Source organism: Ovis canadensis, chromosome 7 (assembly GCF_042477335.2).
Source record: "Ovis canadensis isolate MfBH-ARS-UI-01 breed Bighorn chromosome 7, ARS-UI_OviCan_v2, whole genome shotgun sequence".
Classification (NCBI taxonomy): Eukaryota; Metazoa; Chordata; class Mammalia; order Artiodactyla; family Bovidae; genus Ovis; species Ovis canadensis.
Window position 1 is genome coordinate 9,839,601 of NC_091251.1, and position 69,942 is coordinate 9,909,542.

Below are 69,942 nucleotides of genomic sequence, written 5' to 3' on the forward strand. Positions count from 1 at the left end.
AGTTCCAGTGGTTAGATGTGATTGGCCTCGAGAAGCCTCAGCGGAAATGGGCCTCATCTCGACTGGAGGGCAAAACCTCCTGGAGTTTCTCGAGTTGCGGCAGGTGCTCTCGACTTACGACGGGGACTTCAGGGACCCGCTCTGGTGACCTCAGGAAAGGCCAGTCCCCATGCGAGTTCCTCTGGGGCCTCTCGGGATTCCTCTCCCGTCGATGCCGGGGCCTAAGACCTTGTGTGGAGTCGGGGATGGAACCTGAGGATTCCTCTCCAGTGCTGACATGGATCTTGGTGTACTTCTGGAGTCTCCCCAGGGGAGTCAGTCCTCGTCTCGAATGCGGGCATGCACTTGTGCTTTCCTCCAGAGCGGTAGCAGCAGTGTCACGCAGTCCGCCGCGTGGATCAAAGGATCTATGGTTTTCCCTCGCGTCTTTCCCACGAGGCTTTCCCACGAGGCTTTCCCACAGGGCTGTCCCACGTGCACACGTGGTGGGAATCGATCCTCGGCTTGAACGTCAAGGCAGTGCAGGGAAAGCAGGTTCCTCTGGAATGGACTGACACATCTGGGGGACTCTTGGAATGGTGTCACGACCCTGGAGTTCCTCTCGCCTTTCCTGTGGAGAGCGCCTCCTCTTGAGATGCGACGGGAACGCCGGGAATTCTTTCCCTACGAAACAGGGAAAGGATCCCTCATCTCGAGCTAGGAGGCGGAAACGGGGCTCCCCTGGATGTGTGCGGGACACCACGTGCTTCCTCTCGAGTGGAGACGGGTATGTCGGGGAACTTCTTGAGTTGCAGCAAGGGTGTGAAGGACCCTTTGGAAGTTCCAGTGGTTAGATGTGATTGGCCTCGAGAAGCCTCAGCGGAAATGGGCCTCATCTCGCCTGGAGGGCAAAACCTCCTGGATTTTCTCGAGTTGCGGCAGGTGCTCTCGACTTACGACGGGGACCTCAGGGACCCGATCTGGTGGCCTCAGGAAAGGCCAGTCCCCATGCGACTTCCTCGGGGGCCTCTCGGGATTCCTCTCCCGTCGATGCCGGGGCCTAAGACCTTGTGTGGAGTCGGGGCCGGAACCTGAGGATTCCTCTCCAGTGCTGACATGGATCTTGGGGTACTTCTGGAGTCTCCCCAGGGGAGTCAGTCCTCGTCTCGAATGCGGGCATGCACTTGCGCTTTCCTCCAGAGCGGTAGCAGCAGTGTCACACAGTCCGCCGCGTGGATCAAAGGATCTATGGTTTTCACTCGAGTCTTTCCCACGAGGCTTTCCCACGAGGCTTTCCCACAGGGCTGTCCCACGTGCACACGTGGTGGGAGTCGATCCTCGGCTTGAACGTCAAGGCAGTGCAGGGAAAGCAGGTTCCTCTGGAATGGACTGACACATCTGGGGGACTCTTGGAATGGTGGCACGACCCTGGAGTTCCTCTCGCCTTTCCTGTGGAGAGCGCCTCCTCTTGAGATGCGACGGGAACGCCGGGAATTCTTTCCCTACGAAACAGGGAAAGGATCCCTCATCTCGAGATAGGAGGCGGAAACGGGGCTCCCCTGGATGTGTGCGGGACACCACGTGCTTCCTCTCGAGTGCAGACGGGTATGTCGGGGAACTTCTTGAGTTGCAGCAAGGGTGTGAAGGACCCTTTGGAAGTTCCATTGGTTAGATGTGATTGGCCTCGAGAAGCCTCAGCGGAAATGGGCCTCATCTCGCCTGGAGGGCAAAACCTCCTGGATATTCTCGAGTTGCGGCAGGTGCTCTCGACTTACGACGGGGACCTCAGGGACCCGCTCTGGTGGCCTCAGGAAAGGCCAGTCCCCATGCGAGTTCCTCGGGGGCCTCTCGGGATTCCTCTCCCGTCGATGCCGGGGCCTAAGACCTTGTGTGGAGTCGGGGCTGGAACCTGAGGATTCCTCTCCAGTGCTGACATGGATCTTGGGGTACTTCTGGAGTCTCCCCAGGGGAGTCAGTCCTCGTCTCGAATGCGGGCATGCACTTGTGCTTTCCTCCAGAGTGGTAGCAGCAGTGTCACGCAGTCCGCCGCGTGGATCAAAGGATCTATGGTTTTCCCTCGAGTCTTTCCCACGAGGCTTTCCCACGAGGCTTTCCCACAGGGCTGTCCCACGTGCACACGTGGTGGGAGTCGATCCTCGGCTTGAACGTCAAGGCAGTGCAGGGAAAACAGGTTCCTCTGGAATGGACTGACACATCTGGGGGACTCTTGGAATGGTGGCACGACCCTGGAGTTCCTCTCGCCTTTCCTGTGGAGAGCGCCTCCTCTTGAGATGCGACGGGAACGCCGGGAATTCTTTCCCTATGAAACAGGGAAAGGATCCCTCATCTCGAGCTAGGAGGCGGAAAAGGGGCTCCCCTGGATGTGTGCGGGACACCACGTGCTTCCTCTCGAGTGGAGACGGGTATGTCGGGGAACTTCTTGAGTTGCAGCAAGGGTGTGAAGGACCCTTTGGAAGTTCCAGTGGTTAGACGTGATTAGCCTCGAGAAGCCTCAGCGGAAATGGGCCTCATCTCGCCTGGAGGGCAAAACCTCCTGGATTTTCTCGAGTTGCGGCAGGTGCTCTCGAATTACGACGGGGACCTCAGGGACCCGCTCTGGTGGCCTCAGGAAAGGCCAGTATCCATGCGAGTTCCTCGGGGGCCTCTGGGGATTCCTCTCCCGTCGATACCGGGGCCTAAGACCTTGTGTGGAGTCGGGGCCGAAACCTGAGGATTCCTCTCCAGTGCTGACATGGATCTTGGGGTACTTCTGGAGTCTCCCCAGGGGAGTCAGTCCTCGTGTCGAATGCGGGCATGCACTTGCGCTTTCCTCCAGAGCGGTAGCAGCAGTGTCACGCAGTCCTCCGCGTGGATCAAAGGATCTATGGTTTTCCCTCGAGTCTTTCCCACGAGGCTTTCCCACGAGGTTTTCCCACAGGGCTGTCCCACGTGCACACGTGGTGGGAGTCGATCCTCGGCTTTAACATCAAGGCAGTGCAGGGAAAACAGGTTCCTCTGGAATGGACTGACACATCTGGCGGACTCTTGGAATGGTGGCACGACCCTGGAGTTCCTCTCGCCTTTCCTGTGGAGAGCGCCTCCTCTTGAGATGCGACGGGAACGCCGGGAATTCTTTCCCTACGAAACAGGGAAAGGATCCCTCATCTCGAGATAGGAGGCGGAAACGGGGCTCCCCTGGATGTGTGCGGGACACCACGTGCTTCCTCTCGAGTGGAGACGGGTATGTCGGGGAACTTCTTGAGTTGCAGCAAGGGTGTGAAGGACCCTTTGGAAGTTCCAGTGGTTAGACGTGATTGGCCTCGAGAAGCCTCAGCGGAAATGGGCCTCATCTCGCCTGGAGGGCAAAACCTCCTGGATTTTCTCGAGTTGCGGCAGGTGCTCTCGACTTACGACGGGGACCTCAGGGACCCGCTCTGGTGGCCTCAGGAAAGGCCAGTCCCCATGCGATTTCCTCGGGGGCCTCTCGGGATTCCTCTCCCGTCGATGCCGGGGCCTAAGACCTTGTGTGGAGTCGGGGCCGGAACCTGAGGATTCCTCTCCAGTGCTGACATGGATCTTGGGGTACTTCTGGAGTCTCCCCAGGGGAGTCAGTCCTCGTCTCGAATTCCGGCATGCACTTGCGCTTTCCTCCAGAGTGGTAGCAGCAGTGTCACGCAGTCCGCCGCGTGGATCAAAGGATCTATGGTTTTCCCTCGAGTCTTTCCCACGAGGCTTTCCCACGAGGCTTTCCCACAGGGCTGTCCCACGTGCACACGTGGTGGGAGTCGATCCTTGGCTTGAACGTCAAGGCAGTGCAGGGAAAACAGGTTCCTCTGGAATGGACTGACACATCTGGGGGACTCTTGGAATGGTGGCACGACCCTGGAGTTCCTCTCGCCTTTACTGTGGAGAGCGCCTCCTCTTGAGATGCGACGGGAACGCCGGGAATTCTTTCCCTACGAAACAGGGAAAGGATCCCTCTTCTCGAGCTAGGTGTCGGAAATGGAGCTCCCCTGGTTGTGGGCGGGACACCACGTGCTTCCTCTCGAGTGGAGACGGGTATGTCGGGGAACTTCTTGAGTTGCAGCAAGGGTGTGAAGGACCCTTTGGAAGTTCCAGTGGTTAGACGTGATTAGCCTCGAGAAGCCTCAGCGGAAATGGGCCTCATCTCGCCTGGAGGGCAAAACCTCCTGGATTTTCTCGAGTTGCGGCAGGTGCTCTCGACTTACGACGGGGACCTCAGGGACCCGCTCTGGTGGCCTCAGGAAAGGCCAGTATCCATGCGAGTTCCTCGGGGGCCTCTGGGGATTCCTCTCCCGTCGATGCCGGGGCCTAAGACCTTGTGTGGAGTCGGGGCCGAAACCTGAGGATTCCTCTCCAGTGCTGACATGGATCTTGGGGTACTTCTGGAGTCTCCCCAGGGGAGTCAGTCCTCGTGTCGAATGCGGGCATGCACTTGCGCTTTCCTCCAGAGCGGTAGCAGCAGTGTCACGCAGTCCTCCGCGTGGATCAAAGGATCTATGGTTTTCCCTCGAGTCTTTCCCACGAGGCTTTCCCACGAGGCTTTCCCACAGGGCTGTCCCACGTGCACACGTGGTGGGAGTCGATCCTCGGCTTGAACGTCAAGGCAGTGCAGGGAAAGCAGGTTCCTCTGGAATGGACTGACACATCTGGGGGACTCTTGGAATGGTGGCACGACCCTGGAGTTCCTCTCGCCTTTCCTGTGGAGAGCGCCTCCTCTTGAGATGCGACGGGAACGCCGGGAATTCTTTCCCTACGAAACAGGGAAAGGATCCCTCATCTCGAGATAGGAGGCGGAAACGGGGCTCCCCTGGATGTGTGCGGGACACCACGTGCTTCCTCTCGAGTGCAGACGGGTATGTCGGGGAACTTCTTGAGTTGCAGCAAGGGTGTGAAGGACCCTTTGGAAGTTCCATTGGTTAGATGTGATTGGCCTCGAGAAGCCTCAGCGGAAATGGGCCTCATCTCGCCTGGAGGGCAAAACCTCCTGGATATTCTCGAGTTGCGGCAGGTGCTCTCGACTTACGACGGGGACCTCAGGGACCCGCTCTGGTGGCCTCAGGAAAGGCCAGTCCCCATGCGAGTTCCTCGGGGGCCTCTCGGGATTCCTCTCCCGTCGATGCCGGGGCCTAAGACCTTGTGTGGAGTCGGGGCTGGAACCTGAGGATTCCTCTCCAGTGCTGACATGGATCTTGGGGTACTTCTGGAGTCTCCCCAGGGGAGTCAGTCCTCGTCTCGAATGCGGGCATGCACTTGTGCTTTCCTCCAGAGTGGTAGCAGCAGTGTCACGCAGTCCGCCGCGTGGATCAAAGGATCTATGGTTTTCCCTCGAGTCTTTCCCACGAGGCTTTCCCACGAGGCTTTCCCACAGGGCTGTCCCACGTGCACACGTGGTGGGAGTCGATCCTCGGCTTGAACGTCAAGGCAGTGCAGGGAAAACAGGTTCCTCTGGAATGGACTGACACATCTGGGGGACTCTTGGAATGGTGGCACGACCCTGGAGTTCCTCTCGCCTTTCCTGTGGAGAGCGCCTCCTCTTGAGATGCGACGGGAACGCCGGGAATTCTTTCCCTATGAAACAGGGAAAGGATCCCTCATCTCGAGCTAGGAGGCGGAAAAGGGGCTCCCCTGGATGTGTGCGGGACACCACGTGCTTCCTCTCGAGTGGAGACGGGTATGTCGGGGAACTTCTTGAGTTGCAGCAAGGGTGTGAAGGACCCTTTGGAAGTTCCAGTGGTTAGACGTGATTAGCCTCGAGAAGCCTCAGCGGAAATGGGCCTCATCTCGCCTGGAGGGCAAAACCTCCTAGATTTTCTCGAGTTGCGGCAGGTGCTCTCGAATTACGACGGGGACCTCAGGGACCCGCTCTGGTGGCCTCAGGAAAGGCCAGTATCCATGCGAGTTCCCCGGGGGCCTCTGGGGATTCCTCTCCCGTCGATGCCGGGGCCTAAGACCTTGTGTGGAGTCGGGGCCGAAACCTGAGGATTCCTCTCCAGTGCTGACATGGATCTTGGGGTACTGCTGGAGTCTCCCCAGGGGAGTCAGTCCTCGTGTCGAATGCGGGCATGCACTTGCGCTTTCCTCCAGAGCGGTAGCAGCAGTGTCACGCAGTCCTCCGCGTGGATCAAAGGATCTATGCTTTTCCCTCGAGTCTTTCCCACGAGGCTTTCCCACGAGGCTTTCCCACAGGGCTGTCCCACGTGCACACGTGGTGGGAGTCGATCCTCGGCTTTAACATCAAGGCAGTGCAGGGAAAACAGGTTCCTCTGGAATGGACTGACACATCTGGCGGACTCTTGGAATGGTGGCACGACCCTGGAGTTCCTCTCGCCTTTCCTGTGGAGAGGGCCTCCTCTTGAGATGCGACGGGAACGCCGGGAATTCTTTCCCTACGAAACAGGGAAAGGATCCCTCATCTCGAGATAGGAGGCGGAAACGGGGCTCCCCTGGATGTGTGCGGGACACCACGTGCTTCCTCTCGAGTGCAGACGGGTATGTCGGGGAACTTCTTGAGTTGCAGCAAGGGTGTGAAGGACCCTTTGGAAGTTCCATTGGTTAGATGTGATTGGCCTCGAGAAGCCTCAGCGGAAATGGGCCTCATCTCGCCTGGAGGGCAAAACCTCCTGGATATTCTCGAGTTGCGGCAGGTGCTCTCGACTTACGACGGGGACCTCAGGGACCCGCTCTGGTGGCCTCAGGAAAGGCCAGTCCCCATGCGAGTTCCTCGGGGGCCTCTCGGGATTCCTCTCCCGTCGATGCCGGGGCCTAAGACCTTGTGTGGAGTCGGGGCTGGAACCTGAGGATTCCTCTCCAGTGCTGACATGGATCTTGGGGTACTTCTGGAGTCTCCCCAGGGGAGTCAGTCCTCGTCTCGAATGCGGGCATGCACTTGTGCTTTCCTCCAGAGTGGTAGCAGCAGTGTCACGCAGTCCGCCGCGTGGATCAAAGGATCTATGGTTTTCCCTCGAGTCTTTCCCACGAGGCTTTCCCACGAGGCTTTCCCACAGGGCTGTCCCACGTGCACACGTGGTGGGAGTCGATCCTCGGCTTGAACGTCAAGGCAGTGCAGGGAAAACAGGTTCCTCTGGAATGGACTGACACATCTGGGGGACTCTTGGAATGGTGGCACGACCCTGGAGTTCCTCTCGCCTTTCCTGTGGAGAGCGCCTCCTCTTGAGATGCGACGGGAACGCCGGGAATTCTTTCCCTATGAAACAGGGAAAGGATCCCTCATCTCGAGCTAGGAGGCGGAAAAGGGGCTCCCCTGGATGTGTGCGGGACACCACGTGCTTCCTCTCGAGTGGAGACGGGTATGTCGGGGAACTTCTTGAGTTGCAGCAAGGGTGTGAAGGACCCTTTGGAAGTTCCAGTGGTTAGACGTGATTAGCCTCGAGAAGCCTCAGCCGAAATGGGCCTCATCTCGCCTGGAGGGCAAAACCTCCTAGATTTTCTCGAGTTGCGGCAGGTGCTCTCGAATTACGACGGGGACCTCAGGGACCCGCTCTGGTGGCCTCAGGAAAGGCCAGTATCCATGCGAGTTCCCCGGGGGCCTCTGGGGATTCCTCTCCCGTCGATGCCGGGGCCTAAGACCTTGTGTGGAGTCGGGGCCGAAACCTGAGGATTCCTCTCCAGTGCTGACATGGATCTTGGGGTACTTCTGGAGTCTCCCCAGGGGAGTCAGTCCTCGTGTCGAATGCGGGCATGCACTTGCGCTTTCCTCCAGAGCGGTAGCAGCAGTGTCACGCAGTCCTCCGCGTGGATCAAAGGATCTATGGTTTTCCCTCGAGTCTTTCCCACGAGGCTTTCCCACGAGGTTTTCCCACAGGGCTGTCCCACGTGCACACGTGGTGGGAGTCGATCCTCGGCTTTAACATCAAGGCAGTGCAGGGAAAACAGGTTCCTCTGGAATGGACTGACACATCTGGCGGACTCTTGGAATGGTGGCACGACCCTGGAGTTCCTCTCGCCTTTCCTGTGGAGAGGGCCTCCTCTTGAGATGCGACGGGAACGCCGGGAATTCTTTCCCTACGAAACAGGGAAAGGATCCCTCATCTCGAGATAGGAGGCGGAAACGGGGCTCCCCTGGATGTGTGCGGGACACCACGTGCTTCCTCTCGAGTGGAGACGGGTATGTCGGGGAACTTCTTGAGTTGCAGCAAGGGTGTGAAGGACCCTTTGGAAGTTCCAGTGGTTAGACGAGATTGGCCTCGAGAAGCCTCAGCGGAAATGGGCCTCATCTCGCCTGGAGGGCAAAACCTCCTGGATTTTCTCGAGTTGCGGCAGGTGCTCTCGACTTACGACGGGGACCTCAGGGACCCGCTCTGGTGGCCTCAGGAAAGGCCAGTCCCCATGCGATTTCCTCGGGGGCCTCTCGGGATTCCTCTCCCGTCGATGCCGGGGCCTAAGACCTTGTGTGGAGTCGGGGCCGGAACCTGAGGATTCCTCTCCAGTGCTGACATGGATCTTGGGGTACTTCTGGAGTCTCCCCAGGGGAGTCAGTCCTCGTCTCGAATTCCGGCATGCACTTGCGCTTTCCTCCAGAGTGGTAGCAGCAGTGTCACGCAGTCCGCCGCGTGGATCAAAGGATCTATGGTTTTCCCTCGAGTCTTTCCCACGAGGCTTTCCCACGAGGCTTTCCCACAGGGCTGTCCCACGTGCACACGTGGTGGGAGTCGATCCTTGGCTTGAACGTCAAGGCAGTGCAGGGAAAACAGGTTCCTCTGGAATGGACTGACACATCTGGGGGACTCTTGGAATGGTGGCACGACCCTGGAGTTCCTCTCGCCTTTCCTGTGGAGAGCGCCTCCTCTTGAGATGCGACGGGAACGCCGGGAATTCTTTCCCTACGAAACAGGGAAAGGATCCCTCTTCTCGAGCTAGGTGTCGGAAATGGAGCTCCCCTGGATGTGGGCGGGACACCACGTGCTTCCTCTCGAGTGGAGACGGGTATGTCGGGGAACTTCTTGAGTTGCAGCAAGGGTGTGAAGGACCCTTTGGAAGTTCCAGTGGTTAGACGTGATTAGCCTCGAGAAGCCTCAGCGGAAATGGGCCTCATCTCGCCTGGAGGGCAAAACCTCCTGGATTTTCTCGAGTTGCGGCAGGTGCTCTCGACTTACGACGGGGACCTCAGGGACCCGCTCTGGTGGCCTCAGGAAAGGCTAGTATCCATGCGAGTTCCTCGGGGGCCTCTGGGGATTCCTCTCCCGTCGATGCCGGGGCCTAAGTCCTTGTGTGGAGTCGGGGCCGAAACCTGAGGATTCCTCTCCAGTGCTGACATGGATCTTGGGGTACTTCTGGAGTCTCCCCAGGGGAGTCAGTCCTCGTGTCGAATGCGGGCATGCACTTGCGCTTTCCTCCAGAGCGGTAGCAGCAGTGTCACGCAGTCCTCCGCGTGGATCAAAGGATCTATGGTTTTCCCTCGAGTCTTTCCCACGAGGCTTTCCCACGAGGCTTTCCCACAGGGCTGTCCCACGTGCACACGTGGTGGGAGTCGATCCTCGGCTTGAACGTCAAGGCAGTGCAGGGAAAACAGGTTCCTCTGGAATGGACTGACATATCTGGGGGACTCTTGGAATGGTGGCACGACCCTGGAGTTCCTCTCGCCTTTCCTGTGGAGAGGGCCTCCTCTTGAGATGCGACGGGAACGCCGGGAATTCTTTCCCTACGAAACAGGGAAAGGATCCCTCATCTCGAGCTAGGAGGCGGAAACGGGGCTCCCCTGGATGTGTGCGGGACCCCACGTGCTTCCTCTCGATTGGAGACAGGTATGTCGGGGAACTTCTTGAGTTGCAGCAAGGGTGTGAAGGACCCTTTGGAAGTTCCAGTGGTTAGATGTGATTGGCCTCGAGAAGCCTCAGCGGAAATGGGCCTCATCTCGCCCGGAGGGCAAAACCTCCTGGATTTTCTCGAGTTGCGGCAGGTGCTCTCGACTTATGACGGGGACTCAGGGACCCGCTCTGGTGGCCTCAGGAAAGGCCAGTCCCCATGCGAGTTCCTCGGGGGCGTCTCGGGATTCCTCTCCCGTCGATGCCGGGGCCTAAGACCTTGTGTGGAGTCGGGGCCGGAACCTGAGGATTCCTCTCCAGTGCTGACATGGATCTTGGGGTACTTCTGGAGTCTCCCCAGGGGAGTCAGTCCTCGTCTCGAATGCGCGCATGCACTTGCGATTTCCTCCAGAGCGGTAGCAGCAGTGTCACGCAGTCCGCCGCGTGGATCAAAGGATCTATGGTTTTCCCTCGAGTCTTTCCCACGAGGCTTTCCCACGAGGCTTTCCCACAGGGCTGTCCCACGTGCACACGTGGTGGGAGTCGATCCTCGGCTTGAACGTCAAGGCAGTGCAGGGAAAACAGGTTCCTCTGGAATGGACTGACACATCTGGGGGACTCTTGGAATGGTGGCACGACCCTGGAGTTCCTCTCGCCTTTCCTGTGGAGAGCGCCTCCTCTTGAGATGCGACGGGAACGCCGGGAATTCTTTCCCTATGAAACAGGGAAAGGATCCCTCATCTCGAGCTAGGAGGCGGAAAAGGGGCTCCCCTGGATGTGTGCGGGACACCACGTGCTTCCTCTCGAGTGGAGACGGGTATGTCGGGGAACTTCTTGAGTTGCAGCAAGGGTGTGAAGGACCCTTTGGAAGTTCCAGTGGTTAGACGTGATTAGCCTCGAGAAGCCTCAGCGGAAATGGGCCTCATCTCGCCTGGAGGGCAAAACCTCCTGGATTTTCTCGAGTTGCGGCAGGTGCTCTCGAATTACGACGGGGACCTCAGGGACCCGCTCTGGTGGCCTCAGGAAAGGCCAGTATCCATGCGAGTTCCCCGGGGTCCTCTGGGGATTCCTCTCCCGTCGATGCCGGGGCCTAAGACCTTGTGTGGAGTCGGGGCCGAAACCTGAGGATTCCTCTCCAGTGCTGACATGGATCTTGGGGTACTTCTGGAGTCTCCCCAGGGGAGTCAGTCCTCGTGTCGAATGCGGGCATGCACTTGCGCTTTCCTCCAGAGCGGTAGCAGCAGTGTCACGCAGTCCTCCGCGTGGATCAAAGGATCTATGGTTTTCCCTCGAGTCTTTCCCACGAGGCTTTCCCACGAGGCTTTCCCACAGGGCTGTCCCACGTGCACACGTGGTGGGAGTCGATCCTCGGCTTTAACATCAAGGCAGTGCAGGGAAAACAGGTTCCTCTGGAATGGACTGACACATCTGGCGGACTCTTGGAATGGTGGCACGACCCTGGAGTTCCTCTCGCCTTTCCTGTGGAGAGGGCCTCCTCTTGAGATGCGACGGGAACGCCGGGAATTCTTTCCCTACGAAACAGGGAAAGGATCCCTCATCTCGAGATAGGAGGCGGAAACGGGGCTCCCCTGGATGTGTGCGGGACACCACGTGCTTCCTCTCGAGTGGAGACGGGTATGTCGGGGAACTTCTTGAGTTGCAGCAAGGGTGTGAAGGACCCTTTGGAAGTTCCAGTGGTTAGACGAGATTGGCCTCGAGAAGCCTCAGCGGAAATGGGCCTCATCTCGCCTGGAGGGCAAAACCTCCTGGATTTTCTCGAGTTGCGGCAGGTGCTCTCGACTTACGACGGGGACCTCAGGGACCCGCTCTGGTGGCCTCAGGAAAGGCCAGTCCCCATGCGACTTCCTCGGGGGCCTCTCGGGATTCCTCTCCCGTCGATGCCGGGGCCTAAGACCTTGTGTGGAGTCGGGGCCGGAACCTGAGGATTCCTCTCCAGTGCTGACATGGATCTTGGGGTACTTCTGGAGTCTCCCCAGGGGAGTCAGTCCTCGTCTCGAATTCCGGCATGCACTTGCGCTTTCCTCCAGAGTGGTAGCAGCAGTGTCACGCAGTCCGCCGCGTGGATCAAAGGATCTATGGTTTTCCCTCGAGTCTTTCCCACGAGGCTTTCCCACGAGGCTTTCCCACAGGGCTGTCCCACGTGCACACGTGGTGGGAGTCGATCCTTGGCTTGAACGTCAAGGCAGTGCAGGGAAAACAGGTTCCTCTGGAATGGACTGACACATCTGGGGGACTCTTGGAATGGTGGCACGACCCTGGAGTTCCTCTCGCCTTTCCTGTGGAGAGCGCCTCCTCTTGAGATGCGACGGGAACGCCGGGAATTCTTTCCCTACGAAACAGGGAAAGGATCCCTCTTCTCGAGCTAGGTGTCGGAAATGGAGCTCCCCTGGATGTGGGCGGGACACCACGTGCTTCCTCTCGAGTGGAGACGGGTATGTCGGGGAACTTCTTGAGTTGCAGCAAGGGTGTGAAGGACCCTTTGGAAGTTCCAGTGGTTAGACGTGATTAGCCTCGAGAAGCCTCAGCGGAAATGGGCCTCATCTCGCCTGGAGGGCAAAACCTCCTGGATTTTCTCGAGTTGCGGCAGGTGCTCTCGACTTACGACGGGGACCTCAGGGACCCGCTCTGGTGGCCTCAGGAAAGGCTAGTATCCATGCGAGTTCCTCGGGGGCCTCTGGGGATTCCTCTCCCGTCGATGCCGGGGCCTAAGACCTTGTGTGGAGTCGGGGCCGAAACCTGAGGATTCCTCTCCAGTGCTGACATGGATCTTGGGGTACTTCTGGAGTCTCCCCAGGGGAGTCAGTCCTCGTGTCGAATGCGGGCATGCACTTGCGCTTTCCTCCAGAGCGGTAGCAGCAGTGTCACGCAGTCCTCCGCGTGGATCAAAGGATCTATGGTTTTCCCTCGAGTCTTTCCCACGAGGCTTTCCCACGAGGCTTTCCCACAGGGCTGTCCCACGTGCACACGTGGTGGGAGTCGATCCTCGGCTTGAACGTCAAGGCAGTGCAGGGAAAACAGGTTCCTCTGGAATGGACTGACATATCTGGGGGACTCTTGGAATGGTGGCACGACCCTGGAGTTCCTCTCGCCTTTCCTGTGGAGAGGGCCTCCTCTTGAGATGCGACGGGAACGCCGGGAATTCTTTCCCTACGAAACAGGGAAAGGATCCCTCATCTCGAGCTAGGAGGCGGAAACGGGGCTCCCCTGGATGTGTGCGGGACCCCACGTGCTTCCTCTCGAGTGGAGACAGGTATGTCGGGGAACTTCTTGAGTTGCAGCAAGGGTGTGAAGGACCCTTTGGAAGTTCCAGTGGTTAGATGTGATTGGCCTCGAGAAGCCTCAGCGGAAATGGGCCTCATCTCGCCCGGAGGGCAAAACCTCCTGGATTTTCTCGAGTTGCGGCAGGTGCTCTCGACTTATGACGGGGACTCAGGGACCCGCTCTGGTGGCCTCAGGAAAGGCCAGTCCCCATGCGAGTTCCTCGGGGGCGTCTCGGGATTCCTCTCCCGTCGATGCCGGGGCCTAAGACCTTGTGTGGAGTCGGGGCCGGAACCTGAGGATTCCTCTCCAGTGCTGACATGGATCTTGGGGTACTTCTGGAGTCTCCCCAGGGGAGTCAGTCCTCGTCTCGAATGCGCGCATGCACTTGCGATTTCCTCCAGAGCGGTAGCAGCAGTGTCACGCAGTCCGCCGCGTGGATCAAAGGATCTATGGTTTTCCCTCGAGTCTTTCCCACGAGGCTTTCCCACGAGGCTTTCCCACAGGGCTGTCCCACGTGCACACGTGGTGGGAGTCGATCCTCGGCTTGAACGTCAAGGCAGTGCAGGGAAAACAGGTTCCTCTGGAATGGACTGACACATCTGGGGGACTCTTGGAATGGTGGCACGACCCTGGAGTTCCTCTCGCCTTTCCTGTGGAGAGCGCCTCCTCTTGAGATGCGACGGGAACGCCGGGAATTCTTTCCCTATGAAACAGGGAAAGGATCCCTCATCTCGAGCTAGGAGGCGGAAAAGGGGCTCCCCTGGATGTGTGCGGGACACCACGTGCTTCCTCTCGAGTGGAGACGGGTATGTCGGGGAACTTCTTGAGTTGCAGCAAGGGTGTGAAGGACCCTTTGGAAGTTCCAGTGGTTAGACGTGATTAGCCTCGAGAAGCCTCAGCGGAAATGGGCCTCATCTCGCCTGGAGGGCAAAACCTCCTGGATTTTCTCGAGTTGCGGCAGGTGCTCTCGAATTACGACGGGGACCTCAGGGACCCGCTCTGGTGGCCTCAGGAAAGGCCAGTATCCATGCGAGTTCCCCGGGGGCCTCTGGGGATTCCTCTCCCGTCGATGCCGGGGCCTAAGACCTTGTGTGGAGTCGGGGCCGAAACCTGAGGATTCCTCTCCAGTGCTGACATGGATCTTGGGGTACTTCTGGAGTCTCCCCAGGGGAGTCAGTCCTCGTGTCGAATGCGGGCATGCACTTGCGCTTTCCTCCAGAGCGGTAGCAGCAGTGTCACGCAGTCCTCCGCGTGGATCAAAGGATCTATGGTTTTCCCTCGAGTCTTTCCCACGAGGCTTTCCCACGAGGCTTTCCCACAGGGCTGTCCCACGTGCACACGTGGTGGGAGTCGATCCTCGGCTTTAACATCAAGGCAGTGCAGGGAAAACAGGTTCCTCTGGAATGGACTGACACATCTGGCGGACTCTTGGAATGGTGGCACGACCCTGGAGTTCCTCTCGCCTTTCCTGTGGAGAGGGCCTCCTCTTGAGATGCGACGGGAACGCCGGGAATTCTTTCCCTACGAAACAGGGAAAGGATCCCTCATCTCGAGATAGGAGGCGGAACCGGGGCTCCCCTGGATGTGTGCGGGACACCACGTGCTTCCTCTCGAGTGGAGACGGGTATGTCGGGGAACTTCTTGAGTTGCAGCAAGGGTGTGAAGGACCCTTTGGAAGTTCCAGTGGTTAGACGAGATTGGCCTCGAGAAGCCTCAGCGGAAATGGGCCTCATCTCGCCTGGAGGGCAAAACCTCCTGGATTTTCTCGAGTTGCGGCAGGTGCTCTCGACTTACGACGGGGACCTCAGGGACCCGCTCTGGTGGCCTCAGGAAAGGCCAGTCCCCATGCGATTTCCTCGGGGGCCTCTCGGGATTCCTCTCCCGTCGATGCCGGGGCCTAAGACCTTGTGTGGAGTCGGGGCCGGAACCTGAGGATTCCTCTCCAGTGCTGACATGGATATTGGGGTACTTCTGGAGTCTCCCCAGGGGAGTCAGTCCTCGTCTCGAATTCCGGCATGCACTTGCGCTTTCCTCCAGAGTGGTAGCAGCAGTGTCACGCAGTCCGCCGCGTGGATCAAAGGATCTATGGTTTTCCCTCGAGTCTTTCCCACGAGGCTTTCCCACGAGGCTTTCCCACAGGGCTGTCCCACGTGCACACGTGGTGGGAGTCGATCCTCGGCTTGAACGTCAAGGCAGTGCAGGGAAAACAGGTTCCTCTGGAATGGACTGACATATCTGGGGGACTCTTGGAATGGTGGCACGACCCTGGAGTTCCTCTCGCCTTTCCTGTGGAGAGGGCCTCCTCTTGAGATGCGACGGGAACGCCGGGAATTCTTTCCCTACGAAACAGGGAAAGGATCCCTCATCTCGAGCTAGGAGGCGGAAACGGGGCTCCCCTGGATGTGTGCGGGACCCCACGTGCTTCCTCTCGAGTGGAGACAGGTATGTCGGGGAACTTCTTGAGTTGCAGCAAGGGTGTGAAGGACCCTTTGGAAGTTCCAGTGGTTAGATGTGATTGGCCTCGAGAAGCCTCAGCGGAAATGGGCCTCATCTCGCCCGGAGGGCAAAACCTCCTGGATTTTCTCGAGTTGCGGCAGGTGCTCTCGACTTATGACGGGGACTCAGGGACCCGCTCTGGTGGCCTCAGGAAAGGCCAGTCCCCATGCGAGTTCCTCGGGGGCGTCTCGGGATTCCTCTCCCGTCGATGCCGGGGCCTAAGACCTTGTGTGGAGTCGGGGCCGGAACCTGAGGATTCCTCTCCAGTGCTGACATGGATCTTGGGGTACTTCTGGAGTCTCCCCAGGGGAGTCAGTCCTCGTCTCGAATGCGCGCATGCACTTGCGATTTCCTCCAGAGCGGTAGCAGCAGTGTCACGCAGTCCGCCGCGTGGATCAAAGGATCTATGGTTTTCCCTCGAGTCTTTCCCACGAGGCTTTCCCACGAGGCTTTCCCACAGGGCTGTCCCACGTGCACACGTGGTGGGAGTCGATCCTCGGCTTGAACGTCAAGGCAGTGCAGGGAAAACAGGTTCCTCTGGAATGGACTGACACATCTGGGGGACTCTTGGAATGGTGGCACGACCCTGGAGTTCCTCTCGCCTTTCCTGTGGAGAGCGCCTCCTCTTGAGATGCGACGGGAACGCCGGGAATTCTTTCCCTATGAAACAGGGAAAGGATCCCTCATCTCGAGCTAGGAGGCGGAAAAGGGGCTCCCCTGGATGTGTGCGGGACACCACGTGCTTCCTCTCGAGTGGAGACGGGTATGTCGGGGAACTTCTTGAGTTGCAGCAAGGGTGTGAAGGACCCTTTGGAAGTTCCAGTGGTTAGACGTGATTAGCCTCGAGAAGCCTCAGCGGAAATGGGCCTCATCTCGCCTGGAGGGCAAAACCTCCTGGATTTTCTCGAGTTGCGGCAGGTGCTCTCGAATTACGACGGGGACCTCAGGGACCCGCTCTGGTGGCCTCAGGAAAGGCCAGTATCCATGCGAGTTCCCCGGGGGCCTCTGGGGATTCCTCTCCCGTCGATGCCGGGGCCTAAGACCTTGTGTGGAGTCGGGGCCGAAACCTGAGGATTCCTCTCCAGTGCTGACATGGATCTTGGGGTACTTCTGGAGTCTCCCCAGGGGAGTCAGTCCTCGTGTCGAATGCGGGCATGCACTTGCGCTTTCCTCCAGAGCGGTAGCAGCAGTGTCACGCAGTCCTCCGCGTGGATCAAAGGATCTATGGTTTTCCCTCGAGTCTGTCCCACGAGGCTTTCCCACGAGGCTTTCCCACAGGGCTGTCCCACGTGCACACGTGGTGGGAGTCGATCCTCGGCTTTAACATCAAGGCAGTGCAGGGAAAACAGGTTCCTCTGGAATGGACTGACACATCTGGCGGACTCTTGGAATGGTGGCACGACCCTGGAGTTCCTCTCGCCTTTCCTGTGGAGAGGGCCTCCTCTTGAGATGCGACGGGAACGCCGGGAATTCTTTCCCTACGAAACAGGGAAAGGATCCCTCATCTCGAGATAGGAGGCGGAAACGGGGCTCCCCTGGATGTGTGCGGGACACCACGTGCTTCCTCTCGAGTGGAGACGGGTATGTCGGGGAACTTCTTGAGTTGCAGCAAGGGTGTGAAGGACCCTTTGGAAGTTCCAGTGGTTAGACGAGATTGGCCTCGAGAAGCCTCAGCGGAAATGGGCCTCATCTCGCCTGGAGGGCAAAACCTCCTGGATTTTCTCGAGTTGCGGCAGGTGCTCTCGACTTACGACGGGGACCTCAGGGACCCGCTCTGGTGGCCTCAGGAAAGGCCAGTCCCCATGCGATTTCCTCGGGGGCCTCTCGGGATTCCTCTCCCGTCGATGCCGGGGCCTAAGACCTTGTGTGGAGTCGGGGCCGGAACCTGAGGATTCCTCTCCAGTGCTGACATGGATCTTGGGGTACTTCTGGAGTCTCCCCAGGGGAGTCAGTCCTCGTCTCTAATTCCGGCATGCACTTGCGCTTTCCTCCAGAGTGGTAGCAGCAGTGTCACGCAGTCCGCCGCGTGGATCAAAGGATCTATGGTTTTCCCTCGAGTCTTTCCCACGAGGCTTTCCCACGAGGCTTTCCCACAGGGCTGTCCCACGTGCACACGTGGTGGGAGTCGATCCTTGGCTTGAACGTCAAGGCAGTGCAGGGAAAACAGGTTCCTCTGGAATGGACTGACACATCTGGGGGACTCTTGGAATGGTGGCACGACCCTGGAGTTCCTCTCGCCTTTCCTGTGGAGAGCGCCTCCTCTTGAGATGCGACGGGAACGCCGGGAATTCTTTCCCTACGAAACAGGGAAAGGATCCCTCTTCTCGAGCTAGGTGTCGGAAATGGAGCTCCGCTGGATGTGGGCGGGACACCACGTGCTTCCTCTCGAGTGGAGACGGGTATGTCGGGGAACTTCTTGAGTTGCAGCAAGGGTGTGAAGGACCCTTTGGAAGTTCCAGTGGTTAGACGTGATTAGCCTCGAGAAGCCTCAGCGGAAATGGGCCTCATCTCGCCTGGAGGGCAAAACCTCCTGGATTTTCTCGAGTTGCGGCAGGTGCTCTCGACTTACGACGGGGACCTCAGGGACCCGCTCTGGTGGCCTAAGGAAAGGCCAGTCCCCATGCGATTTCCTCGGGGGCCTCTCGGGATTCCTCTCCCGTCGATGCCGGGGCCTAAGACCTTGTGTGGAGTCGGGGCCGGAACCTGAGGATTCCTCTCCAGTGCTGACATGGATATTGGGGTACTTCTGGAGTCTCCCCAGGGGAGTCAGTCCTCGTCTCGAATTCCGGCATGCACTTGCGCTTTCCTCCAGAGTGGTAGCAGCAGTGTCACGCAGTCCGCCGCGTGGATCAAAGGATCTATGGTTTTCCCTCGAGTCTTTCCCACGAGGCTTTCCCACGAGGCTTTCCCACAGGGCTGTCCCACGTGCACACGTGGTGGGAGTCGATCCTCGGCTTGAACGTCAAGGCAGTGCAGGGAAAACAGGTTCCTCTGGAATGGACTGACATATCTGGGGGACTCTTGGAATGGTGGCACGACCCTGGAGTTCCTCTCGCCTTTCCTGTGGAGAGGGCCTCCTCTTGAGATGCGACGGGAACGCCGGGAATTCTTTCCCTACGAAACAGGGAAAGGATCCCTCATCTCGAGCTAGGAGGCGGAAACGGGGCTCCCCTGGATGTGTGCGGGACCCCACGTGCTTCCTCTCGAGTGGAGACAGGTATGTCGGGGAACTTCTTGAGTTGCAGCAAGGGTGTGAAGGACCCTTTGGAAGTTCCAGTGGTTAGATGTGATTGGCCTCGAGAAGCCTCAGCGGAAATGGGCCTCATCTCGCCCGGAGGGCAAAACCTCCTGGATTTTCTCGAGTTGCGGCAGGTGCTCTCGACTTATGACGGGGACTCAGGGACCCGCTCTGGTGGCCTCAGGAAAGGCCAGTCCCCATGCGAGTTCCTCGGGGGCGTCTCGGGATTCCTCTCCCGTCGATGCCGGGGCCTAAGACCTTGTGTGGAGTCGGGGCCGGAACCTGAGGATTCCTCTCCAGTGCTGACATGGATCTTGGGGTACTTCTGGAGTCTCCCCAGGGGGGTCAGTCCTCGTCTCGAATGCGCGCATGCACTTGCGATTTCCTCCAGAGCGGTAGCAGCAGTGTCACGCAGTCCGCCGCGTGGATCAAAGGATCTATGGTTTTCCCTCGAGTCTTTCCCACGAGGCTTTCCCACGAGGCTTTCCCACAGGGCTGTCCCACGTGCACACGTGGTGGGAGTCGATCCTCGGCTTGAACGTCAAGGCAGTGCAGGGAAAACAGGTTCCTCTGGAATGGACTGACACATCTGGGGGACTCTTGGAATGGTGGCACGACCCTGGAGTTCCTCTCGCCTTTCCTGTGGAGAGCGCCTCCTCTTGAGATGCGACGGGAACGCCGGGAATTCTTTCCCTATGAAACAGGGAAAGGATCCCTCATCTCGAGCTAGGAGGCGGAAAAGGGGCTCCCCTGGATGTGTGCGGGACACCACGTGCTTCCTCTCGAGTGGAGACGGGTATGTCGGGGAACTTCTTGAGTTGCAGCAAGGGTGTGAAGGACCCTTTGGAAGTTCCAGTGGTTAGACGTGATTAGCCTCGAGAAGCCTCAGCGGAAATGGGCCTCATCTCGCCTGGAGGGCAAAACCTCCTGGATTTTCTCGAGTTGCGGCAGGTGCTCTCGAATTACGACGGGGACCTCAGGGACCCGCTCTGGTGGCCTCAGGAAAGGCCAGTATCCATGCGAGTTCCCCGGGGGCCTCTGGGGATTCCTCTCCCGTCGATGCCGGGGCCTAAGACCTTGTGTGGAGTCGGGGCCGAAACCTGAGGATTCCTCTCCAGTGCTGACATGGATCTTGGGGTACTTCTGGAGTCTCCCCAGGGGAGTCAGTCCTCGTGTCGAATGCGGGCATGCACTTGCGCTTTCCTCCAGAGCGGTAGCAGCAGTGTCACGCAGTCCTCCGCGTGGATCAAAGGATCTATGGTTTTCCCTCGAGTCTTTCCCACGAGGCTTTCCCACGAGGCTTTCCCACAGGGCTGTCCCACGTGCACACGTGGTGGGAGTCGATCCTCGGCTTTAACATCAAGGCAGTGCAGGGAAAACAGGTTCCTCTGGAATGGACTGACACATCTGGCGGACTCTTGGAATGGTGGCACGACCCTGGAGTTCCTCTCGCCTTTCCTGTGGAGAGGGCCTCCTCTTGAGATGCGACGGGAACGCCGGGAATTCTTTCCCTACGAAACAGGGAAAGGATCCCTCATCTCGAGATAGGAGGCGGAAACGGGGCTCCCCTGGATGTGTGCGGGACACCACGTGCTTCCTCTCGAGTGGAGACGGGTATGTCGGGGAACTTCTTGAGTTGCAGCAAGGGTGTGAAGGACCCTTTGGAAGTTCCAGTGGTTAGACGAGATTGGCCTCGAGAAGCCTCAGCGGAAATGGGCCTCATCTCGCCTGGAGGGCAAAACCTCCTGGATTTTCTCGAGTTGCGGCAGGTGCTCTCGACTTACGACGGGGACCTCAGGGACCCGCTCTGGTGGCCTCAGGAAAGGCCAGTCCCCATGCGATTTCCTCGGGGGCCTCTCGGGATTCCTCTCCCGTCGATGCCGGGGCCTAAGACCTTGTGTGGAGTCGGGGCCGGAACCTGAGGATTCCTCTCCAGTGCTGACATGGATCTTGGGGTACTTCTGGAGTCTCCCCAGGGGAGTCAGTCCTCGTCTCTAATTCCGGCATGCACTTGCGCTTTCCTCCAGAGTGGTAGCAGCAGTGTCACGCAGTCCGCCGCGTGGATCAAAGGATCTATGGTTTTCCCTCGAGTCTTTCCCACGAGGCTTTCCCACGAGGCTTTCCCACAGGGCTGTCCCACGTGCACACGTGGTGGGAGTCGATCCTTGGCTTGAACGTCAAGGCAGTGCAGGGAAAACAGGTTCCTCTGGAATGGACTGACACATCTGGGGGACTCTTGGAATGGTGGCACGACCCTGGAGTTCCTCTCGCCTTTCCTGTGGAGAGCGCCTCCTCTTGAGATGCGACGGGAACGCCGGGAATTCTTTCCCTACGAAACAGGGAAAGGATCCCTCTTCTCGAGCTAGGTGTCGGAAATGGAGCTCCCCTGGATGTGGGCGGGACACCACGTGCTTCCTCTCGAGTGGAGACGGGTATGTCGGGGAACTTCTTGAGTTGCAGCAAGGGTGTGAAGGACCCTTTGGAAGTTCCAGTGGTTAGACGTGATTAGCCTCGAGAAGCCTCAGCGGAAATGGGCCTCATCTCGCCTGGAGGGCAAAACCTCCTGGATTTTCTCGAGTTGCGGCAGGTGCTCTCGACTTACGACGGGGACCTCAGGGACCCGCTCTGGTGGCCTCAGGAAAGGCTAGTATCCATGCGAGTTCCTCGGGGGCCTCTGGGGATTCCTCTCCCGTCGATGCCGGGGCCTAAGACCTTGTGTGGAGTCGGGGCCGAAACCTGAGGATTCCTCTCCAGTGCTGACATGGATCTTGGGGTACTTCTGGAGTCTCCCCAGGGGAGTCAGTCCTCGTGTCGAATGCGGGCATGCACTTGCGCTTTCCTCCAGAGCGGTAGCAGCAGTGTCACGCAGTCCTCCGCGTGGATCAAAGGATCTATGGTTTTCCCTCGAGTCTTTCCCACGAGGCTTTCCCACGAGGCTTTCCCACAGGGCTGTCCCACGTGCACACGTGGTGGGAGTCGATCCTCGGCTTGAACGTCAAGGCAGTGCAGGGAAAACAGGTTCCTCTGGAATGGACTGACATATCTGGGGGACTCTTGGAATGGTGGCACGACCCTGGAGTTCCTCTCGCCTTTCCTGTGGAGAGGGCCTCCTCTTGAGATGCGACGGGAACGCCGGGAATTCTTTCCCTACGAAACAGGGAAAGGATCCCTCATCTCGAGCTAGGAGGCGGAAACGGGGCTCCCCTGGATGTGTGCGGGACCCCACGTGCTTCCTCTCGAGTGGAGACAGGTATGTCGGGGAACTTCTTGAGTTGCAGCAAGGGTGTGAAGGACCCTTTGGAAGTTCCAGTGGTTAGATGTGATTGGCCTCGAGAAGCCTCAGCGGAAATGGGCCTCATCTCGCCCGGAGGGCAAAACCTCCTGGATTTTCTCGAGTTGCGGCAGGTGCTCTCGACTTATGACGGGGACTCAGGGACCCGCTCTGGTGGCCTCAGGAAAGGCCAGTCCCCATGCGAGTTCCTCGGGGGCGTCTCGGGATTCCTCTCCCGTCGATGCCGGGGCCTAAGACCTTGTGTGGAGTCGGGGCCGGAACCTGAGGATTCCTCTCCAGTGCTGACATGGATCTTGGGGTACTTCTGGAGTCTCCCCAGGGGAGTCAGTCCTCGTCTCGAATGCGCGCATGCACTTGCGATTTCCTCCAGAGCGGTAGCAGCAGTGTCACGCAGTCCGCCGCGTGGATCAAAGGATCTATGGTTTTCCCTCGAGTCTTTCCCACGAGGCTTTCCCACGAGGCTTTCCCACAGGGCTGTCCCACGTGCACACGTGGTGGGAGTCGATCCTCGGCTTGAACGTCAAGGCAGTGCAGGGAAAACAGGTTCCTCTGGAATGGACTGACACATCTGGGGGACTCTTGGAATGGTGGCACGACCCTGGAGTTCCTCTCGCCTTTCCTGTGGAGAGCGCCTCCTCTTGAGATGCGACGGGAACGCCGGGAGTTCTTTCCCTATGAAACAGGGAAAGGATCCCTCATCTCGAGCTAGGAGGCGGAAAAGGGGCTCCCCTGGATGTGTGCGGGACACCACGTGCTTCCTCTCGAGTGGAGACGGGTATGTCGGGGAACTTCTTGAGTTGCAGCAAGGGTGTGAAGGACCCTTTGGAAGTTCCAGTGGTTAGACGTGATTAGCCTCGAGAAGCCTCAGCGGAAATGGGCCTCATCTCGCCTGGAGGGCAAAACCTCCTGGATTTTCTCGAGTTGCGGCAGGTGCTCTCGAATTACGACGGGGACCTCAGGGACCCGCTCTGGTGGCCTCAGGAAAGGCCAGTATCCATGCGAGTTCCCCGGGGGCCTCTGGGGATTCCTCTCCCGTCGATGCCGGGGCCTAAGACCTTGTGTGGAGTCGGGGCCGAAACCTGAGGATTCCTCTCCAGTGCTGACATGGATCTTGGGGTACTTCTGGAGTCTCCCCAGGGGAGTCAGTCCTCGTGTCGAATGCGGGCATGCACTTGCGCTTTCCTCCAGAGCGGTAGCAGCAGTGTCACGCAGTCCTCCGCGTGGATCAAAGGATCTATGGTTTTCCCTCGAGTCTTTCCCACGAGGCTTTCCCACGAGGCTTTCCCACAGGGCTGTCCCACGTGCACACGTGGTGGGAGTCGATCCTCGGCTTTAACATCAAGGCAGTGCAGGGAAAACAGGTTCCTCTGGAATGGACTGACACATCTGGCGGACTCTTGGAATGGTGGCACGACCCTGGAGTTCCTCTCGCCTTTCCTGTGGAGAGGGCCTCCTCTTGAGATGCGACGGGAACGCCGGGAATTCTTTCCCTACGAAACAGGGAAAGGATCCCTCATCTCGAGATAGGAGGCGGAAACGGGGCTCCCCTGGATGTGTGCGGGACACCACGTGCTTCCTCTCGAGTGGAGACGGGTATGTCGGGGAACTTCTTGAGTTGCAGCAAGGGTGTGAAGGACCCTTTGGAAGTTCCAGTGGTTAGACGAGATTGGCCTCGAGAAGCCTCAGCGGAAATGGGCCTCATCTCGCCTGGAGGGCAAAACCTCCTGGATTTTCTCGAGTTGCGGCAGGTGCTCTCGACTTACGACGGGGACCTCAGGGACCCGCTCTGGTGGCCTCAGGAAAGGCCAGTCCCCATGCGATTTCCTCGGGGGCCTCTCGGGATTCCTCTCCCGTCGATGCCGGGGCCTAAGACCTTGTGTGGAGTCGGGGCCGGAACCTGAGGATTCCTCTCCAGTGCTGACATGGATCTTGGGGTACTTCTGGAGTCTCCCCAGGGGAGTCAGTCCTCGTCTCGAATTCCGGCATGCACTTGCGCTTTCCTCCAGAGTGGTAGCAGCAGTGTCACGCAGTCCGCCGCGTGGATCAAAGGATCTATGGTTTTCCCTCGAGTCTTTCCCACGAGGCTTTCCCACGAGGCTTTCCCACAGGGCTGTCCCACGTGCACACGTGGTGGGAGTCGATCCTTGGCTTGAACGTCAAGGCAGTGCAGGGAAAACAGGTTCCTCTGGAATGGACTGACACATCTGGGGGACTCTTGGAATGGTGGCACGACCCTGGAGTTCCTCTCGCCTTTCCTGTGGAGAGCGCCTCCTCTTGAGATGCGACGGGAACGCCGGGAATTCTTTCCCTACGAAACAGGGAAAGGATCCCTCTTCTCGAGCTAGGTGTCGGAAATGGAGCTCCCCTGGATGTGGGCGGGACACCACGTGCTTCCTCTCGAGTGGAGACGGGTATGTCGGGGAACTTCTTGAGTTGCAGCAAGGGTGTGAAGGACCCTTTGGAAGTTCCAGTGGTTAGACGTGATTAGCCTCGAGAAGCCTCAGCGGAAATGGGCCTCATCTCGCCTGGAGGGCAAAACCTCCTGGATTTTCTCGAGTTGCGGCAGGTGCTCTCGACTTACGACGGGGACCTCAGGGACCCGCTCTGGTGGCCTCAGGAAAGGCTAGTATCCATGCGAGTTCCTCGGGGGCCTCTGGGGATTCCTCTCCCGTCGATGCCGGGGCCTAAGACCTTGTGTGGAGTCGGGGCCGAAACCTGAGGATTCCTCTCCAGTGCTGACATGGATCTTGGGGTACTTCTGGAGTCTCCCCAGGGGAGTCAGTCCTCGTGTCGAATGCGGGCATGCACTTGCGCTTTCCTCCAGAGCGGTAGCAGCAGTGTCACGCAGTCCTCCGCGTGGATCAAAGGATCTATGGTTTTCCCTCGAGTCTTTCCCACGAGGCTTTCCCACGAGGCTTTCCCACAGGGCTGTCCCACGTGCACACGTGGTGGGAGTCGATCCTCGGCTTGAACGTCAAGGCAGTGCAGGGAAAACAGGTTCCTCTGGAATGGACTGACACATCTGGGGGACTCTTGGAATGGTGGCACGACCCTGGAGTTCCTCTCGCCTTTCCTGTGGAGAGGGCCTCCTCTTGAGATGCGACGGGAACGCCGGGAATTCTTTCCCTACGAAACAGGGAAAGGATCCCTCATCTCGAGCTAGGAGGCGGAAACGGGGCTCCCCTGGATGTGTGCGGGACCCCACGTGCTTCCTCTCGAGTGGAGACAGGTATGTCGGGGAACTTCTTGAGTTGCAGCAAGGGTGTGAAGGACCCTTTGGAAGTTCCAGTGGTTAGATGTGATTGGCCTCGAGAAGCCTCAGCGGAAATGGGCCTCATCTCGCCCGGAGGGCAAAACCTCCTGGATTTTCTCGAGTTGCGGCAGGTGCTCTCGACTTATGACGGGGACTCAGGGACCCGCTCTGGTGGCCTCAGGAAAGGCCAGTCCCCATGCGAGTTCCTCGGGGGCGTCTCGGGATTCCTCTCCCGTCGATGCCGGGGCCTAAGACCTTGTGTGGAGTCGGGGCCGGAACCTGAGGATTCCTCTCCAGTGCTGACATGGATCTTGGGGTACTTCTGGAGTCTCCCCAGGGGAGTCAGTCCTCGTCTCGAATGCGCGCATGCACTTGCGATTTCCTCCAGAGCGGTAGCAGCAGTGTCACGCAGTCCGCCGCGTGGATCAAAGGATCTATGGTTTTCCCTCGAGTCTTTCCCACGAGGCTTTCCCACGAGGCTTTCCCACAGGGCTGTCCCACGTGCACACGTGGTGGGAGTCGATCCTCGGCTTTAACATCAAGGCAGTGCAGGGAAAACAGGTTCCTCTGGAATGGACTGACACATCTGGGGGACTCTTGGAATGGTGGCACGACCCTGGAGTTCCTCTCGCCTTTCCTGTGGAGAGCGCCTCCTCTTGAGATGCGACGGGAACGCCGGGAATTCTTTCCCTACGAAACAGGGAAAGGATCCCTCATCTCGAGCTAGGAGGCGGAAACGGGGCTCCCCTGGATGTGTGTGGGACACCACGTGCTTCCTCTCGAGTGGAGACGGGTATGTCGGGGAACTTCTTGAGTTGCAGCAAGGGTGTGAAGGACCCTTTGGAAGTTCCAGTGGTTAGACGTGATTGGCCTCGAGAAGCCTCAGCGGAAATGGGCCTCATCTCGCCTGGAGGGCAAAACCTCCTGGATTTTCTCGAGTTGCGGCAGGTGCTCTCGACTTACGACGGGGACCTCAGGGACCCGCTCTGGTGGCCTCAGGAAAGGCCAGTCCCCATGCGAGTTCCTCGGGGGCCTCTCGGGATTCCTCTCCCGTCGATGCCGGGGCCTAAGACCTTGTGTGGAGTCGGGGCCGGAACCTGAGGATTCCTCTCCAGTGCTGACATGGATCTTGGGGTACTTCTGGAGTCTCCCCAGGGGAGTCAGTCCTCGTCTCGAATGCGGGCATGCACTTGCGCTTTCCTCCAGAGCGGTAGCAGCAGTGTCACGCAGTCCGCCGCGTGGATCAAAGGATCTATGGTTTTCCCTCGAGTCTTTCCCACGAGGCTTTCCCACGAGGCTTTCCCACAGGGCTGTCCCACGTGCACACGTGGTGTGAGTCGATCCTCGGCTTGAACGTCAAGGCAGTGCAGGGAAAACAGGTTCCTCTGGAATGGACTGACAAATCTGGCGGACTCTTGGAATGGTGGCATGACCCTGGAGTTCCTCTCGCCTTTCCTGTGGAGAGCACCTCCTCTTGAGATGCGACGGGAACGCCGGGAATTCTTTCCCTACAAAACAGGGAAAGGATCCCTCATCTCGAGATAGGAGGCGGAAACGGGGCTCCCCTGGATGTGTGCGGGAAACCACGTGCTTCCTCTCGAGTGCAGACGGGTATGTCGCGGAACTTCTTGAGTTGCAGCAAGGGTGTGAAGGACCCTTTGGAGGTTAAGTGGTTAGATGTGATTGGCCTCGAGAAGCCTCAGCGGAAATGGGCCTCATCTCGCCCGGAGGGCAAAACCTCCTGGATTTTCTCGAGTTGCGGCAGGTGCTCTCGACTTACGACGGGGACCTCAGGGACCCGCTCTGGTGGCCTCAGGAAAGGCCAGTCCCCATGCGAGTTCCTCGGGGGCGTCTTGGGATTCCTCTCCCGTCGATGCCGGGGCTTAAGACCTTGTGTGGAGTCGGGGCCGGAACCTGAGGATTCCTCTCCAGTGCTGACATGGATCTTGGGGTACTTCTGGAGTCTCCCCAGGGGAGTCAGTCCTCGTCTCGAATGCGGGCATGCACTTGCGATTTCCTCCAGAGCGGTAGCAGCAGTGTCACGCAGTCCGCCGCGTGGATCAAAGGATCTATGGTTTTCCCTCGAGTCTTTCCCACGAGGCTTTCCCACGAGGCTTTCCCACAGGGCTGTCCCACGTGCACACGTGGTGGGAGTCGATCCTCGGCTTTAACATCAAGGCAGTGCAGGGAAAACAGGTTCCTCTGGAATGGACTGACATATCTGGGGGACTCTTGGAATGGTGGCACGACCCTGGAGTTCCTCTCGCCTTTCCTGTGGAGAGCGCCTCCTCTTGAGATGCGACGGGAACGCCGGGAATTCTTTCCCTACGAAACAGGGAAAGGATCCCTCATCTCGAGCTAGGAGGCGGAAACGGGGCTCCCCTGGATGTGTGCGGGACACCACGTGCTTCCTCTCGAGTGGAGACGGGTATGTCGGGGAACTTCTTGAGTTGCAGCAAGGGTGTGAAGGACCCTTTGGAAGGTCCAGTGGTTAGACGTGATTGGCCTCGAGAAGCCTCAGTGGAAATGGGCCTCATCTCGCCTGGAGGGCAAAACATCCTGGATTTTCTCGAGTTGCGGCAGGTGCTCTCGACTTACGACGGGGACCTCAGGGACCCGCTCTTGTGGCCTCAGGAAAGGCCAGTCCCCATGCGAGTTCCTCGGGGGCCTCTCGGGATTCCTCTCCCGTCGATGCCGGGGCCTAAGACCTTGTGTGGAGTCGGGGCCGGAACCTGAGGATTCCTCTCCAGTGCTGACATGGATCTTGGGGTACTTCTGGAGTCTCCCCAGGGGAGTCAGTCTTCGTCTCGAATGCGGGCATGCACTTGCGCTTTCCTCCAGAGCGGTAGAAGCAGTGTAACGCAGTCCGCCGCGTGGATCAAAGGATCTATGGTTTTCCCTCGAGTCTTTCCCACGAGGCTTTCCCACGAGGCTTTCCCACAGGGCTGTCCCACGTGCACACGTGGTGGGAGTCGATCCTTGGCTTGAACGTCAAGGCAGTGCAGGGAAAACAGGTTCCTCTGGAATGGACTGACACATCTGGGGGACTCTTGGAATGGTGGCACGACCCTGGAGTTCCTCTGGCCTTTCCTGTGGAGTGCGCCTCCTCTTGAGATGCGACGGGAACGCCGGGAATTCTTTCCCTACGAAACAGGGAAAGGATCCCTCTTCTCGAGCTAGGTGTCGGAAATGGAGCTCCCCTGGATGTGGGCGGGACACCACGTGCTTCCTCTCGAGTGGAGACGGGTATGTCGGGGAACTTCTTGAGTTGCAGCAAGGCTGTGAAGGATCCTTTGGAAGTTCCAGTGGTTAGATGTGATTGGCCTCGAGAAGCCTCAGCGGAAATGGGCCTCATCTCGCCTGGAGGGCAAAACCTCCTGGATTTTCTCGAGTTACGGCAGGTGCTCTCGACTTACGACGGGGACCTTAGGGAACCGCTCTGATGGCCTCAGGAAAGGCCAGTCCCCATGCGAGTTCCTCGGGGGCTTCTCGGGATTCCTCGCTCGTCGATGCCGGGGCCTAAGACCTTGTGTGGAGTCGGGGCCGGAACCTGAGGATTCCTCTCCAGTGCTGACATTGATCTTGGGGTACTTCTGGAGTCTCCCCAGGGGAGTGAGTCCTCGTGTCGAATGCGGGCATGCACTTGCGCTTTCCTCCAGAGCGGTAGCAGCAGTGTCACGCAGTCCTCCGCGTGGATCAAAGGATCGATGGTTTTCCCTCGAGTCTTTCCCACGAGGCTTTCCCACGAGGCTTTCCCACAGGGCTGTCCCACGTGCACACGTGGTGGGAGTCGATCCTCGGCTTTAACATCAAGGCAGTGCAGGGAAAACAGGTTCCTCTGGAATGGACTGACACATCTGGGGGACTCTTGGAATGGTGGCACGACCCTGGAGTTCCTCTCGCCTTTCCTGTGGAGAGCGCCTTCTCTTGAGATGCGACGGGAACGCCGGGAATTCTTTCCCTACGAAACAGGGAAAGGATCCCTCATCTCGAGCTAGGAGGCGGAAACGGGGCTCCCCTGGATGTGTGCGGGACACCACGTGCTTCCTCTCGAGTGGAGACGGGTATGTCGGGGAACTTCTTGAGTTGCAGCAAGGGTGTGAAGGACCCTTTGGAAGTTCCAGTGGTTAGACGTGATTGGCCTCGAGAAGCCTCCGCGGAAATGGGCCTCATCTCGCCTGGAGGGCAAAACCTCCTGGATTTTCTCGAGTTGCGGCAGGTGCTCTCGATTTACGACGGGGACCTCAGGGACCCGCTCTGGTGGCCTCAGGAAAGGCCAGTCCCCATGCGAGTTCCTCGGGGGCCTCTCGGGATTCCTCTCCCGTCGATGCCGGGGCCTAAGACCTTGTGTGGAGTCGGGGCCGGAACCTGAGGATTCCTGTCCAGTGCTGACATGGATCTTGGGGTACTTCTGGAGTCTCCCCAGGGGAGTCAGTCCTCGTCTCGAATGCGGGCATGCACTTGCGCTTTCCTCCAGAGCGGTAGCAGCAGTGTCACGCAGTCCGCCGCGTGGATCAAAGGATGTTTGGTTTTCCATCGAGTCTTTCCCACGAGGCTTTCCCACGAGGCTTTCCCACAGGGCTGTCCCACGTGCACACGTGGTGGGAGTCGATCCTCGGCTTGAACGTCAAGGCAGTGCAGGGAAAACAGGTTCCTCTGGAATGGACTGACACATCTGGGGGACTCTTGGAATGGTGGCATGACCCTGGAGTTCCTCTCGCCTTTCCTGTGGAGAGCGCCTCCTCTTGAGATGCGACGGGAACGCCGGGAATTCTTTCCCTAGGAAACAGGGAAAGGATCCCTCATCTCGAGCTAGGAGGCGGAAACGGGGCTCCCCTGGATGTGTGCGGGACACCACGTGCTTCCTCTCGAGTGGAGAAGGGTATGTCGGGGAACTTCTTGAGTTGCAGCAAGGGTGTGAAGGACCCTTTGGAAGTTCCATTGGTTAGATGTGATTGGCCTCGAGAAGCCTCAGCGGAAATGGGCCTCATCTCGCCTGGAGGGCAAAACCTCCTGGATTTTCTCGAGTTGCGGCAGGTGCTCTCGACTTACGACGGGAACCTCATGGACCCGCTCTGGTGGCCTCAGGAAAGGCCAGTCCCCATGCGAGTTCCTCGGGGGCGTCTCGGGATTCCTCTCCCGTCGATGCCGGGGCCTAAGACCTTGTGTGGAGTCGGGGCCGGAACCTGAGGATTCCTCTCCAGTGCTGACATGGATCTTGGGGTACTTCTGGAGTCTCCCTAGGGGAGTCAGTCCTCGTCTCGAATGCGGGCATGCACTTGCGCTTTCCTCCAGAGCGGTAGCAGCAGTGTCACGCAGTCTGCCGAGTGGATCAAAGGATCTATGTTTTTCCCTCGCGTCTTTCACACGAGGCTTTCCCACGAGGCTTTCCCACAGGGCTGTCCCACGTGCACACGTGGTGGGAGTCGATCCTCGGCTTGAACGTCAAGGCAGTGCAGGGAAAGCAGGTTCCTCTGGAATGGACTGACACATCTGGGGGACTCTTGGAATGGTGTCACGACCCTGGAGTTCCTCTCGCCTTTCCTGTGGAGAGCGCCTCCTCTTGAGATGCGACGGGAACGCCGGGAATTCTTTCCCTACGAAACAGGGAAAGGATCCCTCATCTCGAGCTAGGAGGCGGAAACGTGGCTCCCCTGGATGTGTGCGGGACACCACGTGCTTCCTCTCGAGTGGAGACGGGTATGTCGGGGAACTTCTTGAGTTGCAGCAAGGGTGTGAAGGACCCTTTGGAAGTTCCAGTGATTAGATGTGATTGGCCTCGAGAAGCCTCAGCGGAAATGGGCCTCATCTCGCCTGGAGGGCAAAACCTCCTGGATTTTCTCGAGTTGCGGCAGGTGCTCTCGACTTACGACGGGGACGTTAGGGACCCGCTCTGGTGGCCTCAGGAAAGGCCAGTCCCCATGCGAGTTCCTCGGGGGCCTCTCGGGATTCCTCTCCCGTCGATGCCGGGGCCTAAGACCTTGTGTGGAGTCGGGGCCGGAACCTGAGGATTCCTCTCCAGTGCTGACATGGATCTTGGGGTACTTCTGGAGTCTCCCCAGGGGAGTCAGTCCTCGTCTCGAATGCGGGCATGCACTTGCGCTTTCCTCCAGAGCGGTAGCAGCAGTGTCACGCAGTCCGCCGCGTGGATCAAAGGATCTATGGCTTTCCCTCGAGTCTTTCCCACGAGGCTTTCCCACGAGGCTTTCCCACAGGGCTGTCCCACGTGCACACGTGGTGGGAGTCGATCCTCGGCTTGAACGTCAAGGCAGTGCAGGGAAAGCAGGTTCCTCTGGAATGGACTGACACATCTGGGGGACTCTTGGAATGGTGTCACGACCCTGGAGTTCCTCTCGCCTTTCCTGTGGAGAGCGCCTCCTCTTGAGATGCGACGGGAACGCCGGGAATTCTTTCCCTACGAAACAGGGAAAGGATTCCTCATCTCGAGATAGGAGGCGGAAACGGGGCTCCCCTGGATGTGTGCGGGACACCACGTGCTTCCTCTCGAGTGGAGACGGGTATGTCGGGGAACTTCTTGAGTTGCAGCAAGGGTGTGAAGGACCCTTTGGAAGTTCCAGTGGTTAGATGTGATTGGCCTCGAGAAGCCTCAGCGGAAATGGGCCTCATCTCGCCTGCAGGGCAAAACCTCCTGGATATTCTCGAGTTGCGGCAGGTGCTCTCGACTTACGACGGGGACCTCAGGGACCCGCTCTGGTGGCCTCAGGAAAGGCCAGTCCCCATGCGAGTTCCTCGGGGGCCTCTCGGGATTCCTCTCCCGTCGATGCCGGGGCCTAAGACCTTGTGTGGAGTCGGGGCCGGAACCTGAGGATTCCTCTCCAGTGCTGACATGGATCTTGGGGTACTTCTGGAGTCTCCCCAGGGGAGTCAGTCCTCGTCTCGAATGCGGGCATGCACTTGCGCTTTCCTCCAGAGCGGTAGCAGCAGTGTCACGCAGTCCGCCGCGAGGATCAAAGGATCTATGGTTTTCCCTCGCGTCTTTCCCACGAGGCTTTCCCACGAGGCTTTCCCACAGGGCTGTCCCACGTGCACACGTGGTGGGAGTCGATCCTCGGCTTGAACGTCAAGGCAGTGCAGGGAAAGCAGGTTCCTCTGGAATGGACTGACACATCTGGGGGACTCTTGGAATGGTGGCACGACCCTGGAGTTCCTCTCGCCTTTCCTGTGGAGAGCGCCTCCTCTTGAGATGCGACGGGAACGCCGGGAATTCTTTCCCTACGAAACAGGGAAAGGATCCCTCATCTCGAGCTAGGAGGAGGAAACGGGGCTCCCCTGGATGTGTGCGGGACACCACGTGCTTCTTCTCGAGTGGAGACGGGTATGTCGGGGAACTTCTTGAGTTGCAGCAAGGGTGTGAAGGACCCTTTGGAAGTTCCAGTGGTTAGATGTGATTGGCCTCGAGAAGCCTCAGCGGAAATGGGCCTCATCTCGCCTGGAGGGCAAAACCTCCTGGATTTTCTCGAGTTGCGGCAGGTGCTCTCGACTTACGACGGGGACCTCAGGGACCCGCTCTGGTGGCCTCACGAAAGGCCAGTCCCCATGCGAGTTCCTCAGGGGCCTCTCGGGATTCCTCTCCCGTCGATGCCGGGGCCTAAGACCTTGTGTGGAGTCGGGGCCGGAACCTGAGGATTCCTCTCCAGTGTTGACATGGATCTTGGGGTACTTCTGGAGTCTCCCCAGGGGAGTCAGTCCTCGTCTCGAATGCGGGCATGCACTTGCGCTTTCCTCCAGAGCGGTAGCAGCAGTGTCACGCAGTCCGCCGCGTGGATCAAAGGATCTATGGTTTTCCCTCGAGTCTTTCCCACGAGGCTTTCCCACGAGGCTTTCCCACAGGGCTGTCCCACGTGCACACGTGGTGGGAGTCGATCCTCGGCTTGAACGTCAAGGCAGTGCAGGGAAAACAGGTTCCTCTGGAATGGACTGACACATCTGGGGGACTCTTGGAATGGTGTCACGACCCTGGAGTTCCTCTCGCCTTTCCTGTGGAGAGCGCCTCCTCTTGAGATGCGACGGGAACGCCGGGAATTCTTTCCCTACGAAACAGGGAAAGGATCCCTCATCTCGAGCTAGGAGGCGGAAACGGGTCTCCCCTGGATGTGTGCGGGACCCACGTGCTTCCTCTCGAGTGCAGACGGGTATGTCGGGGAACTTCTTGAGTTGCAGCAAGGGTGTGAAGGACCCTTTGGAAGTTCCAGTGGTTAGATGTGATTGGCCTCGAGAAGCCTCAGCGGAAATGGGCCTCATCTCGCCAGGAGGGCAAAACCTCCTGGATTTTCAAGAGTTGCGGCAGGTGCTCTCGACTTACGACGGGGACCTCAGGGACCCGCTCTGGTGGCCTCAGGAAAGGCCAGTCCCCATGCGAGTTCCTCGGGGGCCTCTCGGGATTCCTCTCCCGTCGATGCCGGGGCCTAAGACCTTGTGTGGAGTCGGGGCTGGAACCTGAGGATTCCTCTCCAGTGCTGACATGGATCTTGGGGTATTTCTGGAGTCTCCCCAGGGGAGTCAGTCCTCGTCTCGAATGCGGGCATGCACTTGCGCTTTCCTCCAGAGCGGTAGCAGCAGTGTCACGCAGTCCTCCGCGTGGATAAAAGGATCTATGTTTTTCCCTCGCGTCTTTCCCACGAAGCTTTCCCACGAGGCTTTCCCACAGGGCTGTCCCACGTGCACACGTGGTGGGAGTCGATCCTCGGCTTGAACGTCAAGGCAGTGCAGGGAAAACAGGTTTCTCTGGAATGGACTGACACATCTGGGGGACTCTTGGAATGGTGGCATGACCCTGGAGTTCCTCTCGCCTTTCCTGTGGAGAGCGCCTCCTCTTGAAATGCGACGGGAACGCCGGGAATTCTTTCCCTACGAAACAGGGAAAGGATCCCTCATCTCGAGCTAGGAGGCGGAAACGGGGCTCCCCTGGATATGTGCGGGACACCACGTGCTTCCTCTCGAGTGGAGACGGGTATGTCGGGGAACTTCTTGAGTTGCAGCAAGGGTGTGAAGGACCCTTTGGAAGTTCCAGTGGTTAGATGTGATTGGCCTCGAGAAGCCTCAGCGGAAATGGGCCTCATCTCGACTGGAGGGCAAAACCTCCTGGAGTTTCTCGAGTTGCGGCAGGTGCTCTCGACTTACGACGGGGACCTCAGGGACCCGCTCTGGTGGCCTCAGGAAAGGCCAGTCCCCATGCGAGTTCCTCTGGGGCCTCTCGGGATTCCTCTCCCGTCGATGCCGGGGCCTAAGACCTTGTGTGGAGTCGGGGCCGGAACCTGAGGATTCCTCTCCAGTGCTGACATGGATCTTGGTGTACTTCTGGAGTCTCCCCAGGGGAGTCAGTCCTCGTCTCGAATGCGGGCATGCACTTGTGCTTTCCTCCAGAGCGGTAGCAGCAGTGTCACGCAGTCCGCCGCGTGGATCAAAGGATCTATGGTTTTCCCTCGCGTCTTTCCCACGAGGCTTTCCCACGAGGCTTTCCCACAGGGCTGTCCCACGTGCACACGTGGTGGGAATCGATCCTCGGCTTGAACGTCAAGGCAGTGCAGGGAAAGCAGGTTCCTCTGGAATGGACTGACACATCTGGGGGACTCTTGGAATGGTGTCACGACCCTGGAGTTCCTCTCGCCTTTCCTGTGGAGAGCGCCTCCTCTTGAGATGCGACGGGAACGCCGGGAATTCTTTCCCTACGAAACAGGGAAAGGATCCCTCATCTCGAGCTAGGAGGCGGAATCGGGGCTCCCCTGGATGTGTGCGGGACACCACGTGCTTCCTCTCGAGTGGAGACGGGTATGTCGGGGAACTTCTTGAGTTGCAGCAAGGGTGTGAAGGACCCTTTGGAAGTTCCAGTGGTTAGATGTGATTGGCCTCGAGAAGCCTCAGCGGAAATGGGCCTCATCTCGCCTGGAGGGCAAAACCTCCTGGATTTTCTCGAGTTGCGGCAGGTGCTCTCGACTTACGACGGGGACCTCAGGGACCCGCTCTGGTGGCCTCAGGAAAGGCCAGTCCCCATGCGAGTTCCTCGGGGGCCTCTCGGGATTCCTCTCCCGTCGATTCCGGGGCCTAAGACCTTGTGTGGAGTCGGGGCCGGAACCTGAGGATTCCTGTCCAGTGCTGACATGGATCTTGGGGTACTTCTGGAGTCTCCCCAGGGGAGTCAGTCCTCGTCTCGAATGCGGGCATGCACTTGCGCTTTCCTCCAGAGCGGTAGAAGCAGTGTCACGCAGTCCGCCGCGTGGATCAAAGGATCTATGGTTTTCCCTCGAGTCTTTCCCACGAGGCTTTCCCACGAGGCTTTCCCACAGGGCTGTCCCACGTGCACACGTGGTGGGAGTCGATCCTCGGCTTGAACGTCAAGGCAGTGCAGGGAAAGCAGGTTCCTCTGGAATGGACTGACACATCTGGGGGACTCTTGGAACGGTGGCACGACCCTGGAGTTCCTCTCGCCTTTCCTGTGGAGAGCGCCTCCTCTTGAGATGCGACGGGAACGCCGGGAATTCTTTCCCTACGAAACAGGGAAAGGATCCCTCATCTCGAGCTAGGAGGCGGAAACGGGGCTCCACTGGATGTGTGCGGGACACCACGTGCTTCCTCTCGAGTGGAGACGGGTATGTCGGGGAACTTCTTGAGTTGCAGCAAGGGTGTGAAGGACCCTTTGGAAGTTCCATTGGTTAGATGTGATTGGCCTCGAGAAGCCTCAGAGGAAATGGGCCTCATCTCGCCTGGAGGGCAAAACCTCCTGGATATTCTCGAGTTGCGACAGGTGCTCTCGACTTACGACGGGGACCTCAGGGACCCGCTCTGGTGGCCTCAGGAAAGGCCAGTCCCCATGCGAGTTCCTCGGGGGCCTCTCGGGATTCCTCTCCCGTCGATGCCGGGGCCTAAGACCTTGTGTGGAGTCGGGGCCGGAACCTGAGGATTCCTCTCCAGTGCTGACATGGATCTTGGGGTACTTCTGGAGTCTCCCCAGGGGAGTCAGTCCTCGTCTCGAATGCGGGCATGCACTTGCGCTTTCCTCCAGAGCGGTAGCAGCAGTGTCACGCAGTCCGCCGCGTGGATCAAAGGATCTATGGTTTTCCCTCGAGTTTTCCCACGAGGCTTTCCCACGAGGCTTTCCCACAGGGCTGTCCCACGTGCACACGTGGTGGGAGTGGATCCTCGGCTTGAACGTCAAGGCAGTGCAGGGAAAACAGGTTCCTCTGGAATGGACTGACACATCTGGGGGACTCTTGGAATGGTGGCACGACCCTGGAGTTCCTCTCGCCTTTCCTGTGGAGAGCGCCTCCTCTTGAGATGCGACGGAAACCCCGGGAATTCTTTCCCTACGAAACCGGGAAAGGATCCCTCATCTCGAGATAGGAGGCGGAAACGGGGCTCCCCTGGATGAGTGCGGGACACCACGTGCTTCCTCTCGAGTGGAGACGGGTATGTCGGGGAACTTCTTGAATTGCAGCAAGGGTGTGAAGGACCCTTTCGAAGTTCCAGTGGTTAGATGTGATTGGCCTTGAGAAGCCTCAGCGGAAATGGGCCTCATCTCGCCTGGAGGGCAAAACCTCCTGGATTTTCTCGAGTTGCGGCAGGTGCTCTCGACTTACGACGGGGACCTCAGGGACCCGCTCTGGTGGCCTCAGGAAAGGCCAGTCCCCATGCGAGTTCCTCGGGGGCCTCTCGGGATTCCTCTCCCGTCGATTCCGGGGCCTAAGACCTTGTGTGGAGTCGGGGCCGGAACCTGAGGATTCCTGTCCAGTGCTGACATGGATCTTGGGGTACTTCTGGAGTCTCCCCAGGGGAGTCAGTCCTCGTCTCGAATGCGGGCATGCACTTGCGCTTTCCTCCAGAGCGGTAGAAGCAGTGTCACGCAGTCCGCCGCGTGGATCAAAGGATCTATGGTTTTCCCTCGAGTCTTTCCCACGAGGCTTTCCCACGAGGCTTTCCCACAGGGCTGTCCCACGTGCACACGTGGTGGGAGTCGATCCTCGGCTTGAACGTCAAGGCAGTGCAGGGAAAGCAGGTTCCTCTGGAATGGACTGACACATCTGGGGGACTCTTGGAACGGTGGCACGACCCTGGAGTTCCTCTCGCCTTTCCTGTGGAGAGCGCCTCCTCTTGAGATGCGACGGGAACGCCGGGAATTCTTTCCCTACGAAACAGGGAAAGGATCCCTCATCTCGAGCTAGGAGGCGGAAACGGGGCTCCACTGGATGTGTGCGGGACACCACGTGCTTCCTCTCGAGTGGAGACGGGTATGTCGGGGAACTTCTTGAGTTGCAGCAAGGGTGTGAAGGACCCTTTGGAAGTTCCATTGGTTAGATGTGATTGGCCTCGAGAAGCCTCAGAGGAAATGGGCCTCATCTCGCCTGGAGGGCAAAACCTCCTGGATATTCTCGAGTTGCGACAGGTGCTCTCGACTTACGACGGGGACCTCAGGGACCCGCTCTGGTGGCCTCAGGAAAGGCCAGTCCCCATGCGAGTTCCTCGGGGGCCTCTCGGGATTCCTCTCCCGTCGATGCCGGGGCCTAAGACCTTGTGTGGAGTCGGGGCCGGAACCTGAGGATTCCTCTCCAGTGCTGACATGGATCTTGGGGTACTTCTGGAGTCTCCCCAGGGGAGTCAGTCCTCGTCTCGAATGCGGGCATGCACTTGCGCTTTCCTCCAGAGCGGTAGCAGCAGTGTCACGCAGTCCGCCGCGTGGATCAAAGGATCTATGGTTTTCCCTCGAGTTTTCCCACGAGGCTTTCCCACGAGGCTTTCCCACAGGGCTGTCCCACGTGCACACGTGGTGGGAGTGGATCCTCGGCTTGAACGTCAAGGCAGTGCAGGGAAAACAGGTTCCTCTGGAATGGACTGACACATCTGGGGGACTCTTGGAATGGTGGCACGACCCTGGAGTTCCTCTCGCCTTTCCTGTGGAGAGCGCCTCCTCTTGAGATGCGACGGAAACCCCGGGAATTCTTTCCCTACGAAACCGGGAAAGGATCCCTCATCTCGAGATAGGAGGCGGAAACGGGGCTCCCCTGGATGAGTGCGGGACACCACGTGCTTCCTCTCGAGTGGAGACGGGTATGTCGGGGAACTTCTTGAATTGCAGCAAGGGTGTGAAGGACCCTTTCGAAGTTCCAGTGGTTAGATGTGATTGGCCTTGAGAAGCCTCAGCGGAAATGGGCCTCATCTCGCCTGGAGGGCAAAACCTCCTGGATTTTCTCGAGTTGCGGCAGGTGCTCTCGACTTACGACGGGGACCTCAGGGAACCGCTCTGGTGGCCTCAGGAAAGGCCAGTGCCCATGCGAGTTCCTCGGGGGCCTCTCGGGATTCGTCTCCCGTCGATGCCGGGGCCTAAGACCTTGTGTGGAGTCGGGGCCGGAACCTGAGGATTCCTCTCCAGTGCTGACATGGATCTTGGGGTACTTCTGGAGTCTCCACAGGGGAGTCAGTCCTCGTCTCGAATGCGGGCATGCACTTGCGCTTTCCTCCAGAGCGGTAGCAGCAGTGTCACGCAGTACGCCGCTTGGATCAAAGGATCTATGGTTTTCCCTCGAGTCTTTCCCACGAGGCTTTCCCACGAGGCTTTCCCACAGGGCTGTCCCACGTGCACACGTGGTGGAAGTCGATGCTCGGCTTGAACGTCGAGGCAGTGCAGGGAATACAGGTTCCTCTGGAATGGACTGACACATCTGGGGGACTCTTGGAATGGTGGCACGACCCTGGAGTTCCTCTCGCCTTTCCTGTGGAGAGCGCCTCCTCTTGAGATGCGACGGGAACGCCGGGAATTCTTTCCCTACGAAACAGGGAAAGGATCCCTCATCTCGAGCTAGGAGGCGGAAACGGGGCTCCCCTGGATGTGTGCGGGACACCACGTGCTTCCTCTCGAGTGCAGACGGGTATGTCGGGGAACTTCTTGAGTTGCAGCAAGGGTGTGAAGGACCCTTTGGAAGTTCCAGTGTTTAGACGTGATTAGCCTCGAGAAGCCTCAGCGGAAATGAGCCTCATCTCGCCTGGAGGTCAAAAGCTCCTGGATTTTCTCGAGTTGCGGCAGGTGATCTCGACTTACGACGGGGACCTCAGGGACCCGCTCTGGTGGCCTCAGGAAAAGCCAGTCCCCATGCGAGTTCCTCGGGGGCCTCTCGGGATCCCTCTCCCGTCGATGCCGGGGCCTAAGACCTTGTGTGTAGTCGGGGCCGGAACCTGAGGATTCCTCTCCAGTGCTGACATGGATCTTGGGGTACTTCTGGAGTCTCCCCAGGGGAGTCAGTCCTCGTCTCGAATGCGGGCATGCACTTGCGCTTTCCTCCAGAGCGGTAGCAGCAGTGTCACGCAGTCCGCCGCGTGGATCAAAGGATCTATGGTTTTCCCTCGAGTCTTTCCCACGAGGCTTTCCCACAGGGCTGTCCCACGTGCACACGTGGTGGGAGTCGATCCTCGGCTTGAACGTCAAGGCAGTGCAGGGAAAACAGGTTCCTCTGGAATGGACTGACACATCTGGGGGACTCTTTGAATGGTGGCATGAACCTGGAGTTCCTCTCGCCTTTCCTGTGGAGAGCGCCTCCTCTTGAGATGCGACGGGAACGCCGGGAATTCTTTCCCTACGAAACAGGGAAAGGATCCCTCATCTCGAGCTAGGAGGCGGAAACGGGGCTCCCATGGATGTGTGCGGGACACCACGTGCTTCCTCTCGAGTGGAGACGGGTATGTCGGGGAACTTCTTGAGTTGCAGCAAGGGTGTGAAGGACCCTTTGGAAGTTCCAGTGGTTAGACGTGATTGGCCTCGAGAAGCCTCAGCGGAAATGGGCCTCATCTCGCCTGGAGGGCAAAACCTCCTGGATTTTCTCGAGTTCGGGCAGGTGCTCTCGACTTACGACGGGGACCTCAGGGAAACGCTCTGGTGGCCTCAGGAAAGGCCAGTCCCCATGCGAGTTCCTCGGGGGCCTCTCGGGATTCCTCTCCCGTCGATGCCGGGGCCTAAGACCTTGTGTGGAGTCGGGGCCGGAACCTGAGGATTCCTCTCCAGTGCTGACATGGATCTTGGGGTACTTCTGGAGTCTCCCCAGGGGAGTCAGTCCTCGTCTCGAATGCGGGCATGCACTTGCGCTTTCCTCCAGAGCGGTAGCAGCAGTGTCACGCAGTCCGCCGCGTGGATCAAAGGATCTATGGTTTTCCCTCGAGTGTTTCCCACGAGGCTTTCCCACGAGGCTTTCCCACAGGGCTGTCCCACGTGCACACGTGGTGGGAGTCGATCCTCGGCTTGAACGTCGAGGCAGTGCAGGGAAAACAGGTTCCTCTGGAATGGACTGACACATCTGGGGGACTCTTGGAATGGTGGCACGACCCTGGAGTTCCTCTCGCCTTTCCTGTGGAGAGCGCCTCCTCTTGAGATGCGACGGGAACGCCGGGAATTCTTTCCCTACGAAACAGGGAAAGGATCCCTCATCTCGAGCTAGGAGGCGGAAACGGGGCTCCCCTGGATGTGTGCGGGACCTCACGTGCTTCCTCTCGAGTGGAGACGGGTATGTCGGGGAACTTCTTGAGTTGCAGCAAGGGTGTGAAGGACCCTTTGGAAGTTCCAGTGTTTAGACGTGATTAGCCTCGAGAAGCCTCAGCGGAAATGAGCCTCATCTCGCCTGGAGGGCAAAAGCTCCTGGATTTTCTCGAGTTGCGGCAGGTGCTCTCGACTTACGACGGGGACCTCAGGGACCCGCTCTGGTGGCCTCAGGAAAGGCCGGTCCCCATGCGAGTTCCTCGGGGGCCTCTGGGGATTCCTCTCCCGTCGATGACGGGGCCTAAGTCCTTGTGTGGAGTCGGGGCCGGAACCTGAGGATTCCTCTGCAGTGCTGACATGGATCTTGGGGTACTTCTGGAGTCTCCAAAGGGGAGTCAGTCTTCGTCTCGAATGCGGGCATGCACTTGCGCTTTCCTCCAGAGCGGTAGCAGCAGTGTCACGCAGTCCGCCGCGTGGATCAAAGGATCTATGGTTTTCCCTCGAGTCTTTTCCCCGAGGCTTTCCCACGAGGCTTTCCCACAGGGCTGTCCCACGTGCACACGTGGTGGGAGTCGATCCTTGGCTTGAACGTCAAGGCAGTGCAGGGAAAACAGGTTCCTCTGGAATGGACTGACACATCTGGGGGACTCTTAGAATGGTGGCACGACCCTGGAGTTCCTCTCGCCTTTCCTGTGGAGAGCGCCTCCTCTTGAGATGCGACGGGAACGCCGGGAATTCTTTCCCTACGAAACAAGGAAAGGATCCCTCATCTCGAGATAGGAGGCGGAAATGGGGCTCCCCTGGATGAGTGCGGGACACCACGTGCTTCCTCTCGAGTGGAGACGGGTATGTCGGGGAACTTCTTGAGTTGCAGCAAGGGTGTGAAGGACCCTTTCGAAGTTCCAGTGGTTAGATGTGATTGGCCTCGAGAAGCCTCAGCGGAAATGGGCCTCATCTCGCCTGGAGGGCAAAACCTCCTGGATTTTCTCGAGTTGCGGCAGGTGCTCTCGACTTACGACGGGGACCTCAGGGAACCGCTCTGGTGGCCTCAGGAAAGGCCAGTGCCCATGCGAGTTCCTCGGGGGCCTCTCGGGATTCGTCTCCCGTCGATGCCGGGGCCTAAGACCTTGTGTGGAGTCGGGGCCGGAACCTGAGGATTCCTCTCCAGTGCTGACATGGATCTTGGGGTACTTCTGGAGTCTCCACAGGGGAGTCAGTCCTCGTCTCGAATGCGGGCATGCACTTGCGCTTTCCTCCAGAGCGGTAGCAGCAGTGTCACGCAGTCCGCCGCGTGGATCAAAGGATCTATGGTTTTCCCTCGCGTCTTTCCCACGAGGCTTTCCCACGAGGCTTTCCCACAGGGCTGTCCCACGTGCACACGTGGTGGAAGTCGATGCTCGGCTTGAACGTCGAGGCAGTGCAGGGAAAACAGGTTCCTCTGGAATGGACTGACACATCTGGGGGACTCTTGGAATGGTGGCACGACCCTGGAGTTCCTCTCGCCTTTCCTGTGGAGAGCGCCTCCTCTTGAGATGCGACGGGAACGCCGGGAATTCTTTCCCTACGAAACAGGGAAAGGATCCCTCATCTCGAGCTAGGAGGCGGAAACGGGGCTCCCCTGGATGTGTGCGGGACACCACGTGCTTCCTCTCGAGTGCAGACGGGTATGTCGGGGAACTTCTTGAGTTGCAGCAAGGGTGTGAAGGACCCTTTGGAAGTTCCAGTGTTTAGACGTGATTAGCCTCGAGAAGCCTCAGCGGAAATGGGCCTCATCTCGCCTGGAGGGCAAAACCTCCTGGATTTTCTCGAGTTGCGGCAGGGGCTCTCGACTTACGACGGGGACCTCAGGGACCCGTTCTGGTGGCCTCAGGAAAGGCCAGTCCCCATGCGAGTTCCACGGGGGCCTCTCGGGATTCCTCTCCCGTCGATGCCGGGGCCTAAGACCTTGTGTGGAGTCGGGGCCGGAACCTGAGGATTCCTCTCCAGTGCTGACATGGATCTTGGGGTACTTCTGGAGTCTCCCCAGGGGAGTCAGTCCTCGTCTCGAATGCGGGCATGCACTTAAGCTTTCCTCCACAGCGGTAGCAGCAGTGTCACGCAGTCCGCCACGTGGATCAAAGGATCTATGGTTTTCCCTCGAGTCTTTCCCACGAGGCTTTCCCACGAGGCTTTCCCACAGGGCTGTCCCACGTGCACACGTGGTGGGAGTCGATCCTCGGCTTGAACGTCAAGGCAGTGCAGGGAAAACAGGTTCCTCTGGAATGGACTGACACATCTGGGGGACACTTGGAATGGTGGCATGACCCTGGAGTTCCTCTCGCCTTTACTGTGGAGAGCGCCTCCTCTTGAGATGCGACGGGAACGCCGGGAAATCTTTCCCTACGAAACAGGGAAAGGATCCCTCATCTCGAGCTAGGAGGCGGAAACGGTGCTCCCCTGGATGTGTGCGGGACCCCACGTGCTTCCTCTCGAGTGGAGACGGGTATGTCGTGGACCTTCTGGAGTTGCAGCAAGGGTGTGAAGGACCCTTTGGAAGTTCCAGTGGTTAGATGTGATTGGCCTCGAGAAGCCTCAGCGGAAATGGGCCTCATCTCGCCTGGAGGGCAAAACCTCCTGGATTTTCTCGAGTTGCGGCAGGTGCTCTCGACTTACGACGGGGACCTCAGGGACCCGGTCTGGTGGCCTCAGGAAAGGCCAGTCCCCATGCGAGTTCCTCGGGGGCCTCTCGGGATTCCTCTCCCGTCGATGCCGGGGCCTAAGACCTTGTGTGGAGTCGGGGCCGGAACCTGAGGATTCCTCTCCAGTGCTGACATGGATCTTGGGGTACTTCTGGAGTCTCCCCAGGGGAGTCAGTCCTCGTCTCGAATGCGGGCGTGCACTTGCGCTTTCCTCCAGAGCGGTAGCAGCAGTGTCACGCAGTCCGCCGCGTTGATCAAAGGATCTATGGTTTTTCCTCGAGTCTTTCCCACGAGGCTTTCCCACGAGGCTTTCCCACAGGGCTGTCCCACGTGCACACGTGGTGGGAGTCGATCCTCGGCTTGAACGTCAAGGCAGTGCAGGGAAAAAAGGTTCCTCTAGAATGGACTGACACATCTGTTGGACTCTTGGAATGGTGGCACGACCCTGGAGTTCCTCTCGCCTTTCCTGTGGAGAGCGCCTCCTCTTGAGATGCGACGGGAACGCCGGGAATTCTTTCCCTACGAAACAGGGAAATGATCCCTCATCTCGAGCTAGGAGGCGAAACGGGGCTCCCCTGGATGTGTGCGGGACCCCACGTGCTTCCTCTCGAGTGGAGACGGGTATGTCGGGGAACTTCTTGAGTTGCAGCAATGGTGTGAAGGACCCTTTGGAAGTTCCAGTGGTTAGATGTGATTGGCCTCGAGAAGCCTCAGCGGAAATGGGCCTCATCTCGCCTGGAGGGCAAAACCTCCTGGATTTTCTCGAGTTGCGGCAGGTGCTCTCGTCTTACGACGGGGACCTCAGGGAACCGCTCAGGTGGCCTCAGGAAAGGCCAGTCCCCATGCGAGTTCCTCGGGGGCCTCTCGGGATTCCTCTCCCGTCGATGCCGGGGCCTAAGACCTTGTGTGGCTCGGGGCCGGAACCTGAGGATTCCTCTCCAGTGCTGACATGGATCTTGGGGTACTTCTGGATCTCACCAGGGGAGTCAGTCCTCGTCTCGAATGCGGGCATGCACTTGCGCTTTCCTCCAGAGCGGTAGCAGCAGTGCCATGCAGTCCGCCGCGTGGATCAAAGGATCTATGTTTTTCCCTCGAGTCTTTCCCACGAGGCTTTCCCACGAGGCTTTACCACAGGGCTGTCCCACGTGCACACGTGGTGGGAGTCGATCCTCGGCTTGAACGTCAAGGCAGTGCAGGGAAAACAGGTTCCTCTGTAATGGACTGACATATCTTGGCGTCTCTTGGAATGGTGGCACGACCCTGGAGTTCCTCTCGCCTCTCCTGTGGAGAGCGCCTCCTCTTGAGATGCGACGGGAACGCCGGGAATTCTTTCCCTACGAAACAGGGAAAGGATCCCTCATCTCGAGCTAGGAGGCGGTAACGGGGCTCCCCTGGATGTGTGCGGGACACCACGTGCTTCCTCTCGAGTGGAGACGGGTATGTCGGGGAACTTCTTGAGTTGCAGCAATGGTGTGAAGGACCCTTTGGAAGTTCCAGTGGTTAGATGTGATTGGCCTCGAGAAGCCTCAGCGGAAATGGGCCTCATCTCGCCTGGAGGGCAAAACCTCCTGGATTTTCTCGAGTTGTGGCAGGTGCTCTCGACTTACGACGGGGATCTCAGGGAACCGCTCTGGTGGCCTCAGGAAAGGCCAGTCCCCATGCGAGTTCCTCGGGGGCGTCTCGGGATTCCTCTCCCGTCGATGCCGGGGCCTAAGACCTTGTGTGGAGTCGGGGCCGGAACCTGAGGATTCCTCTCCAGTGCTGACATGGATCTTGGGGTACTTCTGGAGTCTCCCCAGGGGAGTCAGTCCTCGTCTCGAATGCGGGCATGCACTTGCGCTTTCCTCCAGAGCGGTAGCAGCAGTGTCACGCAGTCCTCCGCGTGGATCAAAGGATCTATGGTTTTCCTCGAGTCTTTCCCACGAGGCTTTCCCACGAGGCTTTCCCACAGGGCTGTCCCACGTGCACACGTGGTGGGAGTCGATCCTCGGCTTGAACGTCAAGGCAGTGCAGGGAAAACAGGTTCCTCTGGAATGGACTGACACATCTGGGGGACTCTTGGAATGGTGTCACGACCCTGGAGTTCCTCTCGCCTTTCCTGTGGAGAGCGCCTCCTCTTGAGATGCGACGGGAACGCCGGGAATTCTTTCCCTACGAAACAGAGAAAGGATCCCTCATCTCGAGCTAGGAGGCGGAAATGGGGCTCCCCTGGATGTGTGCGGGACACCACATGCTTCCTTTCGAGTGGAGACGGGTATGTCGGGGAACTTCTTGAGTTGCAGCAAGGGTGTGAAGGGCCCTTTGGAAGTTCCAGTGGTTAGACGTGATTGGCCTCAAGAAGCCTCAGCGGAAATGGGCCTGATCTCGCCTGGAGGGCAAAACCTCCTGGATTTTCTCGAGTTGCGGCAGGTGCTCTCGACTTACGACGGGGACCTCAGGGACCCTCTCTGGTGGCCTCAGGAAATGCCAGTCCCCATGCGAGTTCCTCGGGGGCATCTCGGGATTCCTCTCCCGTCTATGCCGGGGCCTAAGACCTTGTGTGGAGTCGGTGCCGGAACCTGAGGATTCCTCTCCAGTGCTGACATGGATCTTGGGGTACTTCTGGAGTCTCCCCAGGGGAGTCAGTCCTCGTCTCGAATGCGGGCATGCACTTGCGCTTTCCTCCAGAGCGGTAGCAGCAGTGTCACGCAGTCCGCCGCGTGGATCAAAGGATCTATGGTTTTCCCTCGAGTCTTTCCCACGAGGCTTTCCCACGAGGCTTTCCCACAGGGCTGTCCCACGTGCACACGTGGTGGGAGTCGATCCTTGGCTTGAACATCAAGGCAGTGCAGGGAAAACAGGTTCCTCTGGAATGGACTGACACATCTGGGGGACTCTTGGAATGGTGGCACGACTCTGGAGTTCCTCTCGCCTTTCCTGTAGAGAGCGCCTCCTCTTGAGATGCGACGGGAACGCCGGGAATTCTTTCCCTACCAAACAGGGAAAGGATCCCTCATCTCGAGCTAGGAGGCGGAAACGGGGCTCCCCTGGATGTGTGCGGGACACCACGTGCTTCCTCTCGAGTGGAGACGGGTATGTCGGGGAACTTCTTGAGTTGCAGCAAGGGTGTGAAGGACCCTTTGGAAGTTCCAGTGGTTAGACGTGATTGGCCTCGAGAAGCCTCAGCGGAAATGGGCCTCATCTCGCCTGGAGGGCAAAACCTCCTGGATTTTCTCGAGTTGCGGCAGGTGCTCTCGACTTACGACGGGGACCTCAGGGACCCGCTCTGGTGGCCTCAGGAAAGGCCAGTCCCGATGCGAGTTCCTCGGGGGTCTCTCGGGATTCCTCTCCCGTCGATGCCGGGGCCTAAGACCTTGTGTGGAGTCGGGGCCGGAACCTGAGGATTCCTCTCCAGTGCTGACATGGATCTTGGGGTACTTCTGGAGTCTCCCCCGGGGAGTCAGTCCTCGTCTCGAATGCGGGCATGCACTTGCGCTTTCCCCCAGAGCGGCAGCAGCAGTGTCACGCAGTCCGCCGCGTGGATCAAGGGATCTATGGTTTTCCCTCGAGTCTTTCCCACGAGGCTTTCCCACGAGGCTTTCCCACAGGGCTGTCCCACGTGCACACGTGGTGGGAGTCGATCCTCGGCTTGAACATCAAGGCAGTGCAGGGAAAACAGGTTCCTCTGGAATGGACTGACACATCTGGGGGACTCTTGGAATGGTGTCACGAACCTGGAGTTCCTCTCGCCTTTCCTGTGGAGAGCGTCTCCTCTTGAGATGCGACGGGAACGCCGGGAATTCTTTCCCTATGAAACACGAAAGGATCCCTCATCTCGAGCTAGGAGGCGGAAACGGGCCTCCCCTGGATGTGTGCGGGACACCACGTGCTTCCTCTCGAGTGCAGACGGGTATGTCGGGGAACTTCTTGAGTTGCAGCCATGGTGTGAAGGACCCTTTGGAAGTTCCAGTGGTTAGTTGTGATTGGCCTCGAGAAGCCTCAGCGGAAATGGGCCTCATCTCGCCTGGAGGGCAAAACCTCCTGGATTTTCTCGAGTTGCGGCAGGTGCTCTCGACTTACGACGGGGACCTCAGGGACCCGCTCTTGTGGCCTCAGGAAAGGCCAGTCCCCATGCGAGTTCCTCGGGGGCCTCTAAGGATTCCTCTCCCGTCGATGCCGGGGCCTATGACCTTGTGTGGAGTCGGGGCCGGAACCTGAGGATTCCTCTCCAGTGCTGACATGGATCTTGGGGTACTTCTGGAGTCTCCCCAGGGGAGTCAGTCCTCGTCTCGAATGCGGGCATGTACTTGCGCTTTCCTCCAGAGCGGTAGCAGCAGTGTCACGCAGTCCGCCGCGTGGATCAAAGGATCTATGGTTTTCCCTCGAGTCTTTCCCACGAGGCTTTCCCACGAGGCTTTCCCACAGGGCTGTCCCACGTGCACACGTGGTGGGAGTCGATCCTCGGCTTGAACGTCAAGGCAGTGCAGGGAAAACAGGTTCCTCTGGAATGGACTGACACATCTGGGGGACTCTTGGAATGGTGTCACGACCCTGGAGTTCCTCTCGCCTTTCCTGTGGAGAGCGCCTCCTCTTGAGATGCGACGGGAACGCCGGGAATTCTTTCCCTACGAAACAGGGAAAGGATCCCTCATCTCGAGCTAGGAGGCGGAAATGGGGCTCCCCTGGATGTGTGCGGGACACCACATGCTTCCTTTCGAGTGGAGACGGGTATGTCGGGGAACTTCTTGAGTTGCAGCAAGGGTGTGAAGGACCCTTTGGAAGTTCCAGTGGTTAGACGTGATTGGCCTCAAGAAGCCTCAGCGGAAATGGGCCTGATCTCGCCTGGAGGGCAAAACCTCCTGGATTTTCTCGAGTTGCGGCAGGTGCTCTCGACTTACGACGGGGACCTCAGGGACCCTCTCTGGTGGCCTCAGGAAATGCCAGTCCCCATGCGAGTTCCTCGGGGGCATCTCGGGATTCCTCTCCCGTCTATGCCGGGGCCTAAGACCTTGTGTGGAGTCGGTGCCGGAACCTGAGGATTCCTCTCCAGTGCTGACATGGATCTTGGGGTACTTCTGGAGTCTCCCCAGGGGAGTCAGTCCTCGTCTCGAATGCGGGCATGCACTTGCGCTTTCCTCCAGAGCGGTAGCAGCAGTGTCACGCAGTCCGCCGCGTGGATCAAAGGATCTATGGTTTTCCCTCGAGTCTTTCCCACGAGGCTTTCCCACGAGGCTTTCCCACAGGGCTGTCCCACGTGCACACGTGGTGGGAGTCGATCCTTGGCTTGAACATCAAGGCAGTGCAGGGAAAACAGGTTCCTCTGGAATGGAATGACACATCTGGGGGACTCTTGGAATGGTGGCACGACTCTGGAGTTCCTCTCGCCTTTCCTGTAGAGAGCGCCTCCTCTTGAGATGCGACGGGAACGCCGGGAATTCTTTCCCTACCAAACAGGGAAAGGATCCCTCATCTCGAGCTAGGAGGCGGAAACGGGGCTCCCCTGGATGTGTGCGGGACACCACGTGCTTCCTCTCGAGTGGAGACGGGTATGTCGGGGAACTTCTTGAGTTGCAGCAAGGGTGTGAAGGACCCTTTGGAAGTTCCAGTGGTTAGACGTGATTGGCCTCGAGAAGCCTCAGCGGAAATGGGCCTCATCTCGCCTGGAGGGCAAAACCTCCTGGATTTTCTCGAGTTGCGGCAGGTGCTCTCGACTTACGACGGGGACCTCAGGGACACGCTCTGGTGGCCTCAGGAAAGGCCAGTCCCGATGCGAGTTCCTCGGGGGTCTCTCGGGATTCCTCTCCCGTCGATGCCGGGGCCTAAGACCTTGTGTGGAGTCGGGGCCGGAACCTGAGGATTCCTCTCCAGTGCTGACATGGATCTTGGGGTACTTCTGGAGTCTCCCCCGGGGAGTCAGTCCTCGTCTCGAATGCGGGCATGCACTTGCGCTTTCCCCCAGAGCGGCAGTAGCAGTGTCACGCAGTCCGCCGCGTGGATCAAGGGATCTATGGTTTTCCCTCGAGTCTTTCCCACGAGGCTTTCCCACGAGGCTTTCCCACAGGGCTGTCCCACGTGCACACGTGGTGGGAGTCGATCCTCGGCTTGAACATCAAGGCAGTGCAGGGAAAACAGGTTCCTCTGGAATGGACTGACACATCTGGGGGACTCTTGGAATGGTGTCACGAACCTGGAGTTCCTCTCGCCTTTCCTGTGGAGAGCGCCTCCTCTTGAGATGCGACGGGAACGCCGGGAATTCTTTCCCTATGAAACACGAAAGGATCCCTCATCTCGAGCTAGGAGGCGGAAACGGGCCTCCCCTGGATGTGTGTGGGTCCCCACGTGCTTCCTCTCGAGTGGAGACGGGAATGTCGGGGAACTTCTTGAGTTGCAGCAATGGTGTGAAGGACCCTTTGGAAGTTCCAGTGGTTAGATGTGGTTGGCCTCGAGAAGCCTCAGCGGAAATGGGCCTCATCTCGCCTGGAGGGCAAAACCTCCTGGATTTTCTCGAGTTGCGGCAGGTGCTCTCGACTTACGACGGGGACCTCAGGGACCCGCTCTGGTGGCCTCAGGAAAGGCCAGTCCTCATGCGAGTTCCTCGGGGGCGTCGTGGGATTCCTCTCCCGTCGATGCCGGGGCCTAAGCCCTTGTGTGGAGTCGGGGCCGGAACCTGAGGATTCCTCTCCAGTGCTGACATGGATCTTGGGGTACTTCTGGAGTCTCCCCAGGGGAGTCAGTCCTCGTCTCGAATGCGGGCATGCACTTGCGCTTTCCTCCAGAGCGGTAGCAGCAGTGTCACGCAGTCCGCCGCGTGGATCAAAGGATCTATGGTTTTCCCTCGAGTCTTTCCCACGAGGCTTTCCCACGAGGCTTTCCCACTGGGCTGTCCCACGTGCACACGTGGTGGGAGTCGATCCTCGGCTTGAACGTCAAGGCAGTGCAGGGAAAACAGGTTCCTCTGGAATGGACTGACACATCTGTGGGACTCTTGTAATGGTGGCACGACCCTGGAGTTCCTCTCGCCTCTCCTGTGGAGAGCGCCTCCTCTTGAGATGCGACGGGAACGCAGAGAATTCTTTCCCTACGAAACAGGGAAAGGATCCCTCATCTCGAGCTAGGAGGCGGAAACGGGGCTCCCCTGGATGTGTGCGGGACACCACGTGCTTCCTCTCGAGTGCAGACGGGTATGTCGGGGAACTTCTTGAGTTGCAGCAAGGGTGTGAAGGACCCTTTGGAAGTTCCAGTGGTTAGACGTGATTGGCCTTGAGAAGCCGCAGCGGAAATGGGCCTCATCTCGCCAGGAGGGCAAAACCTCCTCGATTTTCTCGAGTTGCGGCAGGTGCTCTCGACTTACGACGGGGACCTCAGGGACCCGCTCTGGTGGCCTCAGGAAAGGCCAGTCCCCATGCGAGTTCCTCGGGGGCGTCTCGGGATTCCTCTCCCGTCGATGCCGGGGCCTAAGACCTTGTGTGGAGTGGGGCCGGAACCTGAGGATTCCTCTCCAGTGCTGACATGGATCTTGGGGTACTTCTGGAGTCTCCCCAGGGGAGTCAGTCCTCGTCTCGAATGCGGGCATGCACTTGCGCTTTCCTCCAGAGCGGTAGCAGCAGTGTCACGCAGTCCGCCGCGTGGATCAAAGGATCTATGGTTTTCCCTCGAGTCTTTCCCAGGAGGCTTTCCCCCGAGGCTTTCCCACAGGGCTGTCCCACGTGCACACGTGGTGGGAGTCGATCCTCGGCTTGAACGTCAAGGCAGTGCAGGGAAAACAGGTTCCTCTGGAATGGACTGACACATCTCGGGACTCTTGGAATGGTGTCACGACCCTGAAGTTCCTCTCGCCTTTCCTGTGGAGAGTGCCTCCTCTTGAGATGCGACGGGAACGCCGGGAATTCTTTCCCTACGAAACAGGGAAAGGATCCCTCATCTCGAGCTAGGAGGCGGAAACGGGGCTCCCCTGGATGTGTGCGGGACCCCACGTGCTTGCTCTCGAGTGGAGACGGGTATGTCGGGGAACTTCTTGAGTTGCAGCAAGGGTGTGAAGGACCCTTTGGAAGTTCCAGTGGTTAGATGTGATTGGCCTCGAGAAGCCTCAGCGGAAATGGGCCTCATCTCGCCTGGAGGGCAAAACCTCCTGGATTTTCTCGAGTTGCGGCAGGTGCTCTCGACTTACGACGGGGACCTCAGGGACCCGCTCTGGTGGCCTCAGGAAAGGCCAGTCCCCATGCGAGTTCCTCGGGGGCCTCTCGGGATTCCTCTCCCTTCGATGCCGGGGCCTAAGACCTTGTGTGGAGTCGGGGCCGGAACCTGAGGATTCCTCTCCAGTGCTGACATGGATCTTGGGGTACTTCTGGAGCCTCCCCAGGGGAGTCAGTCCTCGTATCGAATGCGGGCATGCACTTGCGCTTTCCTCCAGAGCGGTAGCAGCAGTGTCCCGCAGTCCGCCGCGTGGATCAAAGGATCTATGGTTTTCCCTCGAGTCTTTCCCACGAGGCTTTCCCACAGGGCTGTCCCACGTGCACACGTGGTGGGAGTCGATCCTCGGCTTGAACGTCAAGGCAGTGCAGGGAAAACTGGTTCCTCTGGATTGGACTGACACATCTGGGGGACTCTTGGAATGGTGTCTCGACCCTGGAGTTCCTCTCGCCTTTCCTGTGGAGAGCGCCTCCTCTTGAGATGCGACGGGAACGCCGGGAATTCTTTCCCTACGAAACAGGGAAAGGATCCCTCATCTCGAGCTAGGAGGCGGAAACGGGGCTCTCCTGGATGTGTGCGGGAACCCACGTGCTTCCTCTCGAGTGGAGACGGGTATGTCGGGGAACTTCTTGTGTGGCAGCAATGGTGTGAAGGACCCTTTGGAAGTTCCAGTGGTTAGATGTGATTGGCCTCGAGAAGCCTCAGCGGAAATGGGCCTCATCTCGCCTGGAGGGCAAAACCTCCTGGATTTTCTCGAGTTGCGGCAGGTGCTCTCGACTTACGACGGGGACCTCAGGGAACCGCTCTGGTGGCCTCAGGAAAGGCCAGTCCCCATGCGAGTTCTTCGGGGGCCTCTCGGGATTCCTCTCCCGTCGATGCCGGGGCCTAAGACCTTGTGTGGAGTCGGGGCCGGAACCTGAGGATTCCTCTCCCGTGCTGACATGGATCTTGGGGTACTTCTGGAGTCTCCCCAGGGGAGTCAGTCCTCGTCTCGAATGCGGGCATGCACTTGCGCTTTCCTCCAGAGCGGTAGCAGCAGTGTCACGCAGTGCGCCGCGTGGATCAAAGGATCTACGGTTTTCCCTCGAGTCTTTCCCACGAGGCTTTCCCACAGGGCTGTCCCACGTGCACACGTGGTGGGAGTCGATCCTCGGCTTGAACGTCAAGGCAGTGCAGGGAAAACAGGTTCCTATGGAATGGACTGACACATCTGGGGGACTCTTGGAATGGTGGCATGACCCTGGAGTTCCTCTCGCCTTTTCTGTGGAGAGCGCCTCCTCTTGAGATGCGACGGGAACGCCGGGAATACTTTCCCTACGAAACAGGGAAAGGATCACTCATCTCGAGCTAGGAGGCGGAAGCGGGGCTCCCCTGGATGTGTGCGGGACCCCACGTGCTTCCTCTCGAGTGGAGACGGGTATATCGGGGAACTTCTTGAGTTGCAGCAAGGATGTGAAGGACCCTTTGGAAGTTCCAGTGGTTAGACGTGATTAGCCTCGAGAAGGCTCAGCGGAAATGGGCCTCATCTCGCCTGGAGGGCAAAACCTCCTGGATTTTCTCGAGTTGCGGCAGGTGCTCTCGACTTACGACGGGGACCTCAGGGACGCGCTCTGGTGGCCTCAGGATAGGCCAGTCCCCATGCGAGTTCCTCGGGGGCCTCTCGGGATTCCTCTCCCGTCGATGCCAGGGCCTAAGACCTTGTGTGGAGTCGGGGCCGGAACCTGAGGATTCCTCTCCAGTGCTGACATGGATCTTGGGGTACTTCTGGAGTCTCCCCAGGGGAGTCAGTCCTCGTCTCGAATGCGGGCATGCACTTGCGCTTTCCTCCAGAGCGGTAGCAGCAGTGTCACGCAGTCCGCCTCGTGGATCAAAGATCTATGGTTTTCCCTCGAGTCTTTCCCACGAGGCTTTCCCACGAGGCTTTCCCACAGGGCTGTCCCAGGTGCACACGTGGTGGGAGTCGATCCTCGGCTTGAACGTCAAGGCAGTGCAGGGAAAACAGGTTCCTCGTGAATGGACTGACACATCTGGGGGACTCTTGGAATGGTGGCATGACCCTGGAGTTCCTCTCGCCTTTCCTGTGGAGAGCGCCTCCTCTTGAGATGCGACGGGAACGCCGGGAATTCCTTCCCTACGAAACAGGGAAAGGATCCCTCATCTCGAGCTAGGAGGCGGAAACGGGGCTCCCCTGGATGTGTGCGGGACACCACGTGCTTCCTCTCGAGTGAAGACGGGTATGTCGGGGAACTTCTTGAGTTGCAGCAATGGTGTGAAGGACCCTTTGGAAGTTCCAGTGGTTAGATGTGATTGGCCTCGAGAAGCCTCAGCGGAAATGGGCCTCATCTCGCCTGGAGGGCAAAACCTCCTGGATTTTCTCGAGTTGCGGCAGGTGCTCTCGACTTACGACGGGGACCTCAGGGACCCGCTCTGGTGGCCTCAGGAAAGGCCAGTCCCCATGCGAGTTCCTCGGGGGCCTCTCGGGATTCCTCTCCCGTCGATGCCGGGGCCTAAGACCTTGTGTGGAGTCGGGGCCGGAACCTGAGGATTCCTCTCCAGTGCTGACATGGATCTTGGGGTACTTCTGGAGTCTCCCCAGGGGAGTCAGTCCTCGTCTCGAATGCGGGCATGCACTAGCGCTTTCCTCCAGAGCGGTTGCAGCAGTGTCACGCAGTCCGCCGCGTGGATCAAAGGATCTATGGTTTTCCCTCGAGTCTTTCCCACGAGGCTTTCCCACGAGGCTTTCCCACAGGGCTGTCCCACGTGCACACGTGGTGGGAGTCGATCCTCGGCTTGAACGTCAAGGCAGTGCAGGGAAAACAGGTTCCTCTGGAATGGACTGACACATCTGGGGGACTCTTGGAATGGTGTCACGACCCTGGAGTTCCTCTCGCCATTCCTGTGGAGAGCGCCTCCTCTTGAGATGCGACGGGAACGCCGGGAATTCTTTCCCTACGAAACAGGGAAAGGATCCCTCATCTCGAGCTAGGAGGCGGAAACGGGGCTCCCCTGGATGTGTGCGGGACCCCACGTGCTTCCACTCGAGTGAAGACGGGTATGTCGGGGAACTTCTTGAGTTGCAACAAGGGTGTGAAGGACCCTTTGGAAGTTCTAGTGGTTAGATGTGATTGGCCTCGAGAAGCCTCAGCGGAAATGGGCCTCATCTCGCCTGGAGGGCAAAACCTCCTGGATTTTCTCGAGTTGCGGCAGGTGCTCTCGACTTACGACGGGGACCTCAGGGACCCGCTCTGGTGGCCTCAGGAAAGGCCAGTCCCCATGCGAGTTCCTCGGGGGCCTCTCGGGATTTCTCTCCCGTCGATGCCGGGGCCTAAGACCTTGTGTGGAGTCGGGGCCGGAACCTGAGGATTCCTCCCCAGTGCTGACATGGATCTTGGGGTACTTCTGGAGTCTCCCCAGGGGAGTCAGTCCTCGTCTCGAATGCGGGCATGCACTTGCGCTTTCCTCCAGAGCGGTAGCAGCAGTGTAACGCAGTCCGCCGCGTGGATCAAAGGATGTTTGGTTTTCCCTCGAGTCTTTCCCACGAGTCTTTCCCACGAGGCTTTCCCACAGGGCTGTCCCACGTGCACACGTGGTGGGAGTCGATCCTCGGCTTGAACGTCAAGGCAGTGCAGGGAAAACAGGTTCCTCTGGAATGGACTGACACATCTGGGGGACTCTTGGAATGGTGGCACGACCCTGGAGTTCCTCTCGCCTTTCCTGTATAGAGCGCCCCCTCTTGAGATGCGACGGGAACGCCGGGAATTCTTTCCCTAAGAAACAGGGAAAGGATCCCTCATCTCGAGCTAGGAGGCGGAAACGGGTCTCCCCTGGATGTGTGCGGGACACCCCGTGCTTCCTCTCGAGTGCAGACGGGTATGTCGGGGAACTTCTTGAGTTGCAGCAAGGGTGTGAAGGACCCTTTGGAAGTTCCAGGGGTTAGATGTGATTGGCCTCGAGAAGCCTCAGCGGAAATGGGCCTCATCTCGCCTGGAGGGCAAAACCACCTGGATTTTCTCGAGGTGCGGCAGCTGCTCTCGACTTACGACGGGGACCTCAGGGAACCGCTCTGGTGGCCTCAGGAAAGGCCAGTCCCCATGCGAGTTCCTCGGGGGCGTCTCGGGATACCTCTCCCGTCGATGCCGGGGCCTAAGACCTTGTGTGGAGTCGGGGCCGGAACCTGAGGATTCCTCTCCAGTGCTGACATGGATCTTGGGGTACTTGTGGAGTCTCCCCAGGGGAGTCAGTAGTCGTCTCGAATGCGGGCATGCACTTGCGCTTTCCTCCAGAGCGGTAGCAGCAGTGTCACGCAGTCTGCGTGTGGATCAAAGGATCTATGGTTTTCCATTGAGTCTTTCCCACGAGGCTTTCCCACGAGGCTTTCCCACAGGGCTGTCCCACGTGCACACGTGGTGGGAGTCGATCCTCGGCTTGAACGTCAAGGCAGTGCAGAGAAAAGAGGTTCCTCTGGAATGGACTGACACATCTGGGGGACTCTTGGAATGGTGTCTCGACCCTGGAGTTCCTCTCGCCTTTCCTGTGGAGAGCGCTTCCTCTTGAGATGCGACCGGAACGCCGGGAATTCTTTCCCTACGAAACAGGGAAAGGATCCCTCATCTCGAGCTAGGAGGCGGAAACGGGGCTCCCCTGGATGTGTGCGGGACCCCACGTGCTTCCTCTCGAGTGGAGACGGGTATGTCGGGGAACTTCTTGAGTTGCAGCAAGGGTGTGAAGGACCCTTAGGAAGTTCCAGTGGTTAGAGGTGATTGGCCTCGAGAAGCCTCAGCGGAAATGGGCCTCATCTCGCCTGGAGGGCAAAACCTCCTGGATTTTCTCGAGTTCCGGCAGGTGCTCTCGACTTACGACTTGGACCTCCGGGACCCGCTTGGTGGTCTCAGGAAAGGCCAGTCCCCATGCGAGTTCCTCGGGGGCCTCTCGGGATTCCTCTCCCGTCAATGCCGGGGCCTAAGACCTTGTGTGGCGTCGGGGCCGGAACCTGAGGATTCCTCTCCAGTGCTGACATGGATCTTGGGGTACTTCTGGAGTCTCCCCAGGGGAGTCAGTCCTCGTCTCGAATGCGGGCATGCACTTGCGCTTTCCCCCAGAGCGGTAGCAGCAGTGTCACGCAGTCCGCCGCGTGGATCAAAGGATCTATGGTTTTCCCTCGAGTCTTTCCCACGAGGCTTTCCCACGAGGCTTTCCCACAGGGCTGTCCCACGTGCACACGTGGTGAGAGTCGATCCTCGGCTTGAAAGTCAAGGCAGTGCAGGGAAAACAGGTTCCTCTGGAATGGACTGACACATCTGGTGGACTCTTGGAATGGTGTCACGACCCTGGAGTTCCTCTCGCCTTTCCTGTGGAGAGCGCCTCCTCTTGAGATGCGACGGGAACGCCGGGAATTCTTTCCCTACGAAACAGGGAAAGGATCCCTCATCTCGAGCTAGGAGGCGGAAACGGGGCTCCCCTGGATGTGTGCGGGACCCCACGTGCTTCCTCTCGAGTGGAGACGGGTATGTCGGGGAACTTCTTGAGTTGCAGCAACGGTGTGAATGACCCTCTGGAAGTTCCAGTGGTTAGATGTGATTGGCCTCGAGAAGCCTCAGCGGAAATGGGCCTCATCTCGCCTGGAGGGCAAAACCTCCTGGATTTTCTCGAGTTGCGTCAGGTGCTCTCGACTTACGACGGGGACCTCAGGGAACCGCTCTGGTGGCCTCAGGAAAGGCCAGTCCCATGCGAGTTCCTCGGGGGCCTCTCGGGATTCCTCTCCCGTCGATGCCGGGGCCTAAGACCTTGTGTGGAGTCGGGGCCGGAACCTGAGGATTCCTCTCCAGTGCTGACATGGATCTTGGGGTACTTCTGGAGTCTCCCCAGGGTTGTCAGTCCTCGTCTCGAATGCGGGCATGCACTTGCGCTTTCCTCCAGAGCGGTAGCAGCAGTGTCACGCAGTCCGCCGCGTGGATCAAAGGATCTATGGTTTTCCCTCGAGTCTTTCCCACGAGGCTTTCCCACAGGGCTGTCCCACGTGCACACGTGGTGGGAGTCGATCCTCGGCTTGAACGTCAAGGCAGTGCAGGGAAAACAGGTTCCTCTGGAATGGACTGACACATCTGGGGGACTCTTGGAATGGTGGCATGACCCTGGAGTTCCTCTCGCCTTTCCTGTGGAGAGCGCCTCCTCTTGAGATGCGACGGGAACGCCGGGAATTTTTTCCCTACGAAACAGGGAAAGGATCCCTCATCTCGAGCTAGGAGGCGGAAACCGGGGTCCCCTGGATGTGTGCGGGACACCACGTGCTTCCTCTCGAGTGCAGACGGGTATGTCGGGGAACTTCTTGAGTTGCAGCAATGGTGTGAAGGACCCTTTGGAAGTTCCAGTGGTTAGATGTGATTGGCCTCGAGAAGCCTCAGCGGAAATGGGCCTCATCTCGCCTGGAGGTGAAAACCTACTGGATTTTCTCGAGTTGCGGCAGGTGCTCTCGACTTACGACGGGGACCTCAGGGACCCGCTCTGGTGGCCTCAGGAAAGGCCAGTCCCCATGCGAGTTCCTCGGGGGCGTCTCGGGATTCCTCTCCCGTCGATGCCGGGTCCTAAGACCTTGTGTGGAGTCGGGGTCGGAACCTGAGGATTTCTCTCCAGTGCTGACATGGATCTTGGGGTACTTCTGGAGTCTCCCCAGGGGAGTCAGTCCTCGTCTGGAATGAGGGCATGCACTTGCGCTTTCCTCCAGAGCGGTAGCAGCAGTGTCACGCAGTCCGCCGCGTGGATCAAAGGATCTATGGTTTTCCCTCGAGTTTTTCCCACGAGGCTTTCCAACAGGGCTGTCCCACGTGCACACGTGGTGGGAGTCGATCCTCGGCTTGAACGTCAAGGCAGTGCAGGGAAAACAGGTTCCTCTGGAATGGACTGACACATCTGGGGGACTCTTGGAATGGTGGCATGACCCTGGAGTTCCTCTCGCCTTTCCTGTGGAGAGCGCCTCCTCTTGAGATGCGACGTGAACGCCGGGAATTCTTTCCCTACGAAACAGGGAAAGGATCCCTCATCTCGAGCTAGGAGGCGGAAACGGGGCTCCCCTGGATGTGTGCGGGACCCCACGTGCTTCCTCTCGAGTGGAGACGGGTATGTCGGGGAACTTCTTGAGTTGCAGCAAGGGTGTGAAGGACCCTTTGGAAGTTCCAGTGGTTAGATGTGATTGGCCTCGAGAAGCCTCAGCGGAAATGGGCCTCATCTCGCCTGGAGGGCAAAACCTCCTGGATTTTCTCGAGTTGCGGCAGGTGCTCTCGACTTACGACGGGGACCTCAGGGACCCGCTCTGGTGGCCTCAGGAAAGGCCAGTCCCCATGCGAGTTCCTCGGGGGCCTCTCGGGATTCCTCTCCCGTCGATGCCGGGGCCTAAGACCTTGTGTGGAGTCGGGGCCGGAACCTGAGGATTCCTCTCCAGTGCTGACATGGATCTTGGGGTACTTCTGGAGTCTCCCCAGGGGAGTCAGTCCTCGTCTCGAATGCGGGCATGCACTTGCGCTTCCTCCAGAGCGGTAGCAGCAGTGTCACGCAGTCCGCCGCGTGGATCAAAGGATCTATGGTTTTCCCTCGAGTCTTTCCCACGAGGCTTTCCCACGAGGCTTTCCCACAGGGCTGTCCCACGTGCACACGTGGTGGGAGTCGATCCTTGGCTTGAACGTCAAGGCAGTGCAGGGAAAACAGGTTCCTCTGGAATGGACTGACACATCTGGGGGACTCTTGGAATGGTGGCATGACCCTGGAGTTCCTCTCGCCTTTCCTGTGGAGAGCGCCTCCTCTTGAGATGCGACGGGAACGCCGGGAATTCTTTCCCTACGAAACAGGGAAAGGATCCCTCATCTCGAGCTAGGAGGCGGAAACGGGGCTCCCTTGGATGTGTGCGGAACACCACGTGCTTCCTCTCGAGTGGAGACGGGTATGTCGGGGAACTTCTTGAGTTGCAGCAACGGTGTGAAGGACCCTTTGGAAGTTCCAGTGGTTAGATGTGATTGGCCTCGAGAAGCCTCAGCGGAAATGGGCCTCATCTCGCCTGGAGGGCAAAACCTCCTGGATTTTCTCGAGTTGCGGCAGGTGCTCTCGACTTACGACGGGGACCTCAGGGACCCGCTCTGGTGGCCTCAGGAAAGGCCAGTCCCCATGCGAGTTCCTCGGGGGCCTCTCGGGATTCCTCTCCCGTCCATGCCGGGGCCTAAGACCTTGTGTGGAGTCGGGGCCGGAACCTGAGGATTCCTCTCCAGTGCTGACATGGATCTTGGGGTACTTCTGGAGTCTCCCCAGGGGAGTCAGTCCTCGTCTCGAATGCGGGCATGCACTTGCGCTTCCTCCAGAGCGGTAGCAGCAGTGTCACGCAGTCCGCCGCGTGGATCAAAGGTTCTATGGTTTTCCGTCGAGTCTTTCCCACGAGGCTTTCCCACGAGGCTTTCCCACAGGTCTGTCCCACGTGCACACGTGATGGGAGTCGATCCTCGGCTTGAACGTCAAGGCAGTGCAGGGAAAACAGGTTCCTCTGGAATGGACTGACACATCTGGGGGACTCTTGGAATGGTGTCACGACCCTGGAGTTCCTCTCGCCTTTCCTGTGGAGAGCGCCACCTCTTGAGATGCGACGGGAACGCCGGGAATTCTTTCCCTACGAAACAGGGGAAGGATCCCTCATCTCGAGCTAGGAGGTGGAAACGGGGCTCCCCTGGATGTGTGCGGGACACCACGTGCTTCCTCTCGAGTGGAGACGGGTATGTCGGGGAACTTCTTGAGTTGCAGCAAGGGTGTGAAGGACCCTTTGGAAGTTCCAGTGGTTAGATGTGATTGGCCTAGAGAAGCCTCAGCGGAAATGGGCCTCATCTCGCCTGGAGGGCAAAACCTCCTGGATTTTCTCGAGTTGCGGCAGGTGCTCTCGACTTACGACGGGGACCTCAGGGAACCGCTCTGGTGGCCTCAGGAAAGGCCAGTCCCCATGCGAGTTCCTCGGGGAGTCTCGGGAATCCTCTCCCGTCGATGCCGGGGCCTAAGACCTTGTGTGGAGTCGGGGCCGGAACCTGAGGATTCCTCTCCAGTGCTGACATGGATCTTGGGGTACTTCTGGAGTCTCCCCAGGGTTGTCAGTCCTCGTCTCGAATGCGGGCATGCACTTGCGCTTTCCTCCAGAGCGGTAGCAGCAGTGTCACGCAGTCCGCCGCGTGGATCAAAGGATCTATGGTTTTCCCTCGAGTCTTTCCCACGAGGCTTTCCCACAGGGCTGTCCCACGTGCACACGTGGTGGGAGTCGATCCTCGGCTTGAACGTCAAGGCAGTGCAGGGAAAACAGGTTCCTCTGGAATGGACTGACACATCTGGGGGACTCTTGGAATGGTGGCATGACCCTGGAGTTCCTCTCGCCTTTCCTGTGGAGAGCGCCTCCTCTTGAGATGCGACGGGAACGCCGGGAATTTTTTCCCTACGAAACAGGGAAAGGATCCCTCATCTCGAGCTAGGAGGCGGAAACCGGGGTCCCCTGGATGTGTGCGGGACACCACGTGCTTCCTCTCGAGTGCAGACGGGTATGTCGGGGAACTTCTTGAGTTGCAGCAATGGTGAGAAGGACCCTTTGGAAGTTCCAGTGGTTAGATGTGATTGGCCTCGAGAAGCCTCAGCGGAAATGGGCCTCATCTCGCCTGGAGGTGAAAACCTACTGGATTTTCTCGAGTTGCGGCAGGTGCTCTCGACTTACGACGGGGACCTCAGTTACCCGCTCTGGTGGCCTCAGGAAAGGCCAGTCCCCATGCGAGTTCCTCGGGGGCGTCTCGGGATTCCTCTCCCGTCGATGCCGGGTCCTAAGACCTTGTGTGGAGTCGGGGTCGGAACCTGAGGATTTCTCTCCAGTGCTGACATGGATCTTGGGGTACTTCTGGAGTCTCCCCAGGGGAGTCAGTCCTCGTCTGGAATGAGGGCATGCACTTGCGCTTTCCTCCAGAGCGGTAGCAGCAGTGTCACGCAGTCCGCCGCGTGGATCAAAGGATCTATGGTTTTCCCTCGAGTTTTTCCCACGAGGCTTTCCAACAGGGCTGTCCCACGTGCATACGTGGTGGGAGTCGATCCTCGGCTTGAACGTCAAGGCAGTGCAGGAAAAACAGGTTCCTCTGGAATGGACTGACACATCTGGGGGACTCTTGGAATGGTGGCATGACCCTGGAGTTCCTCTCGCCTTTCCTGTGGAGAGCGCCTCCTCTTGAGATGCGACGTGAACGCCGGGAATTCTTTCCCTACGAAACAGGGAAAGGATCCCTCATCTCGAGCTAGGAGGCGGAAACGGGGCTCCCCTGGATGTGTGCGGGACCCCACGTGCTTCCTCTCGAGTGGAGACGGGTATGTCGGGGAACTTCTTGAGTTGCAGCAAGGGTGTGAAGGACCCTTTGGAAGTTCCAGTGGTTAGATGTGATTGGCCTCGAGAAGCCTCAGCGGAAATGGGCCTCATCTCGCCTGGAGGGCAAAACCTCCTGGATTTTCTCGAGTTGCGGCAGGTGCTCTCGACTTACGACGGGGACCTCAGGGACCCGCTCTGGTGGCCTCAGGAAAGGCCAGTCCCCATGCGAGTTCCTCGGGGGCCTCTCGGGATTCCTCTCCCGTCGATGCCGGGGCCTAAGACCTTGTGTGGAGTCGGGGCCGGAACCTGAGGATTCCTCTCCAGTGCTGACATGGATCTTGGGGTACTTCTGGAGTCTCCCCAGGGGAGTCAGTCCTCGTCTCGAATGCGGGCATGCACTTGCGCTTCCTCCAGAGCGGTAGCAGCAGTGTCACGCAGTCCGCCGCGTGGATCAAAGGATCTATGGTTTTCCCTCGAGTCTTTCCCACGAGGCTTTCCCACGAGGCTTTCCCACAGGGCTGTCCCACGTGCACACGTGGTGGGAGTCGATCCTTGGCTTGAACGTCAAGGCAGTGCAGGGAAAACAGGTTCCTCTGGAATGGACTGACACATCTGGGGGACTCTTGGAATGGTGGCATGACCCTGGAGTTCCTCTCGCCTTTCCTGTGGAGAGCGCCTCCTCTTGAGATGCGACGGGAACGCCGGGAATTCTTTCCCTACGAAACAGGGAAAGGATCCCTCATCTCGAGCTAGGAGGCGGAAACGGGGCTCCCCTGGATGTGTGCGGCACACCACGTGCTTCCTCTCGAGTGGAGACGGGTATGTCGGGGAACTTCTTGAGTTGCAGCAACGGTGTGAAGGACCCTTTGGAAGTTCCAGTGGTTAGATGTGATTGGCCTCGAGAAGCCTCAGCGGAAATGGGCCTCATCTCGCCTGGAGGGCAAAACCTCCTGGATTTTCTCGAGTTGCGGCAGGTGCTCTCGACTTACGACGGGGACCTCAGGGACCCGCTCTGGTGGCCTCAGGAAAGGCCAGTCCCCATGCGAGTTCCTCGTGGGCCTCTCGGGATTCCTCTCCCGTCCATGCCGGGGACTAAGACCTTGTGTGGAGTCGGGGCCGGAACCTGAGGATTCCTCTCCAGTGCTGACATGGATCTTGGGGTACTTCTGGAGTCTCCCCAGGGGAGTCAGTCCTCGTCTCGAATGCGGGCATGCACTTGCGCTTCCTCCAGAGCGGTAGCAGCAGTGTCACGCAGTCCGCCGCGTGGATCAAAGGATCTATGGTTTTCCGTCGAGTCTTTCCCACGAGGCTTTCCCACGAGGCTTTCCCACAGGTCTGTCCCACGTGCACACGTGGTGGGAGTCGATCCTCGGCTTGAACGTCAAGGCAGTGCAGGGAAAACAGGTTCCTCTGGAATGGACTGACACATCTGGGGGACTCTTGGAATGGTGTCACGACCCTGGAGTTCCTCTCGCCTTTCCTGTGGAGAGCGCCACCTCTTGAGATGCGACGGGAACGCCGGGAATTCTTTCCCTACGAAACAGGGGAAGGATCCCTCATCTCGAGCTAGGAGGCGGAAACGGGGCTCCCCTGGATGTGTGCGGGACACCACGTGCTTCCTCTCGAGTGGAGACGGGTATGTCGGGGAACTTCTTGAGTTGCAGCAAGGGTGTGAAGGACCCTTTGGAAGTTCCAGTGGTTAGATGTGATTGGCCTAGAGAAGCCTCAGCGGAAATGGGCCTCATCTCGCCTGGAGGGCAAAACCTCCTGGATTTTCTCGAGTTGCGGCAGGTGCTCTCGACTTACGACGGGGACCTCAGGGAACCGCTCTGGTGGCCTCAGGAAAGGCCAGTCCCCATGCGAGTTCCTCGGGGCGTCTCGGGAATCCTCTCCCGTCGATGCCGGGGCCTAAGACCTTGTGTGGAGTCGGGGCCGGAACCTGAGGATTCCTCTCCAGTGCTGACATGGATCTTGGGGTACTTCTGGAGTCTCCCCAGGGGAGTCAGTCCTCGTCTCGAATGCGGGCATGCACTTGCGCTTTCCTCCAGAGCGGTAGCAGCAGTGTCACGCAGTCCGCCGCGTGGATCAAAGAATGTTTGGTTTTCCCTCGAGTCTTTCCCACGAGGCTTTCCCACGAGGCTTTCCCACAGGGCTGTCCCACATGCACACGTGGTGGGAGTCGATCCTCGGCTTGAACGTCAAGGCAGTGCAGGGAAAACAGGTTCCTCTGGAATGGACTGACACATCTGGGGGACTCTTGGAATGGTGGCACGACCCTGGAGTTCCTCTCGCCTTTCCTGTGGAGAGCGCCTCCTCTTGAGATGCGACGGGAACGCCGGGAATTCTTTCCCTACGAAACAGGGAAAGGATCCCTCATCTCGAGCTAGGAGGCGGAAACGGGGCTCCCCTGGATGTGTGCGGGACACCACGTGCTTCCTCTAGAGTGCAGACGGGTATGTCGGGAAACTTCTTGAGTTGCAGCAAGGGTGTGAAGGACCCTTTGAAAGTTCCAGGGTTTAGACGTGATTAGCCTGGAGAAGCCTCAGCGGAAATGAGCCTCATCTGGCCTGAAGGGCAAAACCTCCTGGATTTTCTCGAGTTGCGGCAGGTGCTCTCGACTTACGACGGGGACCTCAGGGACCCGCTCTGGTGGCCTCAGGAAAGGCCAGTCCCCATGCGAGTTCCTCGGGGGCCTCTCGGGATCCCTCTCCCGTCGATGCCGGCGCCTAAGACCTTGTGTGGAGTCGGGGCCGGAACCTGAGGATTCCTCTCCAGTGCTGACATGGATCTTGGGGTACTTCTGGAGTCTCCCCAGGGGAGTCAGTCCTCGTCTCGAATGCGGGCATGCACTTGCGCTTTCCTCCAGAGCGGTAGCAGCAGTGTCACGCAGTCCGCCGCGTGGATCAAAGGATCTATGGTTTTCCCTCGAGTCTTTCCCACGAGGCTTTCCCACAGGGCTGTCCCACGTGCACACGTGGTGGGAGTCGATCCTCGGCTTGAACGTCAAGGCAGTGCAGGGAAAACAGGTTCCTCTGGAATGGACTGACACATCTGGGGGACTCTTGGAATGGTGGCATGACCCTGGAGTTCCTCTCGCCTTTCCTGTGGAGAGCGCCTCCTCTTGAGATGCGACGGGAACGCCGGGAATTTTTTCCCTACGAAACAGGGAAAGGATCCCTCATCTCGAGCTAGGAGGTGGAAACCGGGGTCCCCTGGATGTGTGCGGGACACCACGTGCTTCCTCTCGAGTGCAGACGGGTATGTCGGGGAACTTCTTGAGTTGCAGCAATGGTGTGAAGGACCCTTTGGAAGTTCCAGTGGTTAGATGTGATTGGCCTCGAGAAGCCTCAGCGGAAATGGGCCTCATCTCGCCTGGAGGTGAAAACCTACTGGATTTTCTCGAGTTGCGGCAGGTGCTCTCGACTTACGACGGGGACCTCAGGGACCCGCTCTGGTGGCCTCAGGAAAGGCCAGTCCCCATGCGAGTTCCTCGGGGGCGTCTCGGGATTCCTCTCCCGTCGATGCCGGGTCCTAAGACCTTGTGTGGAGTCGGGGTCGGAACCTGAGGATTTCTCTCCAGTGCTGACATGGATCTTGGGGTACTTCTGGAGTCTCCCCAGGGGAGTCAGTCCTCGTCTGGAATGAGGGCATGCACTTGCGCTTTCCTCCAGAGCGGTAGCAGCAGTGTCACGCAGTCCGCCGCGTGGATCAAAGGATCTATGGTTTTCCCTCGAGTTTTTCCCACGAGGCTTTCCAACAGGGCTGTCCCACGTGCACACGTGGTGGGAGTCGATCCTCGGCTTGAACGTCAAGGCAGTGCAGGGAAAACAGGTTCCTCTGGAATGGACTGACACATCTGGGGGACTCTTGGAATGGTGGCATGACCCTGGAGTTCCTCTCGCCTTTCCTGTGGAGAGCGCCTCCTCTTGAGATGCGACGTGAACGCCGGGAATTCTTTCCCTACGAAACAGGGAAAGGATCCCTCATCTCGAGCTAGGAGGCGGAAACGGGGCTCCCCTGGATGTGTGCGGGACCCCACGTGCTTCCTCTCGAGTGGAGACGGGTATGTCGGGGAACTTCTTGAGTTGCAGCAAGGGTGTGAAGGACCCTTTGGAAGTTCCAGTGGTTAGATGTGATTGGCCTCGAGAAGCCTCAGCGGAAATGGGCCTCATCTCGCCTGGAGGGCAAAACCTCCTGGATTTTCTCGAGTTGCGGCAGGTGCTCTCGACTTACGACGGGGACCTCAGGGACCCGCTCTGGTGGCCTCAGGAAAGGCCAGTCCCCATGCGAGTTCCTCGGGGGCCTCTCGGGATTCCTCTCCCGTCGATGCCGGGGCCTAAGACCTTGTGTGGAGTCGGGGCCGGAACCTGAGGATTCCTCTCCAGTGCTGACATGGATCTTGGGGTACTTCTGGAGTCTCCCCAGGGGAGTCAGTCCTCGTCTCGAATGCGGGCATGCACTTGTGCTTCCTCCAGAGCGGTAGCAGCAGTGTCACGCAGTCCGCCGCGTGGATCAAAGGATCTATGGTTTTCCCTCGAGTCTTTCCCACGAGGCTTTCCCACGAGGCTTTCCCACAGGGCTGTCCCACGTGCACACGTGGTGGGAGTCGATCCTTGGCTTGAACGTCAAGGCAGTGCAGGGAAAACAGGTTCCTCTAGAATGGACTGACACATCTGGGGGACTCTTGGAATGGTGGCATGACCCTGGAGTTCCTCTCGCCTTTCCTGTGGAGAGCGCCTCCTCTTGAGATGCGACGGGAACGCCGGGAATTCTTTCCCTACGAAACAGGGAAAGGATCCCTCATCTCGAGCTAGGAGGCGGAAACGGGGCTCCCCTGGATGTGTGCGGCACACCACGTGCTTCCTCTCGAGTGGAGACGGGTATGTCGGGGAACTTCTTGAGTTGCAGCAACGGTGTGAAGGACCCTTTGGAAGTTCCAGTGGTTAGATGTGATTGGCCTCGAGAAGCCTCAGCGGAAATGGGCCTCATCTCGCCTGGAGGGCAAAACCTCCTGGATTTTCTCGAGTTGCGGCAGGTGCTCTCGACTTACGACGGGGACCTCAGGGACCCGCTCTGGTGGCCTCAGGAAAGGCCAGTCCCCATGCGAGTTCCTCGGGGGCCTCTCGGGATTCCTCTCCCGTCGATGCCGGGGCCTAAGACCTTGTGTGGAGTCGGGGCCGGAACCTGAGGATTCCTCTCCAGTGCTGACATGGATCTTGGGGTACTTCTGGAGTCTCCCCAGGGGAGTCAGTCCTCGTCTCGAATGCGGGCATGCACTTGCGCTTCCTCCAGAGCGGTAGCAGCAGTGTCACGCAGTCCGCCGCGTGGATCAAAGGATCTATGGTTTTCCCTCGAGTCTTTCCCACGAGGCTTTCCCACGAGGCTTTCCCACAGGGCTGTCCCACGTGCACACGTGGTGGGAGTCGATCCTTGGCTTGAACGTCAAGGCAGTGCAGGGAAAACAGGTTCCTCTGGAATGGACTGACACATCTGGGGGACTCTTGGAATGGTGGCACGACCCTGGAGTTCCTCTCGCCTTTCCTGTGGAGAGCGCCTCCTCTTGAGATGCGACGGGAACGCCGGGAATTCTTTCCCTACGAAACAGGGAAAGGATCCCTCATCTCGAGCTAGGAGGCGGAAACGGGGCTCCCCTGGATGTGTGCGGGACACCACGTGCTTCCTCTAGAGTGCAGACGGGTATGTCGGGGAACTTCTTGAGTTGCAGCAAGGGTGTGAAGGACCCTTTGAAAGTTCCAGGGTTTAGACGTGATTAGCCTGGAGAAGCCTCAGCGGAAATGAGCCTCATCTGGCCTGAAGGGCAAAACCTCCTGGATTTTCTCGAGTTGCGGCAGGTGCTCTCGACTTACGACGGGGACCTCAGGGACCCGCTCTGGTGGCCTCAGGAAAGGCCAGTCCCCATGCGAGTTCCTCGGGGGCCTCTCGGGATCCCTCTCCCGTCGATGCCGGCGCCTAAGACCTTGTGTGGAGTCGGGGCCGGAACCTGAGGATTCCTCTCCAGTGCTGACATGGATCTTGGGGTACTTCTGGAGTCTCCCCAGGGGAGTCAGTCCTCGTCTCGAATGCGGGCATGCACTTGCGCTTTCCTCCAGAGCGGTAGCAGCAGTGTCACGCAGTCCGCCGCGTGGATCAAAGGATCTATGGTTTTCCCTCGAGTCTTTCCCACTAGGCTTTCCCACAGGCTGTCCCACGTGCACACGTGGTGGGAGTCGATCCTCGGCTTGAACGTCAAGGCAGTGCAGGGAAAACAGGTTCCTCTGGAATGGACTGACACATCTGGGGGACTCTTGGAATGGTGGCATGACCCTGGAGTTCCTCTCGCCTTTCCTGTGGAGAGCGCCTCCTCTTGAGATTCGACGGGAACGCCGGGAATTTTTTCCCTACGAAACAGGGAAAGGATCCCTCATCTCGAGCTAGGAGGCGGAAACCGGGGTCCCCTGGATGTGTGCGGGACACCACGTGCTTCCTCTCGAGTGCAGACGGGTATGTCGGGGAACTTCTTGAGTTGCAGCAATGGTGTGAAGGACCCTTTGGAAGTTCCAGTGGTTAGATGTGATTGGCCTCGAGAAGCCTCAGCGGAAATGGGCCTCATCTCGCCTGGAGGTGAAAACCTACTGGATTTTCTCGAGTTGCGGCAGGTGCTCTCGACTTACGACGGGGACCTCAGGGACCCGCTCTGGTGGCCTCAGGAAAGGCCAGTCCCCATGCGAGTTCCTCGTGGGCGTCTCGGGATTCCTCTCCCGTCGATGCCGGGTCCTAAGACCTTGTGTGGAGTCGGGGTCGGAACCTGAGGATTTCTCTCCAGTGCTGACATGGATCTTGGGGTACTTCTGGAGTCTCCCCAGGGGAGTCAGTCCTCGTCTGGAATGAGGGCATGCACTTACGCTTTCCTCCAGAGCGGTAGCAGCAGTGTCACGCAGTCCGCCGCGTGGATCAAAGGATCTATGGTTTTCCCTCGAGTTATTCCCACGAGGCTTTCCAACAGGGCTGTCCCACGTGCACACGTGGTGGGAGTCGATACTCGGCTTGAACGTCAAGGCAGTGCAGGGAAAACAGGTTCCTCTGGAATGGACTGACACATCTGGGGGACTCTTGGAATGGTGGCATGACCCTGGAGTTCCTCTCGCCTTTCCTGTGGAGAGCGCCTCCTCTTGAGATGCGACGGGAACGCCGGGAATTCTTTCCCTACGAAACAGGGAAAGGATCCCTCATCTCGAGCTAGGAGGCGGAAACGGGGCTCCCCTGGATGTGTGCGGGACCCCACGTGCTTCCTCTCGAGTGGAGACGGGTATGTCGGGGAACTTCTTGAGTTGCAGCAAGGGTGTGAAGGACCCTTTGGAAGTTCCAGTGGTTAGATGTGATTGGCCTCGAGAAGCCTCAGCGGAAATGGGCCTCATCTCGCCTGGAGGGCAAAACCTCCTGGATTTTCTCGAGTTGCGGCAGGTGCTCTCGACTTACGACGGGGACCTCAGGGACCCGCTCTGGTGGCCTCAGGAAAGGCCAGTCCCCATGCGAGTTCCTCGGGGGCCTCTCGGGATTCCTCTCCCGTCGATGCCGGGGACTAAGACCTTGTGTGGAGTCGGGGCCGGAACCTGAGGATTCCTCTCCAGTGCTGACATGGATCTTGGGGTACTTCTGGAGTCTCCCCAGGGGAGTCAGTCCTCGTCTCGAATGCGGGCATGCACTTGCGCTTCCTCCAGAGCGGTAGCAGCAGTGTCACGCAGTCCGCCGCGTGGATCAAAGGATCTATGGTTTTCCCTCGAGTCTTTCCCACGAGGCTTTCCCACGAGGCTTTCCCACAGGGCCGTCCCACGTGCACTCGTGGTGGGAGTCGATCCTCGGCTTGAACGTCAAGGCAGTGCAGGGAAAACAGGTTCCTCTGGAATGGACTGACACATCTGGGGGACTCTTGGAATGGTGGCACGA